This window comes from Arachis hypogaea, chromosome 16 (assembly GCF_003086295.3).
Source record: "Arachis hypogaea cultivar Tifrunner chromosome 16, arahy.Tifrunner.gnm2.J5K5, whole genome shotgun sequence".
In the NCBI taxonomy this organism is placed as follows: domain Eukaryota; kingdom Viridiplantae; phylum Streptophyta; class Magnoliopsida; order Fabales; family Fabaceae; genus Arachis; species Arachis hypogaea.
Genome location: NC_092051.1, coordinates 6,070,585 through 6,139,729, shown reverse-complemented (window position 1 = coordinate 6,139,729; position 69,145 = coordinate 6,070,585). Strand labels below are relative to the sequence as shown.

The 69,145-nt window shown below is 31.5% G+C and overlaps 5 protein-coding genes across 7 annotated transcripts; 3 read left to right on the top strand and 2 right to left on the bottom strand.

Moving 5' to 3' along the window:
- Window positions 1–23,672: 23,672 nt before the first annotated feature.
- On the bottom strand, window positions 23,673–24,595 carry LOC112759083 (uncharacterized). Its single transcript, XM_025807912.3, has one exon. It carries the CDS (start codon window positions 24,484–24,486, stop codon window positions 23,866–23,868), a length of 621 nt encoding a protein of 206 aa, XP_025663697.1. The 5' UTR covers window positions 24,487–24,595; the 3' UTR covers window positions 23,673–23,865.
- A 15,615-nt stretch (window positions 24,596–40,210) lies between these two features.
- On the top strand, window positions 40,211–45,517 carry LOC112754737 (elongation factor Tu, mitochondrial). Its single transcript, XM_025802487.3, has 12 exons — window positions 40,211–40,731; window positions 41,005–41,080; window positions 41,243–41,335; window positions 41,450–41,524; window positions 41,811–41,915; window positions 42,014–42,104; window positions 42,213–42,418; window positions 43,183–43,266; window positions 43,453–43,518; window positions 43,599–43,661; window positions 43,767–44,007; window positions 44,219–45,517. The coding sequence occupies exons 1-12, from the start codon at window positions 40,538–40,540 to the stop codon at window positions 44,287–44,289; spliced, it is 1,365 nt and encodes a 454-aa protein (XP_025658272.1). The 5' UTR covers window positions 40,211–40,537; the 3' UTR covers window positions 44,290–45,517.
- LOC112754739 (BTB/POZ and MATH domain-containing protein 2) lies at window positions 42,539–53,764 on the top strand. Of its 2 annotated transcripts, XM_072219215.1 has the most exons (5): window positions 42,539–42,554; window positions 50,082–50,829; window positions 51,728–52,076; window positions 52,550–52,826; window positions 53,028–53,764. In XM_072219215.1, the coding sequence occupies exons 2-5, from the start codon at window positions 50,402–50,404 to the stop codon at window positions 53,204–53,206; spliced, it is 1,233 nt and encodes a 410-aa protein (XP_072075316.1). In that variant the 5' UTR covers window positions 42,539–42,554; window positions 50,082–50,401; the 3' UTR covers window positions 53,207–53,764. The 2 variants fall into 2 exon arrangements, with proteins under 2 accessions (XP_072075316.1, XP_025658275.1); XM_025802490.3 differs by lacking the exon at window positions 42,539–42,554 and having other exon boundaries at window positions 50,033–50,829.
- Window positions 44,939–48,719, bottom strand: LOC112754738 (uncharacterized). Of its 2 annotated transcripts, none has more exons than XM_025802488.3 (5): window positions 48,154–48,719; window positions 47,437–47,617; window positions 46,430–46,841; window positions 46,003–46,053; window positions 44,939–45,721 (listed from the first exon to the last, which is right to left on the bottom strand). In XM_025802488.3, exons 1-5 carry the CDS (start codon window positions 48,244–48,246, stop codon window positions 45,223–45,225), a joined length of 1,236 nt encoding a protein of 411 aa, XP_025658273.1. In that variant the 5' UTR covers window positions 48,247–48,719; the 3' UTR covers window positions 44,939–45,222. The 2 variants fall into 2 exon arrangements, with proteins under 2 accessions (XP_025658273.1, XP_025658274.1); XM_025802489.3 differs by having other exon boundaries at window positions 44,939–45,718.
- Window positions 53,765–53,827: 63 nt separating the features above from the next.
- Window positions 53,828–55,828, top strand: LOC112754740 (uncharacterized). The gene is made up of 3 exons (XM_025802491.2): window positions 53,828–54,172; window positions 54,260–55,295; window positions 55,390–55,828. The coding sequence occupies exons 2-3, from the start codon at window positions 54,534–54,536 to the stop codon at window positions 55,609–55,611; spliced, it is 984 nt and encodes a 327-aa protein (XP_025658276.1). The 5' UTR covers window positions 53,828–54,172; window positions 54,260–54,533; the 3' UTR covers window positions 55,612–55,828.
- Window positions 55,829–69,145: the final 13,317 nt, after the last annotated feature.

Sequence of the window (69,145 nt, the reverse complement as noted above, 5' to 3'; positions counted from 1 at the left end):
AATAGTTCAATAATAATAATAATAATCATGTAAATCTTATAAGAAATTTATTTATTTATTTATACCTATTAACATCAGTTGGCACGCAAATATATATAGTTGTGAATAGTCAATTATCTGTAACAATAATTAAAATATCATTTTAATATCTAACATTTATATATATTTAGATTAAGTCTCAATTTTGTTTTACTATATATTAAATATGAATAAAATACTTAATATAATTAGTGTGTAGTAGAAATGTTATATATTAAGAAGATCAGATAATCTTCTCTCTTAGTATGTGTGAATATTTTAACGTACTGTTGTTGTTTTAAAGGTAAAAGAAAAAATAATAATAATGTTTATACATGTTGAAATAAAGATCTTAAAATTAATATATTTGTTTAACTAATTATATTGTTACAATATATATGTTGCTAGTTAAGTATATTAGATTATTCTTCTTTCGGATTTAACAAAGAGGCAACATTGAGTCTCTGAAAATTTTAGAAACAAAAACAAATCATTTTAAATATTATTACTAGGACAAGACTAAAATTTGACTCAAATATATTAGGACAAAAACTTTATCCTTTATTAATATATAAGTTACACATTTGAAGGATGATCGAAATAAATAAATAAAATAGAACCGTGCTCTTGGGAAATGGAATAAATTTAAAATTTAATTTTCATATAGATATTACGTATATGCGAAGTGATAACTATATGCGTTGGCGGAAAATGGAAAAATACATATGACAAAGACATTACCACTTTTCTTCCATTACTTTTATAGAAAAGTATATGAAATTAAGAGGTGATCAGACAAAAAATAAATAATTTAATTAATTTATAATTATATTTAATTAATTTTATTTATTTTTAATTTATAATATTTGATATTAATTGTTTCTTATCTCAAATTAAAATTTTGAATAATACGTTGGAGAAATATGAGTAGAGATTACAGAACTTTTAATAATCTCGATTTTTAATGTATAAAAAAATTTATAAAATATATAAAAGAATATTCATTTAGTATAAAAAAAATATTCTGATACTTAGTAGAAAAAATATCCTAATATCTAATATAAGCACCATCTATATATAAATTTTAAATTCACCCAAAAATATTTGACTGATTTTTTGCTAGTAGCTCTTAGTTTCCTAGCATTGTTGTACTTCTATTTATCCATATTTAATTTGGGTGTTATTCATTTTCTTAATACTTGCCATCTTTATTCGATTCTTTTCTATCTATAATTTAAAGAAGCTCTTTAATAAGATTCTTGTATGGCAGCTAGAAACATGATAAATATTATAATTTATGTATAACTAAAACTTTGTAACTGAAATTCTTACCATTATCTAATTATATATTATTATTATACTATATATTCAATAATATTAAAAAAACATTCTTATATATTGACTGTATAAAAGAGTTTTAAATAATTATTTATTCGTATATTATTATATGCATTTAATTTTGATACACTTTATATATGTAAATGTATTATTATATAAAATATTTTATTCTATCAGTGTATTAAAATTATTTTTTGTTATATTAAAAAAGTAATAACTATTTTTAAATTTATTACTTAAAATTATTTAAACACATAAATCTAATTTCATATCATATAAAATTTTTTATATTATTAATGTATCTAAATTAACTTTTAATAAAAGTTATGTTATTATAATAATATTAAAATTGACATTTTTAATTTATATAATATTATATGAAAAGATATTTTCTAAACAAAAAGATAGATAAAGTAAAAAAAAAAATAATTAATATTAAATTTGTAATTTTATATATGCAAAAATCCAAATCTCAATTCAAAAGTGACGCCGTTACTTTTTATTTTATTGACATCTTTATTTAAAAAAATGTTGATCCATAATATAAGTATTAACTTTTTTATTTGATAAATATTAAATAAATTAACTTTGTATACATTTCTCGAATGCATTTTTATTTTCTGTAAAAACGTTGATATAAAATAAGAGAAAATAAAATATATATTTTATATTCTAAAAGAATATAACAAAAAATATGGGTTAATAGTCAAATTAGTTCTTGAAACATTTTTCAAATTCATCCCTAAAATTTTTTTTCAATCACATTGGTTCTTCAAAGATTGTGAATTAATCATATTTGTCCTCCAGTCACTCCATTCATAATTTTCTTCAAAAATTGATGTTATAAAATATTAATTGATAACATATATATATAATACATGATATGTCTAATTGGATATTAACTAAATATGTTTATGAAAATTTATTAATTTTGTCATTTTTCCCAATTACAAAAATTATATTCCGAATATGACTTAGTAACTAAATTGATAAATTTTCGTAAACATATTTAGTCAACGAATTGAACATGTTATGTGTCACATATGTTATCAATTAACATCTTACATCATCAATTGTTGACGAAAATTGTGAGTAGAGTAATTGAAAGACATATATGATTAATTCGTAATTTTTAAATGACCAATTTAATCGAAAAAATCTTTCAAAAACGAATTTAAAAAATGCTTTATCTTTTAAGGACTAATTTGACTATTAACCCAGAAAATATACATAAATATTATTCAAATATAATTTTTTGTAAAAACAAAAATTAGCCAAAAAGTAAAGAGACACGCACAAGAAATTTATGTTAAAATCATCCTGAATGTTAATGTCTATGACCTTCCATCACGCACGCACAAAGAAATATATATTTAAAATGTTAAGTCTGATCTGAGTTGAGTTGAAAATTTAATTTATATCACTTATATATAAAATAAAAATATATATATTAAAAAAATAATAATTTGGATTATAGATAAAAATGTTACATATATTGGTTTGATATGCCTTATATATTTTTTAAAATATATTGATTTGAATATTTTTATCATATAATGGGCCGTTTTTTTAATCGCTTTAGTTCAACATAATTTTTAATTTTAGAAAAAGTTAAACAGACAAAAATAAAGAGAAAAAGCGGTCTATCGATTTTAGATGTTGATTTTTCAAATTTCAAGAGCATTTCTGTGTCCTATATATATGTTCACATCATCACTAGACATTCGTGACATAAGTCTGCATCATATTTAAGCATATACTTTAGAGATCCGTGATGCTATTGACATTGATATCAAATTAAAAAACTTGTCTTCCCTCACTTCTAAAATATGGGTGTTATATGATATCATTTTTTAAAAAACTTCTTTATTTGACTCTTACACGGGGATTAGTTTGCTGCTTGTCACGGTCTTTGTACACACTTCAACGCTACCGTGTCGGCACTCGAACTTACTCAATCTCTTGAACTAAGACCAAATCAGCCTAATCCTCAATACTTAGCAAGAAAGCTAAGAATATAAGAGAACACAAGAAAAATAAAGTTTTGGTAGAAAGAACTTTTTATTGCTCAAATGTTAGTTACAAATGATTCACGCACATTCACACTAACTCTCACCTCCTATTTATAGCCATCCACCTCTTCAATTGATGGTTAGGATTAAATCTAATCAACGGCCTAGATTAAACATCTAGAACCTTCTTTACAAATATCCATCGTACAATAACTTTCTAAATACTTATAGATTCTTCCATACTACTCTTTATACTCCTATATACATCCACACTCTTCTAGAATACTCTATGGTCTTTCAAAGTATTCTAGAACCTTCTAGAGTATTCCGGGACCTTCTAGGACATTCTAGAACGTTCCGGAACCATTTAGAGCATTCTCAAAAACTCTAGAAAACTCTACAAACACTATTAAATTTAACCTTCTAAAATTTACTGTGACATGCTGCTTAGTACATCATTTTTATAAATATATAATCAACTTCTAATTCTAAATAGCATAATAGAATTAGTTTGAGGAAAATGGTCTGAAAAGTTTGTATATATTTTTCAAGAATGTTAATTTTCTCAAAATGGATTATACAGGTTAATTTTAAGGATTTTAATTTTTTTTTTACAGGTTCTTCTACTTTTTTCAGATTGTAATAACAAGTAACATTATTTTTTCTATTTGTCCAAATTACAAATTACTTTTTTCAGATTGTAATAACAAGTAACATTATTTTTTCTATTTGTCCAAATTACAAAAATTTGTATATATTTTCTTCTATAACGCGTGATTACTCTGACTTTTAATATTGTAAAAACTAAAAGGGAAATGCTAGTTGTACAATATTAATCAGCCTTTAATTAGCTTTTAATCAAATTTAAATAATATTTAATTATTTTTTTAGTGTAGCATGTTCCTATTTTGTAGATGCATATCTATAATTAGATTTTAATTTAAATTTAAATTTTAAAATCTACCCACTTCATTGGTGGTTACAGTGACTTTGCTTTACTTTCGTAACTTCACATAACAGATACAGTTTTTTAAATTCCTTATTCTACGGGACATTCACACGCATTAGTGAATCCCAAACCAAAAAGGACGCTGCCAGCTGAATTCTCTATCTCATCTTCATTGGTAAAGACTATCACCACCTTCCAGCTGAAGCACTCTCTCATTTTGCATTGGTGAAAGGTATGATTATTTTTTACACATGTATTTATGTAATTTGTTAAGAAATATCATGTTCAATATTTTTAATTATATTTTAATTTAAACATAAAAACACTCTGCTGATTTAATTGGAACAAGGTTGATCTTATTTAATTTTATTAATAAAGTTGTTGCAAATAAAGTACTTTCTAGGTAAGTAATTTGAGCAAAGAAGCACAAAAAAATCTGGAGTTTAAGAAAGAAAATGTAGTTGATATGATCATAAAAATTCTGTTGTTATTTATCAATTATAACACATATGATAGTATGATATTTTATTCAAAATATTTTTAAAACACATCCAAAATCAGGCTAACTTTAAATATTTAAATTTAAACGTTAATAATACAATTAATCTTTTGATTTTTTATTCGATCAAATGAATATAATATTTATTATTTAAATTATTAGTTGAATTTTTTCGATACTTATTAGTTTTCAAAATTATTATAATCAACAATTAATTTAAAATTGTGTTGTTATTTTTCGATTATAACACATCATAGATTTTTACGATTTTAGATGTGTTTTAAAATATTTTGTATATAATATCATACTATTAGATGTGTTATCATTGAAAAGTAACGAAAAAATCCAACCAATAATTTAAATAATAAATATTAGATGCATTTTATTGAATCAAAAATCAAAAGATTAATTGTATTATGTATGTTTTTATTTAAAAACTAGAATTTAATAATTTTGAAAATGTTTATATCTAAAAACTAGATTTTTATCATTTTAGATGTGTTTTAAGAATATTTTGTATATAATATTATACTATTAGATGTGTTATAATTGAAAATTAAAAACAATTTTTTATGACTATACCAACTACATCTTCTCTTATAAATAGAACTTAATCATAATTTCCTTGCACCCGTCAGAGTTAATCCATTCTAAAAAGTAAAAAACTTTTAGAATTTTAAAAGTTAAATTTTAAATTTTGAGTAATTTGAATTTTAGATGTGTATTTAAATTATAAAATATTATTATATTAAATTTAAAACAGAAATTTAAGATTTAAATTTTAAATGTTAGTTTGATATAATTTGAATTTTAAATATAAATTTAATTCTTAAAGACACTAAATCTATTTACAATTTTTAGATGTATTAATTTTATTTTTTTTGAATTACTGTAAAAAAAAGCTGAAAATTGTACCATATTTAAAGGATACCTAGTTGAACCGAAACTAAAAAGCAAACCAATTAACGTATATCCATATAGATTATCTTAGCCAACCTTTTTGATGAATTATACCACCTAAAAGCCATTTAAAATTAATTTATGCGAGAAATGCATGCATTATTATCCATGATATATAGTCATTATTTAAAAGCGACTGATACGTAATAACATCAAATCCATTGCATTGCATAATGGATCGGAGTATCGGACCCCTTTTATTAATTAAAAAAAAAATCTAAAGAATCAATATTTTTATTAAAATTTGTCTAACACTTAATCAAAAAAAAAAAAAATCTCATCATTAAATAAAATTTCATCTCATTAAAAAAAATAATGATAATTAATTAATAATTACAAATCACAAAATTTGTTAGTCTCTTAACACTCTTTTGTACAATACAGATTCGATTCAATATTAAAAATTAATAATCACATAGATGTAAATATTTTATCGATAATATAATCAAATTTTTTATAATAGAATAATATAAAATTTTGCAAGAAAATAATTAATTTTTTTATAAATACCAAATTTTAACTACCACCTTATTTTTATATTTTTATTCATTTTCTTATTATATATGAATCTAATTTAATTATAATGTTTATGACATTTTATTGTGAATGTAAACATGAAATAATTTGTATTCATACGAATGAGTAATTTTTACCAATTTGATAAGGTTTTTCCTCTTTTTTTTTTTTTTTTTTTACACGAGTCGTCACTCATATCCACGCAACATTCACATCACTTTTAATATGCTTGTGTGCCAACATCTTTGGGAACTTTAATTTGAGATATAGAGAATCGAAGAGAGAACATCATAGAAGAGAGTAGTGTGTGGTTCAAATCTTAGAGGGATCATCGAAATATGTAGAACCCTTTTTGGCATCAACATTTGCAAGTGCCACAAAAGATGCCTTGTTATTTCATCACAACCATTCATGCACAAAGTGGCAAACTTATCAAACTAATTCGGATGAAGCAAAGATACTTGTCACTAAAGCTTTGTCCCTTAACAACTTTGGTAGGCATGCAAGAGTTGAAATAATTTTTAGTGCAAATCATTGTTTCCACTTTTTATCGATATAATTTGTTAGGATCTTCTTTTTTTTTTTTTCAAAAAAATAAAAAATAATGACTTTCTTTCTCTATGAGATGCCTAAAGTACACCCTTCTTTACAAGATTAAAATAATTTATTCTTTAGTCTATTTTATCAAAGTACTTTTCGATAATTATTATTCTAATTTTATTAAAAAATTATATATTTTATATAAATAAAAAGAAAAATATACCATTCAGACATCTTATTAGAAAAGACAGGAATACCATTTTCTTGGAAAGATATACCAAGGAGAATACACTATGAATGATATAACTACATATATTATACCTTGTGTTAAAATGGTTTTATACTTATTAAATAATACATTAATTAAGGTTCAAATGGGAATAGTATACTATGTTACGTGGGTAACCTGAAGTTAATGGGTTGGGCTTGTGAAACTGGCCCACGCGTTGAATGGAGATAGTCTCTTACTAGAATTGCGTCTGGGAGCTGTCGTTCGACTTGTGTATGTGAAAGAATGGGGGGTGGTACCTACAAAGACACTCTGATGTCTAAGTTAGCAAAGGGTTTTAGCAGATTTAGAGAGTATTGGAACTTAGAGATACCTGAAGAGTGTCAGTGTATTTATAGTGGTGAACCAATAACCATCGTTGAAGTAGTTCCACCTTTTTAGACGGATAATCGTCTCTTTATCTTAGGGAAGTTGAGATATGACTCCTGAAAGTGGGTTGAGAGATTTTAGAGGCAGTTACTTATTTGAATAAGGGTTATCTGCCAGCTAACCTTTGATCCCGACTTCCTTAGAGTGGAGTGTGTGTCGAATCCGACCTCTTCTGAAGAGGTCAGTGAAGATCAATCTTTGGATTGGGCCTTTTATTTAGATTTGGACCTTAGTGTTGGATCAAGGTATGAACATAGTACATATCATGTTATTAAAATTTAAGCGTTTTTTAAATCTAATTTTTAACAAAGTCATCGTGCGCCTTTTTTTTTTTACATATGTGAGTTTTATTATTGCTTTTTTTCATTTTTTTTCTCTTTCTCCTCCTCTTATTTCTCTTTTGGTAGCGTTATTATCGTTTTCTTTTACGAACTTCTTTCTTTATGTTGTTGTTATCATCGCTACTGTTATCACCATCGTTGTCGCTACTTTCTCCCACTATTATCTTTTTGTAAATTTTTTTGTTCCCCTCATCTTCTTTTATTATTATCATCATTATTGTCTTATTCGTCTTCATCTTCTTCTTCTGCTATATATATTTAGAAATCTAGAATACATAAATTTTGATGTAACAAAATTTTTTGAAAGATCACATGTCGGGAACATTGACACCCAACCAAAAAAATACGTATAGTATATAAATTTTAATGCATAACACATAAATTTTTTAAGAATTACATGTTCAAAATATTGACACCCAACTAACTACCACAATACATAAATTTTTGATGTACAACACAGAAATCTTGATACATAGCATAGAAATTTTGGTGTGTAGCACACAAATTTTTGGAGGATCACATACTCAGAATATTGACTCATTGAACTAATAAAATACATTCACAGCAAAAATTTATGTGCTATGTATAAAAGTTTGTGTTATGTGCAAATATTTATGTGTTATGTGCATTTCTATACTGTATCAATAAATTTGTGTTGTATGAGAAATTTTCTATGTTGCAGAAGTTTGAAAAAAGAGAAATGATGTACATGAATGTTTTTTTTTTGGGCTTATACCAACTTAATTGAATTTGATTAAAAAATGCTTATACTTGTAGTATTATCGTAAAATTTAAATATAAAAATAGTTGAAGTTAAAAATTAAGAATTTATCATTGTTGTGAATTGTTTCTCCATTGCTTTAGTTGCTTTTTCAAGACTATCAATGTGATGACAACATATATTTAATTTGTCCTATAGTATTAATTATTTAAGGGAAAAAAGCTTATCCTAAAGTTGAATATTTATCAATATATAGTTTTACTTTTGGAAAATGCTAGATTACGTTACGTGCCTCTCGTGTACCATTACGTTAGGCATGCCGTTGCAGATCATGCGTTGCTTGATTCTCTTGGATTACAAAAATTTCTAAAAGCATCATAAAGAACTCAATGTTGTTTAGTTTCTAGAGACTTTAATTTATTAATTTCAACCATTGAAAATATATAGTATATGCAAAATGGTTTCTTGTTCTTCCAAGTTCATCAATCGTCGGAGGCAACAACTATCATCATCAATCCATTGACCTTTCTCGTGAAAGAAAACTCTCGCCAAAGTTGAATTGAATTCCTACATATGTTGGTTCTTAAAGTTTGATAGCAACTCCTACATGAAAATCTAGATTATATAGTAATTAGTTAAAAAATATATGAGAAAAAGTATTAAAAAATATATATAAAAAAAGTGAAAATTCAGGTGAAGTTGACTTCATGTGAAATTGATATCTGAGAGTCGTTAGATAAAAATTTAGTCAAATTAGTCAAATCATCTAACGGCTTTCAAGTATCAATTTCACGTAAAGTTGACTGCACCTGAATTTCCACATTTGTTAGCAGTTAAATTATCGGTAAAAAGATGCGAAAAAAACGCATTAATATTTTTTTGACAAATATTACTAATGACATAAAATTGTCGGTAAAACAAATTAATATTAATAATGTATGTCATAGCAGTTGTCAATAATAAATTAAAAAATGACCGACGCTTAAGTTGTCGGTAAATAGTCAATAAATTCTTTTATTAATTATAAAATATATTTGTAAATAATAGTTTTTACAAATATATTTTTAGAAGTAATAAACATATGTATTTTAAACTTATTATGTAATCTATGTTATACATTTTAACAAAAATGGTTAATTAACACGTGTATTTATCAAAACTAATTGTTTATATAATATTCTTGTTAAAAAATACCGTCCATGCATCTCTCTCTCCTTTTCTTTTTTAGCAAGTTTTCCATGGTTGTATATATAGAAAATATTTTAAGTGCACCGATAGTATCGGTATTCTAATTGTTTTAACCGTTGATCTGAATTATAAAAAATATATATAATATATATTAATTGAAATCAACGGTTAAAACAACTGATGTAATATGTATCGCTATTCCCCGGTGCACTTGAAATATTTATATATAGGATCACTCTTGAAAATGCAACCATGCAGGTAGTAATGTAGTTTACTTATTCAATTAAGTGCCCAACAAAAAATTTTTAAATGAGACTTTAATTTGCAACAGATTATATAATCCTTATTCTATCGAACTGATGAAAAGTATATTAAGAGACAGTCAACTGATGTAGGTATTTTAAGTTGGACGTGTTAAAAGATTAATTTAATTTATTTGAAAAAGGTATTGTTAACTATATAACATGTAAAATATTAAACAAAATATCATAAACTATGTAAATGGAAGGTTGACAAAATGTTTCTTCAATTATGACACTTATTTAAAAATTGATTTTCTTTTCATATTTTGTTAAAGAAAAATGTTGAGTTAATAAATTATTTTTGTAACAATTAAATTTAATTAAGTTTTTTCTTCTTTTTATGCATATAAGCTTTTTTTTTCCTTGTTATGTATATCCTTTTTTTTAACTGGTTTTTATTGTACCAATAGATTATTTGATTAATTTGATTGAATTTAATTACTAAAATAACTTAGTCAAAGTAACATTATCATCTGTTAAATTATTAAAGAATTTTATTAATACTGAAGTATTAATAAATGACGACCAACTATAATGAGCAATTAGCAGCCGAACTTTATAAAAAAAATAAAAATATTAAAAAATATTAAAATTTATTATTTTTAATCATTATTTTTAATTATTAATTTAATTTTTTTAATATAATAATTTAATAATATATTTTAATTCATATTTTTAAATATTAATAATTAATTAACGATTAAAATAATAAATTTTAATAATTTTCTAGTGTTCTTCCTTTAAAAATATGTGCCCTTTATCCAAAGCTGAAGTTTGAGAACTATTTGAATTATTGATACGCACTGCAAAGGATGCTGCATTTGTTTTCGGAATTTAATTTTAAGTGATGATAATATAAAAAAAATATTATATGTATTTAATTATGTATTATTATATTAATAAAGTTAATTATCTTTTAAAGTTATTATGTTATAAATAATTATTCAAAATAATATAAGTAAATAATTGTATAAAATATTTTAAATAATTAATATGTTAAAATCAAATTATTATTATTATTATTATTTGGCTAAAATGATGGAAGCAGACGCAATCATGCAAAAGCAATAATAATAGCTTGATAGAGGACTATAGCTTAATATACAATTTGGAATGGACTTGTCTTGCAAAGAAAACGACATGTTACGTCTTTGTTGGGCGATGTCGTTTCATACTTATTAGCCACAATCACAGTAACCACTTGCTCCGTGCCTCTCCAATTATCTCATTTAATTATGCTAATTGCGTACTAAGACTTAATTGCTATATTTTCTTGATAAATTATGTTCCTGATGAGACATCATATTAATTAGTAGAAATTTGGATTTAAGGAAAATTTTATATTTTATTTTTCTGAACTTTATCAAATAAAATAAATATTATTTTCGTATGAAATTGATAGTAGTTGAGAATTATTAAAAGATAAATATTTTTTTTAATTTTTAATTTTTTTCGTGAGACATAACATAGTTTAATCATCATTAAACTTCAGTCAGGCCCCTACCATAAAAAGAATGGATAGATCAATATTTGTTACCGGATAACAAACGATTGCTCGTGTGATGTGTCAGGTTGAATCTAATGTATGTGTCAATTAAAAATATCAAGTGTCAACTCTAAATAGTTGTAGGAATTAAAAATTTTCTTCATGCAACTCCAAAAAAATGAACTGCTACGACTCTAAAGGTTTTGTAAATGAGAGAGACAGAGTTGGAGAGCTAGAGAGAGAAGAAGGAGGAAAATAAGAAGAGAAGGGACAAAGAAGACACTGCAACAGAGCAGGTGGCTGGCGGCAAGCAGAAAAGGACAAAAGAGAGGAAGATAGGGTGCAAACAGTGGCTGTTGAGCTCTGGTTCAATGAGCTTGAGAGAGAGACAAGGGCGAGCTATTGTGGAAGGCTAGGTGAGCGCGAGAAGAAAAAGAAGAGGAGGAAGAGGGATCTACAGTGGTGGTGATTGCTAGTGGTGAAACAAAAGGAGAATAAGATGGTAGTTGTGAAGATGGCGTGATGGATAAAGAAAAAGAGAAAAAAAATGAGAAAAAATAAGGAAGAAAAGAGAGGATGGTTCAGCGATGATGGTGCGGCGGTGATAGTGGTAAAAGTAAAACCTCGATGACAATGGTGATAAAGATAATGGTGATTGGCCGAAGAAAAAAGAAAAGAAGAGGAGGAAGAAAAAGGAGAAGCAGGACGAGAGGAGGAGGGAAGGGGGCTCGCAGGCGGTGGTGGTTGTGGCGAACAGAGGATGGTGATCAAGAGAACTGATGATGGTTGATGAGGAGAGGGCTGCTACGTGTGAAGAAGAGATGAGATTAAGATGTGGACTGCACAAGTAAGAGATGAAGAGGAGGGTTTTTGTTTAATTTTTTTTTTTACGGGTTTTTAGTTCCTGTAATCATTTGGAGTTGTCATTTGTTATTGTTAATTGAGATATTAGATTTAATCCAAAATGTTAGAGAGACAACTGTTTATCATTATATAGCAGATGTCGATTTGTCTATTTTTCTTTATTGATGGGGTTTTGGCTAAAGTTTAAGAATGATTAAGGCGTGCTATGTCTCACAGAAAGAATATTAAAAATAAAAAAATATTTATTTTTTATTAAATGATAATTTAGTCAAATATATTAAATTATTTAATATAATTTTGGGTAAAGTACTAAATTGATTCCCTATGTTTGTGCGTAATTCTGTTTTGGTCCTTAAGGTTTAAAGTGTCCTATTTGAATCCAAAAAAATTTCATTGAATTTCAATATAATGTAGTCCCGCTGTGAGTTTAAAGTTAAATAATTAACGAAATGTCCTACATAACAGAAGTACAAAAACAAGGTTGATAATCTAGAAAATAAGTACAAGTTCTAGAGATAAAAAATCAACCGTGAATGCATCAATACATTTATTTATCATTCTTTTTAGTTCTATAGAAAATATTTTATTTAAATTGTAAGAAGAATGATAAATAAATATATTGATGCATCCACGGTTGATTTTGAGCCTCTGGAACTTATACTTGTTCTCTAAATTATCAACTTTGTTATTGTACTGGTACTGCTATTATATAGGACATTCCGTTAATTATTTAATTTTGACTTCATAGTGAGACTACATTAAAACTAAATAAATTTTTTTTGTATTTAAATAAGACACTTTAAATCTTAAAGACAAAAACAAAATTACTTCTAAATATAAGAGATCAATAATTGAATAATTTACTCCATAATTTTTAACTATTAATTTTATATAAAAATAATTGAATTTTACCATGTAAATATACTTTGGACTCGGTATTATGATTAGGCAACAAGAACATAACATGTGGCATGTTTTTGTTATTGGTCAAAATTAATTTCTGTTAAATAAAACATAGTTGAATTGAAAATGGTTAAACTAACTGAGGCAAACAATTTTTTAAATTAAAATAAAATATAATTAACAACAAAACACCCATCATCAATTTTAACTATTTTATGTTATATTAAAAAACGGTTGGTTTAATCATTTTCAATTATTTTTGATACTCAAAAAAATAAAAAAACATTACACCAATACATATATCCGTAGACCATTAGAAGCTGTATTGAGTTAACACAGTTCGCAATCATACATATATTATTAAAAAATAAAATTGAATGGAGTTGGAGGCTTGGAGCCCCTCATGAAGGTATAAATCCGTGGATGAGCCATATCTCACACGCTATTTCGTCCCCTCTTTATTTCAAAGGTCTCGAGTTTGAGTTTTACTAATTACAACTGAGAAAAAAAAATGGTAAGTATACGAAGAATATGTGAATGTGTATTGTGTACCTAAAATTAAAGGTTGTCCAATCTACCGACAAAAAAAAAAAAACAAATATTTATATTCTTCTTATTTATATTGCTAATTAATCAGTAATCACTTCTTATTTTCCTGACGAACTTCTAATAATAAGCCTGCTACTAATAATAAACTATACTGGACCATAAAGCAGTGTATCATAGACATTTATTCTACAAAATGTTAAGGGTAAAATATAACAAAAATGTTTGATAATCAAAGAAAATCAGCTAAAAATAGTCATAACTTGTCTTATTTAACATTTATTAATTATTATAATAATTAATTAATATTAAATAAGACAAATTCTAGCTTTTTTTTTGTCTACCTAACATTACCCTATAAAAGAATACATAGAAGGATAGATAAGTATTGAAATTGAATAAAAAAAATTAAAATTAAAATAAAAAATAAGTTAAAATTAAACATAAAAAAATTATTTGATTTTTTATTTAATTTTTTTATATAACAAAAAAAATCATTTAATCTAATTTATTCATATCATTGTTTAAAAATTTAAAAAAAAAATTTCAATTTTTTATCTATTTTTTTTTATGTAATATTTTTTATGTAATAAAAGAAACTCATTAAATCTCCTTACCAAATTCAAAAGTATTTTAGTACATTTTTAATCTCTCTACAATGACTAATAATTTAAGAGATATATATAATCTCGTATTAGATTAAAGTAAAAAAAAAAAAGAAAAACGCTAAATTTACTAATATAAAATTTAATTTACTAACTAAATAAATAAAATTAAATTTATAATATTTAAAAATATAAATTAATAACTACTAAATAATTATTGTGATAAGATTGAATAGGTGGATGTCTATTCTCAAGAGAGATTGAATTTAATGAAGGTTGAAAATGTTACCTTTTGTATGCCTATAAATAAGAGGCTAATCCTCATGCAATATACACACAAGCAATAAACAATTTCCTCTCTCTCTTTATGTTGTAATACTTATTCCTCTCTCTTTATATTTCTTTATCTTATATTTGTTACCTCTTCTTTATTTATTTATTTAGTTATTTTATAACACGTTATCAGCACGATGCTCTAACCAAATTTTAGGAAGACTCCAGGTAACAAATTTTTATTATGTCGAATCTTTTTCATCTTGAATATAATGCTTTTGATATATCTGGAAACAATTATTTATCATGGGTACTAGATGTTAAAATCCATCTTGATTCAATGGATCTTGAAGATACCATTAAGGCTGAAAATAATACATTCCAGAAGGATAAAGCCAAAGTTATGATTTTCCCTCGTCATCATCTTGAAGTATGATTGAAAAATGAATATCCCACATTAAAAGATCCTGTAGATCTGTGGAAAGACCTTGAAGAAAGGTACAATCATGTGATACTTCCTCAAGCCCGATATGTTAGAGAAAATTTTCTCGACCTTCCATGTCTCGAATGTGCTCCTGCAGCAGCAGTATCGAGAAAAAGAAATTAAAAATATTCTGAGTTAATTTCTTGCCTACTTGTTGCTGATCGCAACAATGAGTTACTTTTGAGAAATCATGAAGCGCGCCCAGTTGGCGCCGCCCTATTTCCTGAAGCAAATGCGGCAAATTATAACCCCAGAAGAGGCAAATGGCAAGATTTTGATAACAAGAAAAATTATGGAAGGAAAATAAATTATGTTCACAAGAAAGGATCTCACCAGAAGTGGGATAAAGAAATGAACAATGGGCAAAATAGATTAATTGAGGATAAATGCTTCCGTTGTGGTGGAAAGGGCCATTGGTCACGTACCTGTCGTACCCCAAGGCACCTAATTGATCTTTAAAGAAAGGAAATAAATTTTGTTTCAAATGATGAAAATTCTACCACTCATTATGATGTATCTAATTTCTTTAAGGATTCTAAAGGAAATATTGGCTATTTGATCAATGATGGAATAGTTTGATATATGTATGTGTTTGTTAAGTATTCATGTGAATAATTTTATTGTGTATGTACTTCTACTCATTTTATTATTATTATCATTTGTGTTTGAAGAAAAATGGTAAGGACATATTCTGAAGATATTTGCCTTGCGGATAGTGCAAGTTCGCACAGTATTCTTAAAAGTGATATATATTTTACCCATCTTGTGCCAAAAGAAGAGTATGTTAATACTATTATTGGCTCGGGCAATGTGATAGAAGGCTCCGGAAGAGCTATAATTTTGTTTCCCGGAGGAACAAAATTTATAATAAATAATGCACTATTATCTACGAAGTCTCTAAGAAACTTGTTGAGTTTCAAAGATATTCGCCGAAATGGATATCATATTGAGACAATGAATGAGGAAAATCATGAGTATTTATGTATTACAACTCATGATTTAAATAAAAAGATTATATTAGAAAAGTTACCCTCACTTTCATCTGGATTGTATTATACCAAGATTAGTGCAATTGAATCACATGCCATTGTAAACCAGAAGTTTACTAGCCCAAATGAATTCATAACTTGGCATGATAGATTGGGTCATCCGGGAACAACCATGATGAGGAGAATTATTGAAAACTCTCATGGACATTCACTAAAGAACCAGAAGATTCTTAAATCTAGTGAATTTTGTTGTGCTGCATGTTCTCAAGGGAAGTTAATTTTAAGGCCATCACCAGTAAAGATTGGATTTGGGTCCCCTGAATTCCTAGAAAGGATTCAAGGTGATATATGTGGACCTATTCATCCACCATGTGGATCTTTTAGATATTTTATGGTCCTAATAGACGCATCTTCGAGATGGTCACATGTGTGCTTATTATCTTCTTGCAACCTGGCGTTTGCGAGATTACTAGCTCAAATTATTCGATTAAAAGCACAATTTTCAGAAAATCCAATCAAAGCAATCCGTCTTGATAATGCTGGTGAATTTACTTCCCAAACTTTTGATGCTTATTGTATGGTTAATGGAATAAGTGTTGAACATCCAGTAGCTTATGTTCACACACAAAATGGGTTAGCAAAATCACTTATTAAACGCCTCCAATTAATTGCTAGACCCTTACTTATGAGAACAAATCTCCCAACCTCGGTTTGGGGGCATGCTATTTCACATGCTGCAACACTTATTCGTTTGAGGCCAACGAGTTACCATCAGTTCTCTCCTATGCAATTAGCTTTTGGCCAGCAGCCAAATGTCTCCCATTTAAGAATATTTTGGTGTGCGATATATGTTCCCATTGCACCACCTAATCGTACCAAAATGGGACTCCAAAAAAAATTGGGGATATATGTTGGATATGATTCTCCCTCTATAGTGAGGTATCTTGAGATACAAACGGGAGATGTATTTAAAGCCCGGTTTGCGGATTGTCATTTTGATGAATCAAAATTTCCAACATTAGGGGGAGAGAATAAGCTTCCTGAAAAGGAACTTAATTGGAATGCATCATCGTTGATGCATTTAGATCCTCGATCAGGGCAATGTGAACTAGAAGTTCAAAAGATTATACATTTGCAAAGAATAGCAAATTAATTGTCTTATGCATTTTCCGATACAAAGAGGATAACTAAATCTTATATACCAGCGGAAAATGCCCCAATTCGAATTGATGTCCCAGTAGGACAAGTAGCCACTGAAGCAAATTCACGCCAGAAGCGTGGCAGGGCGGAAAATGCCCCAATTCGAATTGATGTCCCAGTAGGATAAATAGCCACTGAAGCAAATACACGCCAGAAGCGTGGCAGGCCTGTCGGTTCCAAAGATAAAAATCCTCGAAAGAGAAAAGAGGTAAATATTCCTGTTGAAAAAGACATTGTAAAGACACCTGCAGTTGTCCAAAATTCAGATATAACGCCAAAAGACGTTCAGGTACCTGAAAATTGTGAAAATGACAAGATCTCGATAAATTATATCTTTACAGGAGAGAAATGGGACCGAAATAAGATAATTGTCAATGAAATATTTGCATATAATGTGGCATTGAATATCATGCATGAATGTAAGGATCTTGAGCCAAGATCAGTTGAAGAATGTCGACAAAGAAATTATTGGCCAAAATGGAAAGAAGCCATGAAGGCTGAATTAGACTCACTTGCAAAACGTGAAGTCTTTGGACCTGTAGTCCGTACACCAGAAGATGTAAAACCTGTTGGATATCGGTGGGTATTTGTGAGAAAACGAAATGAGAAAAATGAAGTTGTGCGCTATAAAGCCCGACTTGTGGCACAAGGTTTTTCACAAAGGCCCGGTATAGATTATGAAGAAACGTATTCCCCTGTAGTGGATGCAATAACATTGCGTTATTTGGTCAGTTTATGTGCATATCATAAACTGCATATGCATTTAATGGATGTGGTAACAGCCTATTTATACGGCTCATTAGATCGGGATATCTATATGAAAGTCCCTGAAGGACTAAAGATATCTAAACCATCCAATGAATATTCACAGGGGTTATACTCAGTTAAATTGTAAAGATCTTTATACGGTTTAAAGCAATCTGAACGAATGTGGTATAATCGTCTTACTGAGTATCTGGCCAAAAATGGATTCAAAAATGATGATATTTGTCCACGTGTTTTCATAAAGAAATCTGCATCTGGATTCATTATAATTGTTGTGTACGTTGATGATTTAAATATCATTGGAACTCCTGAAGAGATTCCAACAATTATAAAAACTCTAAAGGAAGAGTTTGAGATGAAAGATCTTGGAAGGACTAAATTTTGTCTCGGCCTGCAGATTGAGCATACAAAAAATGGAATTTTTATTCATCAAGCGACATACACAGAGAAGATCTTGAAAAGATTTTATATGGATAAGTCACATCCATTAAGTACCCCAATGATTGTAAGATCTTTAGATGTGGAAAAGGATCAATTCCGTCCTAAAGAAGAGAATGAAGATATCCTTGGTCCTGAAGTACCATATCTTAGTGCCATTGGAGCGCTAATGTATCTTGCCAATAATATGCGACCTGACATATCATTCGCAGTGAATTTACTAGCAAGATATAGTTCCTCTCCAACCAGAAGACATTGGAGTGAAATCAAACAGATCTTTCGATATCTTCATGGAACGGTTGATATGGGATTGTTTTATCCCTATGGATCCAAGTCACAATTAGTTGGCTATGCAGATGTTGGATATTTGTCTGATCCACATAAAAGGAGATCTCAAACAGGATACCTATTCACGTATGGTGGTACAGCTATATCATGGAGGTCCACGAAACAGACGATAGCAGCAACCTCCTCTAATCATGCTGAAATACTAGCGATACATGAAGCTAGTCGCGAGTGTTTTTGGCTGAGGAGTGTGATCCAATATATTCTGTCTTCATATGGACTGATTGATCAGAAGATAGCTCCAACTGTCCTGTTTGAAGATAATACAGCATGTATTGCTCAACTTAAAGGCGGATATATCAAAGGTGATAGAACAAAGCATATTTCTCCCAAATTCTTCTTCACTCATGATCTTCAAAATCAAGGGACAATTGATGTCCAACAGATCCGCTAAAGTGATAATCTGGCAGATTTATTCACAAAGTCACTCCCAAAATCTTCTTTTGAAAGATTGGTACATCAGATTGGGATGCGCCGTTTTCGAGATATAAAATAATGTCGGCAAGAGGGGGAGACTGTACTCTTTTTTCCTTGGTCAGGTTTTTTTTCCCATTGGGTTTTTCTTGACAAGGTTTTTAATGAGGCAATCCCATCACAAAGGATATTGTACTCTTTTTCTTTCACTAAAGTTTTTTCCCATTGGGTTTTTTTAGTAAGGTTTTAACGAGGCATAATCCTAAATGGACATCCAAGGAGGAGTGTTGTGATAAGATTGAATAGGTGGATGTCCATTCTCAAGAGAGATTGAATTTAATAAAGGTTGAAAATGTTACCTTTTGTATGCCTATAAATAAGAGGCTAATTCTCATGCAATATACACACAAGCAATAAACAATTCCCTCTCTCTCTCTTTATGTTGCAATACTTATTCCTCTCTCTTTATATTTCTTTATCTTATATTTGTTACCTCTTATTTATTTATTTATTTAGTTATTTTATAACAATAATAACTTTTTTTGTGGTAAAAAATGTTGGAACTTGGAAGCACTTACCAAAGTCATACTTCTGCTCTTAATATGCATAAAACATATGATCATTATAATTAGGAAGCGAAGGGTGGTTGTCTCATGGCTGTATAACAGTATAAGACAAATGTGAGTTTTTTCTCCCCTTTTCAGTTCACTATGGAAAAATCTAACACTTCTAGAGGAATCAACTTCTTCACCTTAGGTATATTCTTATAAATGGGGCCAAAATATTAAGCCATTAATTCAATGCTAAAAGTTGTTGTCTCCTCAGGGTTTATTTTTAATTTTTAGTATATACCAAATTATATATCAATATCAGAATGTCTTACACGGATATATGGGCAATTTTTTTTTTAGAATGTATTTTATACTTGATAAACAAAAGGTTTGAAAAATGCTAATTTTTTGAAAGGTTATGTGACCCTCCAAATCATTTTTGCTAAATATAACAACAAAACCGTAGATAGACATGGATCAAATGGCGCTTTTGCGCCCTGTCATGAATCAAATTAAATGTTTTTTTTTTGTTTTTTGGACCTTACATTGGAAGTCATATTTTTGGTCAGGATTGAAGGTCATTTGAAGGGTTTATATCCGCGAGTGAAATGGGCTTAACGGGTTGTACAAAAATCAAGCATACAAGTGGAGAGTCCACCCAGACCAAAAAACAAAAGGGGGGCAGTCATCCACACTCAAACTAAGGGTGACAAACGGTCTTGAATTGCATGACCAAAAAAAAAAAAAAAAAAAGTCCTGAATTCCTTTTCCGCTCGGCCTAACGGTGGGCTGACTGACCGGCGGGTCAACTCCGCCAAATCTTTTTATTTTTTTATAAACCATTAAATATTAAATAATATATATAATTTTATAATTATTTTAATAAATTTATAATTTCTAAAGATATAAAAAAATTATAATTTCTTAACTCATAAATATTAAAGTTTTTATAATTATAAATATGTAATAAATATAATTTTAAACCAAAATTTTTAAAACAAAATAATAAAATTATTATTGTCCAAAACAAAACAAACATTGTCAAAAACATATAATTAAACATCTTTAAGTTTATAATCAATCAAACATAAAATATAATCCAAAATATAACTTAGATCAGTTTCATCCTCTTATAGATTAATAACGTCATAGAAATTTATAAAAAAAAGAGTAAATACCCTTTCCGGCCCCTGAGCATTTTAAATTGGAACATGTCGCACCTTTATCATCCAGAAACCTCAACCAGGTCCTCAACCATCAACATTAGTGGACGTATCGACCCCTGTGACCGGTTGCCAACAGGTTGCCTGGATGACGTGTCAGGTGGAGGCTGAGTTGTCAAATGCAGGTGCCACGTGTCACTAGAAGTTGTTGTAGGGACTAAAAACCCCCTCCTTGCCCAAACTGTTCTCAACCCACCGGCAACACCCTCCACTCACCACCCCTCCCCAGCACTCCTCCACCACCGCCACCGCCGCCACCACTACAACCGCCTCACAACCTTCGCAACTCATGCGAGTCCTCCACCTCTTCTTCTTCCTCCACAACCTCCCAAAGCTTCATCCAATGGAGGTTCTCTCTCCCGACAACACCTTCCACCACCACTACCACTACTCCTCCGCCACAACAACCACCACCAACGCCACCACCGCTTCTACTTCCCAACAATTTTGAAGAACTCTTTCACCTCTTCGAGCTTCAACTCACTACCACCGCCTCACAACCTTCGCAACTCATGCAAGTCCTCCACCTCTCCCGACAACACCTTCCACCACCACCACCACTACTCCTTCGCCACAACAACCACCACCAACGCCACCACCGCTTCTACTTCCCAACAATCTCGAAGAACTCTTTCACCTCTCCGAGCTTCAATTCACAACCGGCTCCGAATCCGACCGCGCCGTAACTATCGACCTTCTAGAACGTTCTCTTGTCCCAAACCCTCCTCAACAGCACATATGAACACCTTACTCTAGCACATACGATGCCGTTTCAGTTGCAGGGAGGGTGGAAGACTCGCATGAGTTGCGAAGGTTGTGAGGCGGTAGTAGTGAGTTGAAGCTCGGAGAGGTGAAAGAGTTCTTCGAGATTGTTGGAAAGTAGAAGCGGTGGTGGCGTTGGTGGTGGTTGTTGTGGCAGAGGAGTAGTGGTAGTGGTGGTGGAAGGTGTTGTCGGGGAGAGGTGGAGGACTTGTATAAGTTGCGAAGGTTGTGAGGCGGTGGTAGTGAGTTAAAGCTCGGAGAGGTGAAAGAGTTCTTCAAAATTGTTGGGAAGTAGAAGCAGTGGTGGCGTTGGTGGTGGTTGTTGTGGCGGAGGAGTAGTGGTAGTGGTGGTGGAAGGTGTTATCGGGAGAGAGAACCTCCATTGGGTGAAGCTTTGGGAGGTTGTGGTGGAAGAAGAAGAGGTGGAGGACTCGCATGAGTTACGAAGGTTGTGAGGCGGTTGTAATGGTGGCGGCGGTGGCGGTGATGGAGGAGTGCTGGGGAGGGGGTGGTGAGTGGAGGGTGTTGCCGATGGGGCTGAGAACAGTTTGGGCAGGGAGGGGTTTTTAGTCCCTGCAACAACTTCTAGTGACACGTGGCACCTGCATTTGACAACTCAGCCTCCACCTGACACATCATCCGGGCAACCTGTTGGCAACCAGTCATAGGGGTCGATACGTCCACTAATGTTGATGGTTGAGGACCTGGTTGAGGTTTCTAGATGATAAAGGTGCGACATGTCCCAACTTAAAATGCTCAGGGGTCGAAAAGGGTATTTACCCTAAAAAAAAAAAGGTCTTGACAAAAAAATGCCAGACTCATCGGAAAAGTCCATCCTATTCCGCCAAAATCTGCTAAAGCCCATAAACGGTGCAAGTTAGACGGACTTTTTAAGTTTGGTGGTTTCAAATTTCTAGTTTAACCCATCTTTTTTGGCAGATTACGCGAATCAACGCGATAAATTTCAACCCATTTATCATTCCTACCTACATATTATAAAGTTTTAGTTAAGTGGCTAAACACGTCTTACATCTGAATTCGAATATGATTAAGTAATGATAAAATCCTTAAATGTATGTGAGTGTATGTGGTATGTGTAAGTGTGTGATGCTCTGCCAAAAAGAAAAAAAAAATTAATGTAATTTGGTGCCTAAAATCATTGAACTTCTAAATACACCGGTTTAATAATGAATGTAGTTTTACAAAATATTGCTATCTATAAAATTAATTAATTAAATAATTTTAATTTAAAAACACTAATATTTCAAAAATTATTGTGCATACAATTAATTACATATTATCACATCAATAAATATAACTACTTTTCACCATCAATAAATAAATAATGCTATTATAAAAAAAATTTATCCACACTATAGGTTAAAATTTTGAAGAGACTCAAATAAGCTTATGAATTATAACCGGAAAATATTGGTCATCATGTAGTATTTTTTTTATAGGGTAAATATAAGAGAAAAAGAAAGAAAAACGAATATGATAGTGTTGGACTAACCGCGGGGAGGAATTAAGTGAGAGAATATAAGATGAGAAGATATCACATCCAACTCAAAACCTTAAGATATTAAGTTAATGAGTCTCTCATTTTATAAACTCCTCACTCTTTCTTACTTTTTTTATGTATGACTAATTTCAACACTCCTCAACACTAACATATAGATGTTAATCATATAGAGAATGAAAACACTAAATCCAAATTATTATTATCATCATCAGTAACAATGTAATGAGCATTATCCTTTGAAATATGAAGAGGATGAGAAATTGTAAGAAAAATAGAAAACTTCATATAGAAAACATATAATCCAATAGAACTTACAAGCAAGAGGGCCCTTAGCTTATTTTGAATCCACTCAACAACTAACGAATCTTATATATTTTTTTTATGCCAAACTCAACATTAATTACATTAATTATTACATGCACATACACTAGTGAAACATGGTATAATATATAGTTACCCTCTTTTGAAGGAAGCAATATTTGATGTTGTTCTGAGCTTCTTCCTAGAACTCTGAATGAACTCAGAAAAATGGTGATCTTTCTGGTTTTCCATCTTCTTATTAGCCTCATGATTTGATGATAATGCGGATCCAGCAGCATTATTATTGTTATTAGTGTGCTCAGCTCCGTTAATTCCGTTCCTAACACGATCAATGAACTCTTTGAAAGCACCATTAAGATCGAGTGTCTCTTGTTGAATCTTCATTACTCCTTTGTTGTTGTTGTTGTTTGTTGATGAAGCAGGTTGGTTCTTCCCTGCTGCTGCTACTTGCTTTGGAGGTTCAACAACAACCTTGTTATGATTATTATTAGAGTAATCATAGTTGATGGGGATTAATGAACCTTGTTGATCTCCTCTTCCTCCTTCTTTGTTCATCTTTCTACTATTATTTGCATGTTTTTTTGTGATTGTGATGGAGTTTGGTGCTGATGAACGGTGGTTGTGTTGATGCTTATTATTCTGATTATTGTTGAGGCGATGATGAATGGCTCTGAAAGCAGGGTAGCTTGAAAGTGCTTCCCTGATTTTGCTACATATGGTGCTAGTGCTTGATTTGGTGTTGTTCTTTTCCATGGAAGAATAAGAAGAAGAAGAAGAAGTATGCAATGATTTTTTTGTGTGTGGATATTGGAAGAGGTTGAGGTGTTATTTTATAGCACAGTTTTATAGATTTTATTAAAGGGCTAAGTATAGAAAGAATAATACTCATCTTTTGAATCAACTCTACAAAAATAAAAATAATCAAATCCACTACATGATAGGAGATTATATATTCATTCCGTTTAGAAAAATTATAGGTAGATAATGAAAATACTAAACAATGTGAACAATAGATATATCGGATGTTTATTTCACTAGGTGTACGGATGGTTATTCTAATATTAAACTTTAGGTGGGTAATTTAAAAGTATAGTGTATTTTTATTTGATTGGTGGTTGTTCATGTTATTCAAAAAAGTCATTGATTACTTAACATACCCCTTTTGTTTATTAATGAACAAACATATCATACTTTAAATAGTTGTCACAAATTCCCATTCTTCTTTCATGATATTTTGTGAAAGAATCTTATATACATATATAACATTATTTATATATTTTCTTTTCTATCTAAATTTTTAGGATAAATAATTTTATAATATATTATTATAATTTTTATCATCTAATGCAAAATTTATGTAAATATAAAAAAAAGACTCTTACACAAAGAAATGTCATAATTAATATACAATCATTCATAAATTTTTTTAGAAATTTTTGGGGTCACTAATTTTTAATATTTTTTATTATCATTTGGTCAACACAAACATTAAATTATCTTTTAACAGATAAATTTTACTTATTTATATATACAAACTCTAAAAAATATGAATATAAACTATATTAATTTGTGTATACAAAATTTTAGTTATATTTTTTGTATGTAAAATATCTATAAATATATATATAAATTATTACTGACTAAATACTGATAAAAAATAATAATATTAACTGAACATCTATCATTGCTCTATTTTTTTTTCTATTAAACTAAGTTCATAGGACAAACAAGCATATAATTATATTTTTGAAATAAGATTCTCAATTGACTAATGAGAGAACTCTCTTATTTTCTTTGCTCTTAAATTTCCAAGAGATGGGATGGCAGGGATCAATTCCTTCTTGTCCCTAACTACACTCCTAACTAAACAAGCTAAGTACAACTATTCCCTTATGGAATTTTCCATACATCTCATGTTCTTGTTGCCATTTTTTGTTTAGTTAGTTTGGTCTGGTCCTCTATATGAAAAAGAAATTTAAAGAGGAAATATAATTAGTGTTTTCTTCATAGTGACACCTGGATGGTATCAGATTCAAATTCAACAAAGACTCGCAGTATTGGAGAAAAATTATTTAAACCAAGAAATTAAAGAAAGCTTAGTTGCAAGAATCACATTTATGCGAGTCTTCCACGTAGTTAACGTGTTTCCACACAAACAAGTAATAATAATACCAACTTTCTGGTATGGACAACAACTCACTAGTGTTGAAATTACGGCCACAATTTTATAATTATATTAATCTCCCCTATACAACCAAAAAAGAACATAAGAATCTATAAATATTATTCTTTTTTATTTTTTTTAATCTGGCTCTAATAATATTGCGTGCGAGAAAACAAACGGAATCATAATTATAATAATAATAATTTCTATGTTTGCACAAAGAAAAAAGAACGTATGTTTTGTGTAACAATTATGTTCTAATTGGTAGTTTAGGAGGATAAGTAGTTTAACTTTTTTCCAAGCATCACGTTCAATATACGTTATAGGTTGCGTACTTGCATTTATTTAATAATTTCTTTCTTATATTATACGATGCACTTGTGTTGAAAAGTGATACGTTATTTATACCATATATACCCATATATGAAAAAGGGAACTATAAAGTGGATAACGTTTATTATCAAAGGAGAGGCCTAGCTATAAGAGGATATATCAGTGTATTGTTCAGAAATTAAATAGGCCGGCCATCCACAAATCAAATGTTTATTTATAAAGTTTGGATTATAGCAAATTAAATATCCCAACTCTCAAGCTTTAGTAACGAGGTCGTAATAATGATTTTGTTGTGGCTAATGAAAAAACAAGGATGTACAGAATATACTGTAGCTGTAGTAATAATGTGATTAAATTATATGTGATCGTAGCTATCATAGGCATATATGGGTGAAGGAATCTTAGCGAAATTAAAGGAAATTTAGTTTAATTTGTCTTAACATATTCGCTCACATCCATTCCTCAGAGCTATAAATAAATGACATAGCACTTTCAATTGGGACTTGGGAGTTACTCACATAAAGATATTTAAAATATTTTTTTTTAAATATATTTTTTAATAATTAAAATTTAATACATATAATTTAATTAAATTATATTATTTTTGTCAAAATTTGGTCAAACAAATTAATTTAACTAAAAAAATAATGAATCAAATCTTAAACTGATCTAAATTAATATTATTTTTTATAGAAAATTATTACAATATCTTTATTATAAAAAATAATTAAAATATTCCTATTATATATATTAATTTTGAACATCCTAAATTCTAACCCTTTACTTCTCTATCGTCATAGATTTAGGATTTAGCGTTTTCAAAATTAATATATATATATATATATATATATATATATAATTAGAATATTTTAGTTATTTTCTATAATAAGGATATTATAGTTATTTTTTATAAAAAATAATATTAATTTAAATCGATTCAAAATTTGATTCATTATTTTTTCGGTCAAATTAATTTATCTGTCCTAATTTTGATAAAAAATAATATGATTTAATCGATTATATGTATTAAACTTTAATTAATAAAAAATATTTTTTTAAAAAATATTTTAGATGTCTTTATTTAAATGGCTCCCTTCCAATACGTATATGTGTAATTGATACAAAATTTTCGGAGTTTCTTCTTGTTCTCTTCTCTTATATAAATTTTCAGTAATACTAACAAGAAATTAATATAAACCAATTTAAATTGATCGATTGATTCATTCGCTTAGATAAATATCAAAAGTTCGACTTCTGATCTATTTTGTACATACAATTCATTGTTCAGTAATAAACTCTTAAATATAATTTAGATCTATGATAAATTAATTTTTAACTTGTCAAATTAAAAATAGAATACTGTGAACATCAATAAAAAAAAGACGTAAATGTTATTTAATTTACCTTCATAATTTTATTCATATATAATATTTATAATTATACATCTATTATATTTAATATAATATTATTTAATTATTCAAATAATAATAAAAAAATGCAAAATAAATGACTGAAAACAAAATAAAGTAATTTTTTAAACTGCTTTGGACTAATTTTCTTTTATTTTCCGGATTTTTTTTAACAAAACTCAATAATTCCCATTAGCTAGTTATATGTGCGATGAAATTAAGGAGCACCGGAGAAAAATGTTAGACAAAGTTCTCACTTTTTTATAACATACATTTATATTAGCCATGTTCCCTTGAGTCTCTATCAATGGAACATGCATGCATGCATATAAACCTTATTATATTATTATTAGTTTTTCGAACTTTTTAGATCTTTACCCGAAGCAACCTTTCTTTATTTTATTTATTTATTTTTTAAATAAGATTCATTTTCCGAGCGTTACATCAAACATCATCAAAACCTTTACAATCAATTGACAGCTTCAATTATGCAGAAAAGTAGAAATAATACCATGATTTGTTTTCCATGATATCCACTGTCTAAAAATAAAGATTAATTTGTCGGAATAAATTATTATATATATAAGACAAAATTTAAATTTTTAATATTTATTATTTAAGTAAAGGAATGTTCTCATAAAGATGTAGAAAACATCTTTTTTTTAAAGATGTTTTTTAATAATTAAAATTTAACATATATAATCACTTAAAATTATATTATTTTTGTTAAAATTAGGTGAGACAAATTAATTTGATCGAATGAAAAATAGTGAATCAAATTTTTAATCCGTCTAAATTAATATTATTTTTTATAAAAAATGACTACAATATCTCTATTATATAAAATGACTAAAATACTCTTATTATATATATTAATTTTGAAAATTCTAAATTCTAGCCCTTTTCTTCTCTATCGTTATAGGGTTAGAATTAAAGTTTTCAAAATGAATATATATATATATATATATATATATATATATATATATAATAGGAATATTTTAGTTGTGTTTTATAATAGGGATATTATAGTAATTTTTTATAAAAAATATTAATTTATACCGATTCAAAATTTAATTTATTAATTTTTTTTAAATTGATTTGTCCGGTCTAATTTTAATAAAAATAATACAATTTAATTTATTTTATGTGTTAAATTTTAATTTTAAAAAATATCTTTAAAAAAAGATGTTTTTAACGTCTTTATTTAAGTGACTCCTTAAGTAAATTAGTGAGCTAATCACAAACTAACTCAATTTTATTAAAATAATATGATTATATTATTATTCAAAGGTAAAATATATAAATTAAAGTCCCAATAATCAATCAACAACACAGTAGGTGTACATATTTCATACAAAATAAATAGGAAATCTTCCTAAACAATAATCTTATATATAAACCCCCCCCCCCCTCTTTTCTCTTCCCCCAAACACACACAAAAATCAAATCCAAATTATATATTCCCCACAACTCACCAATTTATTAATAAGAAGCTAAGAAGAATGAAGAAGAATAAATTAAAGTATCTACTGTATATGCCCTAGTAGCTAGGCCACATTACTACTCCACTAAATAATAATAATAATATCTTGGACAAAAATATCTTTAGCCTCTTTTGAAAGAACCATTATTATTCCTTCCAACTCTTGAAGTAGTTCTCAGCTTTTTCTTAGCAATCTGAATGAAGTCAGAAAACTGCTGATCATTTTCCTTTTCCTTATCAAAATAATAATAATTGGTATTATTAGCCACATCTTGTTCATCAGTAGTAGTAGTTGGTGATGAAGAAGTGTTGCTAATAAATTCCGGATCAATAATCTTCTTGGAGCCACCAGTTCTAATCTTTTGGCCAGCACGTTGAATGTACTCATTGAAAGTGTCATCATCATTTTGTTCTTCAGAGTAGTACATCACTCTTGGTTTGTGAACATAATTGGTTTTGGTGGTTGTTATTGATGGATCATCATATGCTTGAGTTGATGAATAACCATATTTTGTTGTACTAGTACTACTATGGCCATGCACCTTATTATTGGACATTGATGAACTTTTGGAGTTTCCACAACCCATGGTTAATGGTAGTGTTTGGTGCTTGGAAGTGTTTAATTAGTGATGATTATGGGTTAATTGTAGTAGTGTGACTTGATTGTAATACAAGAAGGTGCATAATGAGGTGCTTTTATAGTGTTAGATGGGGTCTATAATATTTGAAATTAAAGATGGTGGTGGAAAGATCTTAGGAGCTTCAAAGAAGAAAAAAGAATGAGATAACAAAAAATAAAGAGGAAATACAAATATTGTCAAGCAAAAAGTACTATGTTAATGTGTCTGGTTAGACACTTTTAAAAACCAAATAAAATATATATGAGTGTAATTTGGATATGTTTGGAGGATAAAAAATTAAAGTCTATAAGATTATCCAATTATATTTGTTTATTTAGATGTAAAATTTTAAATAATAATTTAAAAAATTAATTATTTTTATTTATGTACGACAATATATAATTGATTATTGAGGAGTGCTAGAGTTTATGGCCAACAAATTTTATAATTTGTAGTCATTAATTAATTATTATTGATATTTTTAATGGTATGAGATTTTATCAAACAATGTAAAATTATTCACTTTTCTTTTAGTGGTTAAATGCTGACTAAATTTTGATAAAAATATTGGCCCTAGATTTTCTCTTAATTATTTGTGTAAAATTTTTATACTGATAATATATAATAATATCTAAAGTATACATAAGTAGACACTTTTTTTTTTTTTTAATTTGGTGTGTACAATTAATGTTGGTAATGTCTACCTAACCAATTTAATATAATATATTCCGAGCTAACTCACAAGTCACAACACCAATTAGTCACACTCATATAAGTCTATTTGTTGTTATAGTAAAACTGTATTTAAATCAATATATTAATCATCAATCAAATAATTAAATATGTAAGTTAATTTAATTGGTGTATATGGAAAGTAAATACACGTTATAACATTACTTGAAAAGAAAACACGTTTTCAATTGTGATCCTTGGAATCTAACGTGTAATAAGCAGAAACTATATGTTGTCTTTAATTATATATATTAATTAATTATAAGATTCCTAACAGCGACTAATCATATATAATTATATATAGAACTTTTCCAATGGAATGTGATGTGGTAGAAATTGACAGACACTACTTTAACTACTATTACCTATTATTTTTGTATGATAGGAATTGTTAAAGGCAATTTTGGCGGCGAAGTTCTTGAGATGGAAAAAACAAAAACACACACACTAGTTAAGGTTTTCAAAGGGGGCAGCTAATAGCATCTGATTCCAAGAAAAAGAGAGGGTTTGATATAAATTTAATTGGAGAAATTAAATAAACAAAGGTTAGTTGCGAAGAATAATCACATAATGGGAAAGTTTAGGAAGCTTGGTTCCACTTGCATTGCACTTGCATCAACCAAACTAAATGCATGTATATATATAGAAGACAAAAACACAAATGACTTTCAGGTGGAAAACAACTCACTATTAATTAAAAGGTTTAAGATGGTATCCTTATAATGAGAAATGCTATATATTCAAATATTTTTGTTAATTAAATCTAATTAAGTGAGTTTAATATTAATAAAAATGAGTTAATAGGTAAATTATGAATATTATTATTTCAAATTTTATTATTTAATTTGATTAAATTTAATTCATAAAAAATTGAATGTGTATTAATATTATTCGTCAAAATATTATCGTATTTTGTATTTATCTTAATATATAGTTGTTTTCTTCTTATTTTTACTGTATGTTGTAAGATTTTTGTATATCATATTTTTCTAATTTAGACATTATACTTATTTATAAAAAACCTAAAATGTTTAAAGTAATTTTCACATAAAAAATTTTTTAAAAAATATTTGTTAAATTATTACACCTTATATATTATGTACTCCTTATGTACTTTCATTAAAAAAATTACAACAAGTAAATTTATATCTCCTGTTAATAAAAAAAATCTAAATAACACTTCTTTTCTAAACAATAAGAGAGAGAGTTAATGGTTTAATGGTTGCGAAGGGATTAAGAGAAAAAAAAATCTAAATAACACTTCTTTTCCAAACAATAAGAGAGAGAGTTAATGGTTTAATGGTTGCTAAGGGATTAAGAGAGAGTAAAATAAGTTCTTTTCATTTTGAAAATAATAAAACTTGTTTTTTTTAAAAATTTATTGAGTTATTACACCTTATATACTATGTACTCGTTATGTACTCTCATTAAAAAAATTACAAATAAGCCTATATTTTTTATTGATAAAAAATAATCTAAGTAACACTTCTTTCACCTATATTACTTTTTATTCTTTTATTCTTCTCTTTGTTATCCCCTTTTCTGCTTGTTAAAACCTCTTCTTCTCTTTTCAAGTTTCTTGGAGAATGCTTGTTAAACATTCTTGGACATTATCTTTAATTAAGCTAAAATGCTGAACACTAGAGAGTCATACAAAAAATAAAGCAGATGAAACTTCCTATTTCACTCGGAGTTAAGTTTATTTGCTAGAATGTAAAAGAACACGAACTCATATAATAGATATAAGGAGGTATTTGTTATCCCCTAATAGAAGAATAAAAAAATAAAAAATAGTATAGGTGAAAGAATTTCAAATACCTCAAGTTCGAGTTAAATAAACCCTAACTCTTTATTTTTAGATTTGATTGTATTTATTAGGATGTATGCTACTTAAATTAACTTTTTTTTTTATTAATAGTAGATATAGGTTTATTTATTGTAATTTTTTTTAATAGGAGTACATAAAAAGTACATAATATATAAGGTGTAATAACTTGTTATCTAATTTTTTTTTATCAACGATAGATATAAGTTTATTTGTTATATATATACTTTCAATGCGACTAGGTTGTCTAAGTATCCCTGAATCCTATGTCTCTGGTGCATTTTGTTTCAGCAGGGTTCCAATTCTTTCGGTAGATCTCCCTCAAAGAATCGCTCATATCATTTTCCTTCCTCTTGAACAACCTAACAAAATGAATTAAATCTACGGTGAAAATGGGAATTTTGGACTTTATGATTTTAAACTTCTGCTTATAAGAAGTAATTCTATATATTTAAATATTTTTGTTAATTAAATATAATTAAATTAGTGTAATATTAATAAAAATGAATTAATAGGTAAATTATAAATATTATTATTTCAAGTTTTATTATTTAATTTGATTAAACTTATTTCATAAAAAATTTGAATGTGTATTAATATTATTCGTCAAAATATTATCATATTTTGTGTTTATTTTAGTATATAATTATTTTCTTCTTATTTTACTGTATGTGGTAAGATTTTTGTATATCATATTTTTCTAATTTTGACATTATACTTATTTATAAAAAACCTAAAATGTTTAAAGTAATTTTCACATAAATATTCAAGATAAAATATTAATACATGTTTTATATATATTTGATTCAACTAAATATTTGGTTTAGTTAAATCTAAATAATATAAAATAAAAGGAAAAAACGATAAAAATTGTTTGTAAAAAGAATTATTTGAATATCTTTTTATTGAATTTAATTAGATGACACCTGCCCTGTTAATATTCAAATTTATATATTCATGTAAAAATAATTCTAAACATTTTTATGTGAATTTTTAACGTAGCTATACCAAATATGATAATTAAAAATTAATGGCCTGATTTTTATTGTTCCCTATAACAGCTAATAATGTATATACATTATATTATGTTTGTTTTTAGGTTTTGGTTTTTGATTGTGCAAATATGCCCAACCTTGATTCTTAATTAATTTCTATTTATGTGTATATAATAGATGTTGTGTGGAGAGCACCCGAAAATTCTATAACTTTGTTGTCTCTTAAATACTTGTTTGTCAACATCATATATATTCTCATATATAATAATGATATATTTTTTTTTAATAGATGTTATAAAGTTTATAGCTAGTTAATTTTTGTCTTGGTGCATGAGTAGTAGTATACAGTAATAAGCACTAATAGATGCTGAGTTTAATTGACTAAAAGGAGGCCACTCAGATAAACATGCCTAAAACGTCTTTTTTTAAAGATGTCTTTATGTTGTGTTTTAATTGGTTTTGGTATAATTTATTCGGTGTTCCTCATCACATATTATTAAATTCCTCAAAAGATTTTCTTTCCAAAAACAATAAAAAACATTTAATTTGGACTAAAACAAAAAAGGTAATAGATTAACTATTAGATTTTTTTTAAAAGATTATTTACATAAAAAAATATATCACATTCATCAATATATATATATATATATATATATATATAAAAGCTCTTAAAAAATTTTATAAATAAAAAAATAATTAATTTTTATTCGTATAATATATAAAATAATTACTATATTATTATTATATTATAGATTAAAATTTACTAATTTAAATTTTGTTTTTATTTTTAATATAAGCATTAGAAATAAATAATTTTTTTATAACAAGATATATTGTAATAAAATATATATAATATTAATTAGTTTTTAAAAAATTCTGAAAAGATGATTTTTTCTAATAAAGTATTATTAAAAAATTAACATTATAAAAACTAATTTCAACCAATATGATATAATATGATATAATAGGTTATTAAATATATTTAATACAAAACACATTGAATATAAATTTTTATTGAGTTTAAATTTTAAATAATTTTTAATTAAATTTCAAATATTTTTATTTTAAAGAGTTAGAATATTTTAATATCATTTTTTTCGTATCTTTTTAATTGAGTCTTTGATTTTTTAAATTATAAACCTTATTTATAATTAAGAGTAATGTTTTAACACCACCAATTAGTCACACATATAAAAATACAAGAACAATTCTATTGTCATAATTATAATCTAACTTTATAAGCAATACAATACAATGAAACTATATATAAGTAATATAACTAAATTTTATCTACTTCTATAGTCACATTTCATAAATAATATAATTAAATTATATTTATGTTTATACTTAAAATATGAATAAAAATACAAAAAAGTATCAAGATGGTTAATTTTTTTCATTCATAATTTTTTATTATTTTTGTTGTGAAAAATTTAATTATTTTAATAATTAATTATTTTTTAAAAAAAGATAATTGAATAACACAAAAAAGTCTTATTAAGAGTAATTTATTTATATATGATTAAAAAATAATTGAATAATTATATACGGTAAAAAATTAATATTATTAAAAAATAAAAATAAAATTTATTTTAAAATTAAAAATAAAGTTTATTTAAAAATAAAATTAAAAATCATGGTTTTTTTCTTTTTTCCAAAATTTATCTACGAGTAATTCTATAAATATTTTATGATGAATAAAAATATTAAACTCATACTAAAATTTATTCTAATAAAAATTATTTTTATTCTACTAAACGTTAAATAAATTATTGAAAAGAATTTTGTTTCCTCTATTAGAGAAGAATGATAAACTTCCATACTTCTATTATGTTATGGCAATAATTTGGCCTGTTATTTTTTAATGTACATAATAATAATAATAATAATAATAATAATAATAATAATAATAATAATAATAATAATAATAAACAAGTATATCACAGTAAAAAAGAAAGCACGTCACCAAATAATTTATCATCCGAATTATATATGAATCAAATTGATAATATGAGAGCTAACACTACAAAAATCGACAACAAAGTTAGAGACTTACAAAACCTTTCTTAAGGTCATAGAAAAAAAAACGTTTATATTTGTGTGATATACAAAGCAATTATCATATTATTATTATTATTATTATTATTATTATTATTATTATTATTATTATTATATATGAGCAAAAAAAGTCCAACCGTATGTTTTAAAGTAAATTTTTTTTAATATTTGATTAAATGTTCTTGTATTTAGTACTTTTTTTTGCACTTCCTCTTAGTTAAAAATATAATCATTATAATTTTTTAGTTATTATTGCTAGGGGTGTTTACAGATGGGATATGGCTGAAATTTCGATCCAATCCACACTAAACTCATTAGATCAAATTCGATATTCGCACTTTTTATGTTTGGATCAGATATCAAATATATCCATAAAATAAAAAATATAAAAAAATTTATTTTTATAAAAAAAAGTCAATAATTTTTTTTGTTTACTTTTTTAAACATATTTATTTCTATCTGATTAGAGTGTGGATCTGATTCGATCCAATCCGATCATCTTACAGATCAGATCATATTCTCAAATTACAGATCAGATACGGATAAATACTATGGATTTATATGGATATGATCTAATTTAAACATATTTATTTCTATCTGATTAGAGTGTGGATCCGATTCGATCCAATCCGATCATCTTACAGATCAGATCATATTCTCAAATTACAGATCATATACGGATAAATACTATGGATTTATATGGATATGATCTAATTTATGAACACCCCTAACTATTACTATAGGTTCATTGTTGCAAAAGAATGTTTCTTTTATTATAAACTATTATTAGATTTTAATTACCATTAAAACAACTGAATTGTCAACTTAATTACCATTATTATATCCATAGTTGTAAAAACCGATAAGGAATAAAATCGGTGTGAACTGGTAAGAACCGGTGCAAACCGGTCTAACCAAACCGGTCTCGAACCAAGAACCTTGGAGCAAAAGTAACCTCTACTTGCCACTTAGCCATTGCACTTCTAAGTACTATATTTGACAAATACTAATTATATAGTATACATAAATATCTAATTTAATTTAATTTTTATTTTTTCTATTTTTAAAATTAATTATATTTTAATTATATACCATTATTAATATAAATATAAATTTCACTAAAAATTTATTAATTTACTTGATCTATTTTATTGCTAGTATTGTGATTAAGGTTATTTGTTTTGATGTTAGTGTTAAAATCTACTGATATTATAGTTAGATGATAGGCTTTGTGAATTAATTATTTTTTTATTGTGTCAAAATAAGACATTATTGTAGTATTAAAATTTTATAATTTTTTTTATATTAGTTATTTTTAGAAGTTGAGACTTGATTCTTCATAAAATGTTAGTGAAGATATGTATTTCAAATTTTAATTTTAAATTTTTAACTATTTTATATTTTATATTTACGTGGGACCAGTTTTATCGGTTCAACCAGTGATTTATCAGTTGAACCAATAAATTAGTGAACCAATAGCTTGATCGGTTCGATCACTGGTTCAGTTCTAACAATTATATTTCAATCTAATTTCAAAAATTTCGATTTACTCAATTTAATAGTTATGACTCACAATTGGTTCCTAATCAAGCAACAACAAATTATGTCTCCCAATTGGTTCCTAATCAGTTCTAACAATTATGTCTCCCAACTTAATAGTTATGACTCACATTGGTTCCTAATCTTATTTTTGTCACTGTCTCACAAAATCGTTAACGACATGCTAAAATGGACTAACGACTACTACATTATACATTCTAGCGACTATTTGATGTGACAATTGAAATTTTTTTACCTTATTTTTTATTTTCAACTAAACACTTAAAACCCTAATATGAGTCACGGATACCTAAGTTAAAAAATCAAACTAAGTAAATTGAAACTTTAAAAATCAGATTAAAGCTCGAATATAACTTCAAAACAGAACTTTAACTTATGTAGTGATTAATTTAAATGAAAATCAAATAAATCAAAATTCAACATAATTTTTATCAATGTTTTTAAATTCGAAATTTCTATACCAAAATTAACTAGGATTTTTCTTTAAATTAAAAATTTAATGAAATAGTGACTTTAATTATCTTAATCAATGTCCTAATTAATTACTTTTATGTCTTAAAAAAACCGTATATGAAAAGAAAATAATTAATTTGTCTATTTTAATAAATAGTTATTTTACTAAAATGAGAAACTATTTTTTTAAAATTTTTAAGAACTAATTAATATTATATATATTTTGTTACACTACATTTAATTATAAAAAATTTATTTATTTCTAATACTTATATTAAAAATAAAAAAAATTAAATTAGTGAATCTTAATCTATAATATAATAATAATATAGTAATTATTTTATATATTGTACGAATATAAATTAATTATTTTTTTTATTTATAAAAATTTTTAAACGCTTGAGCTTGTTTTATATATATATATATATATATATATATATATATATTTATGAATGTGATATATTTTTTATGTAAATAATCTTTTAAAAAAATCTAATAATTAATCTATTACTTTTTTTGTTTTAGTCCAAATTAAATATTTTTTAGTATTTTTGGAAAGAAAATCTTTTGAGAAATTTAATAATATGTGATGAGGAACACCGAATAAATTATACAGAAACCAATTAAAACACAATATGAAAACATCTTTAAAAAAAGACGTTTTAGGCGTGTTTATCTGAGTGGCCTCTTTGACTAAAAATGTTTTACCACATGTTTTAAATCAAATGAAGTTATTATTATTATATATAAATGTAACATGCAAATGTATGTTTCTCTAGCTCTAATTCAAGAAAAGAAGAAGTCATTTCGTAGAAACATAACAAAGCATTTCCAATTTCCAAAGATTCTGTTCTGCTTTGGAGTCTTCCACCGTTGATTAATGTTTATTACCATACTTGTAAGTTAAGAGAATATATATAGATGTATTTTCCGGATTCTAGAGACTATTATTGCGCTTAATAATCATAATCATTATTTTCTTGATTATTATCCAATATAGAGAATTTTGACCAAATATAAGGCACAGAGACTACTAAAACATTTATGTAGACGAAACATAATTGTTTAGAATTTCAAGCACAAATTTTCTAATCTCCTTATTATTAGACGTTTTTATTATTTATTTTAGTAGCTTTTAGAAAATGATACAATTTGATGAACAGTGATATTATATCTGCTAGTTGGTAAAAAAGTGTCTCTCTATCTATATTTTTCATAAGCAAACAAATTTTTCCATATATTTTTTTTATATGTTAGTCTCAAATATAATACTCAATGGCAACTTTATAGCTATGAAAATTGGAGAAATTTTTAAGTGCTGAGAGAGTAAATTAAATGAGTGTTTTTATTATGATAAATTAACTGTTTTTCACATTAATATTATAAATTTATTATTATATTTTTTAATACAAATTTTAAAATATTAATAAAATAAAAAATTAGAGCATCTGTGGGAAGACCAAGAATTAGAGCCACATCTTCAAGAGTCACGGCACATTCACCAATGGGAAGGTGAAACGTATGTGTGTCTGGGTGCCAACGTTCGATTAGAGCATTTACCAATGCTTTCTGACACTGCACTATCCCAATCTGAGATACATGATAGAAACCGGTAAGTCGTAAATGCTTCTCCACCCTATCGTTGTACCGATCCGGAGGAACTGGATGGTTATATGTCAACATTCTTAATTTCTACAAAAAATATAACAAATTATTAGTAAGATAATTAACAATTACTAACTTATCATCATCAATAATAAAAAATATTAGTAATCAGTATATGCCATCATTCATATTCTAACAACGGTAACAATTAACTTACTAATAATGATGACTACAATTAAAAAAATTTAAATATTCTCATAATAAAAAATCTAACGTGCCTTAATAAAAATAATCCTACTAATCATTCAGTACTAACAATTTCTCACAATAATAATAACATTTAACTTCATCCATAACAGTTATAATTAATTTTTTAAAAAATATTTAAAAATGATTAACGTTCTTTAAACATAATTATACTAAAAATTAATAAAAAATTAAAAACAAAATTATATTCTTTACTAAAAGACCTTATCATTCTGTTTACTTTTTTATATTCGAAAACTAACAAGAATAATAATAATAATGAATTTTCTAATAATAATATTTATAATTAAAAACCTGTAAAAAAAATTTTAGAATAATCTAACAAATATTGAAAAATAGTAATAATTATCATTCTATTTATATTCTTAAATTGCATTTCTAACAACAATCTTAATAATTAAATTTTTAACAATAATAATTAATTATAAATATAAAAAATTTATAAAATTTTAAAAATAAAAAAAAAACTTACATAATCAGAATCACTGAGATAATGAATAATATGAAGCTCAGATCGATCAACATCTTTAATTTTATATTTTTTTGGCATGATTATTTCTCATCTACCATGCAAAGCTCCACGCAGATACAGAGAGAAAGGAAGAAGAATGTCAAGTTGAGAGTGAAATGTGAGAGTGAATTGTAATCGGATGGTGAGAGAGGGTTGAAGGGTATTTGTTTGGTTTCAGGGCACCATTTCGGGGAGCAACAACAGCGCGACGCGTGTGCAGGGTTCCTTAACTCGGACCATGCGATTGGTGCAATGCAAATCGGAGGGTCCGTGAACTGTATGGAACTCAGAGGATCCGAGTTCTAATCTCCCCTGAACCAAAAACTTGTGAAGCAACGTTTTTCAAAGAGTCCGTGTTGTGCTGAGAATTCGGAGGATCCGAATTGTTTCTCCTCTGACACCACAAACTTGTGAAACACTTCCCACCCTTATATTAGAATCCTACACTATATGTGCATCCATATGCAAATTAAAAAGCGGACTGCAGAAGCCTGATTTTGACTTTGGAAAGAAAGAAAGAGTGCTGTGACCCAACTAACTAAACGGTTGTTAGTAGTTTTTCTCTGTCCATGTCCGAAAAAAAACACAGTTGCAAGATTTGGGCCACACGAAAATTTCGGGTCGGTGTCGGAAGCCCATTAAAAACTAAAACCCTGCAACTTCACCTCTCTGCTCACTACTCACTACTCACTCTCTCTCCTAAAACCCTCGCCTCTCTGTTCTTCCCCCTTCTTCTTTTAGGGCTTCTCCCTCTCGTCACTCACAAGTCAAAATCCTCATCAAGCTCCAATGGCTACTATTGCTCTCAGGAATTCAAGTTCTAGGCGAATCTTCCCATTTTCTTCTCAAATCTACTCTTCTTGTTGCAGACCCTTCCCCCCTCTCTCTGAATCCCCTTTTTCAAATGACAACTTCTCTCCTTCTTCTTCTTCTTATTCTTCTTCCAATCCTTGGTGGAGATCCATGGCCACCTTCACCAGAACGTAAGTTTTAATACTTCAATTTCACCTCTCATGGTGTTCCCAACATTGTGCTTGGTTTCTAACTTAATGCTTTATGAAAGGAAAAATTAGATTTTTACTTGTGAAAGTAGAGTTATGGTGTGATTTGAACTTCGATGAATGGGTTCTTGGATTTGTTTGGATAGTATGTGATTCTGTGATTGTAAAGAGCCTTTTGGTTACTTCATGTCAGAAGTCTCAAATAGTTGCCTTTTACATTTCCTCTTATTGCTCTGAGGTTTCTTTTGCTGACAGAAAACCCCATGTTAATGTTGGAACTATTGGGCACGTTGATCATGGGAAGACTACACTCACCGCAGCAATTACCAAGGTTTCAGTTCCATCTTACTCTACATTTTCATTATCATCATGCTGTTCATCTTACTCAAGTTTTGTCTAGCTAGTCCTTTTCCATTCCCACGATGCTATAGTAATTTAAATTTGAAAAAAAAAGGATTATCTTATGGAGTTATTTCGTCTTACCTTTGATCAGGTTTTAGCCGATGAAGGAAAAGCTAAGGCTATAGCCTTTGATGAAATTGATAAGGCTCCTGAAGAGAAGAAGAGAGGAATTACAATTGCAACGGTTGGGACATAACGTTGTTCATTTTGGCAGGCCATTGTGGCCATGCAGTGAATTTAGTTCATTTTACAATTCCTGCCCTTATGATATGTACTTGCTCAATGTTTAAATTTTCAGGCACACGTTGAGTATGAGACTGCTAAACGACACTATGCACATGTTGACTGCCCTGGACATGCTGATTATGTCAAAGTAAGCTTAAAACGTTTGCTTAATGGAAAAATGTTAATTATAATTAGTATTGCCCAACAGAAATTGCGCAACTAAGTTGTAAAAGAGTGATTGAGTTGTTACCTAGGATTGTTCCACACTTCTACTAGTATGACAAGGTGGTGGAATGAGATGATTCTTATTTATTTATTTAAGTGTGGATCACAAGATAATTTTTATCCTGACTTGATTTTAATGCATAAGTTATGCTTCTGCAATTTTGTGCATGTGGGACTATGCACATATATAACAACTAGCCATCGTGCAGAATATGATTACAGGAGCTGCACAAATGGATGGTGGAATACTTGTTGTATCTGCTCCTGATGGACCAATGCCCCAAACCAAGGAGCACATTCTTCTTGCTCGCCAAGTAGGTACCCTACTGAAGTGGTTTGTACATAATCCAAGTAAACTTTTAGCTACTGAGTTACCTTCTGCCATATTAATATCTTGACATGATATGTGCAGGTCGGTGTGCCTTCTCTGGTGTGCTTTTTGAATAAAGTTGATGCTGTCGATGATCCAGAGTTGTTAGAACTTGTAGAAATGGAGCTCCGGGGTAGGGTGATTTTCTAGGATTTTGCCTTATTTGTAAATAGTATGCGTGCATAGATTTCTGTTTTCCATGTCTTCGAACGTTTGCTTATGTTAATTATGAATCTGGCAGAGCTTCTAAGCTTCTACAAGTTCCCTGGAGATGAAATCCCCATCATCAGAGGCTCAGCATTGTCTGCTTTACAGGGTACAAATGACGAAATTGGAAGAAAGGCCATTCTAAAATTAATGGATGCTGTAGATGAATACATTCCTGACCCAGTTCGCCAACTTGACAAGCCTTTCCTTATGCCCATTGAAGATGTTTTTTCAATTCAGGTATATGGGAATGAACTTAAAGTTCCTATGGATTTTTTAAGCCGAATAAATTGAATATGGGAAGAACATGTAATAATATTCTTTCAATATTTGATTCTTTGGTATTTTAGTCATGGCTAGTTTAACCTTCTTGTTGGTGGAACACTTTTTGCATATCTCTTTTTTCAATTGGAATATTGGATATGATAGTTAAGGGGTTAATGTTCAAATTGGTCCTTGAAAGATTATAGATGAGTTAATTTGGTTCCTAAAAGATTCAATGCTTCAATTTGATCTTTGAAAGATACTAATGTGAGTCAGGTTGATCCTTTGATTAACTTGCTGCTGACTTGTCACTGTTAAGTGTCATGTGGCACGTTAAGAACGTAATACATGGCAAGCTTTACGTTACATGTCAATAGTTATTAGTGACACATCAACAAGAAGTTAATGAACAAACCGAGTATGCTTGTGGATATCTTTGAGAGTACAAATTAGAATCTTTGAAGGACCAAATTGATTTATGTGTGATCTTTTAGGAACCATTTTGAGCACTAACCCGATAGGCCGATAGTTAAATGTTGATTCTTTGTCCCCCCCCCCCCCCCCCCCTTTTTTTTTTTAATCAGTGTCAAAATTTACTTATACATTTTTTATCAATGCTGTTTAGTGCTCATGAAAATCTTCTTTGGTTTGCTCTTGAACATTTGAAAGTCACATTGTGATTTAAGCTATGATTTCCAGAATGTTACTTCAGCTTCCTTATAATTTATTTTTTCATGAAGGGACGAGGAACAGTTGCCACCGGCCGTGTTGAGCAAGGAATCATAAAAGTTGGTGATGAAGTGGAGGTTTTGGGTCTAATGCAGGTATGTTTACCGAGGCTTTTCCTGGGTTTTGACATTCTTTTAATTCTAATGCATTCCTTTTTGTTAAAACGACAATTGCTGAATTTTTGTCTTAATATTCTTTATTTGCAAATTTAGTGATGTAATGGTTTTTTCTTAGATGGCCCTATGTAGTGGTGGGTCCTAAAACTGAGTTTTTCTGTTCAGGGTGGCCCTCTTAAAACAACAGTTACTGGAGTTGAGATGTTCAAGAAGATTTTAGACCAAGGACAGGTTAGTGATTTGCATATTTATCCACAATGACTTCTCACATGGCATTTGTGAAACCAATGTGTCTTTTTATATTTTCATAGGCTGGTGACAATGTTGGTCTTCTTCTTCGAGGTCTGAAGCGTGAGGACATTCAACGTGGTCAGGTTAGTTGCAATTATCAAACTTTTCCCTTTCTTAGTGCTTGTGTATGCAACGTGAAACCCCACATTCAACCACATATCTGACAATGTATTTGTATTAAAAAAAAGGTTATTGCCAAGCCTGGTTCTGTAAAAACATACAAAAAGTTTGAGGCGGAGATATATGTACTCACAAAAGATGAGGGTGGGAGACATACTGCTTTCTTCTCTAACTACAGACCTCAGTTTTACTTGAGAACTGCTGATGTCACTGGAAAAGTAGAATTGCCCGGAAATGTTAAGATGGTTATGCCTGGAGACAACGTGACTGCTGTGTTCGAATTGATTTCAGCTGTTCCACTTGAACAAGGTCAGTAAAACTGTAGCTCAAGAGGAATTTATCATCGCAACCTGTTCCTGTTGCTACCTAACCACATTATCCACATGCTATACAATGTTATCCTTGCCTTTTCTTTTACTTTAGCCTTTGTAGCTCGTTTATTTCCCCATTGAATAATCTAGTGTATTTTATGGTGGGAGCGTTAAAACTTTGCTTTGCCAATTGCTGTTTGTTTTTTCAGGACAAAGATTTGCTTTGAGAGAAGGAGGCAGAACAGTTGGTGCAGGTGTGGTGTCAAAAGTACTGACTTAATATGCATGCCGTTCTTCAATTCTTCAAAAAGGGTTGGAAGCCCTGAGACTTGACTATTATCTTCAAATTACGACGACGTCGCAATGAATTAAAATATTTAGCAGTTGTTTTGGATGAAATTGAGTAAATTTTAGAGAAGCTCACCTTAATTGTTCATTTTTGTAGTTTAAATTTTGTCAACGTTCTCTTGGTTGCTGCAGACTGCTCCTGCTTCATTAAAAATAATTTGTGAATCATTTCTCTCTCTTTTACAATAATGCTCATTAGTAACAGATTTTGTTTACAAAACTGGATGAATATATTGATGTCCTATATTTTGGTTAATTGACTAAATTCATCATAAACTAAGAAAGTATAGCTTTCACTTGTGCCATCATTCTCAATTTGTAAGTGGTGGTTTGCATAATACAGCACAAAAATAATCTGTTAGCATATATTTTAGCATCATTTTATGTTAATCATTTTTGTTAGACAATACCGTTGAATTTTAATTCGTCATACTCCAAGTCAAATTTTGTGCCTTTTAAGTCATTCCATTACAAGACGTGCTCCTTTTTGTATGAAAATTTGAGAATTGATATACCAGAAGGAGTAACAATATAACACAAGTAGATTCAAAGACTTGATTTTAATTGGCTGTGCAAACTAGCATTTATCAAACATGGTTCTATTAACACTGATTACGTTCCAAAATTGTATGTTACATATAACATCAACAATAACAACTAAGTGTTCATATACATTGTTCCTTGAAGATCTCTTGCTAGAACTAACTTAAAAATCGAGCTAAGGCTTTAGCTTATTAGCTTCAACCTTCACAGCTAGGCATAAACATCAAACCAGAAATATACATAACTGCATTAGCCACCTAGCTTTGGCAGTAAAACTTGTCCAAACTACTCTTCATGTATCTGGCAATGGTAGTCGGTCAATTCAAGCAAGCCTCAGCACTGCAACCGCTAGCAATGCTGCGGCGCTCCAGTAGATTCCCTGTATGCTCTTGTCCAGTTTCTGAAACATGTCCTCTTCTTTTGATCCTGACTTCCCTGCATTCTTGCTAATGCTGACTACTGTAGCCCTTAGCTTATTTACTGCCCAAGAAAGCCAAACCAATGCAAATCCAAACACTGTATTGAACATCTTAGATGCAGAAATGGGGATCCTTCCACATGCAAGCTCACACATAACAGATAGCAGGACAGCGAGGCCGGTCCCAGCAATACCAGCAGAGAATTGTGTCAGCAGCTCGGAAAGCTCAGGGCCAGATTTCTTCAAAGAGAGCATTGCTGTTTGCCGGCGTTGCTTCTTGTCTACCATCAATGACAGAAGGCTCTCGCATGCATGCATGCCGTTCCTCTTGTAGAGATCCCTCTCGGTGCTAAGCTTCTTTTTCTTTTTCTGAGATGGCTTCATTTTGACTTTCTCAGGACTGCTAAGCAAAAGACAACCATTAAATGTAAATATTTCTTCATCAACAATTCACCATATGGCTAAATCATAAGTTGAAGAACCTTAGAAATTATTTAATCATTGTGTGAAACATACTTCTGTTTTCTTGAGTTAACTTTTAATAGTCAAACTATCTCAGTAGTTTAAATTTAAATGCTAAACTTCCAAGGTTGGACGATAGAGATTGATGGTTTGCCTATTGGAAAAAATCAAACCCCTTCCAAAGTCAGAAAACAGGTGCTAGGAAAAGTATATTTTACATACCTCTTTAATGGAGCAGTTAAGGCAGACTCAATCTTCAAGGAGAATTGGCCCCTGTCAATAATATTGAATATCAGCAAAAGTCAGCTTATCAGTATGAAACTAGCAATGATAGGCCATCAAATCCAGAGATTGAACATAAAGTAAAGAAATTGGTTTAAACTAATTAGTATTCATTATCGAACATGCAGTGATATGAAACACCAATACTCCATAATAAATTTATATGAGTGCTATGGATTTGATGCTAGGATTTTTATCCTTCATCATTAAGCCACACAATTTTACACATTAATGGACATAATTTTTCAACTGGTTGTAATTTATACACAATAGAGTTAACAACATTATGACTTCAACATGCAAAGACCGGTACCTATCAACATTTGAAAGGATAATATTTTAAGATTAAACAAGTTGAATTTTATACCTACTAAAGTATGGAACAAGCATAGACTTCTTTTCCCCCTTATGCGAATTTTCCAATATGTATGACTCAGCCACTGCAGCAAGAAAATCTTTCATCTCAATCGCAGAACCCATAAATGTGACTTGACCATCTGGATGAACTGTAATCTTTGAAGTAATAGCTGAATCTTGAACAAATTCCAGTAAAGGCTTTGGGATGTAGAATTCACTATTTGGCCAGAAAGGAGATGACAATCGTTGCGCTTTATCAATGCCTGGCAATTGCAATTTTGTCAAGTCCAATAACAGAGATAAATTTTCTCCATCTATGCCTTGTTCAGCAGTCCTGGACTGTAGAACCTGCAAGATCTTATCACGCTTTGTGCATTGTTCGACAATGCCAGAGCTGAGAAGTACTGGATTTGGGCAGCTCGCTGCAACCATTGACAAATGATCTTACTCAGAAGTCAGAATAATAAGATAATACTAGAAAAATTAGCAGCATAAATCATCTTTAGCATCTGAAGAGAGTACATGCATGGTTATCAACTGAATTTTTATCATCTGCAATATAGTGCAAAATACATAATAACCGAGAGAACAAACCAATCTTGTAACTCTGATATCTAATCTGTAGTTATCACTCTAATGTCTAATCTATTGATCATTGGATTTAACATCTCATTGGTAAATTGAAATAAAGATGATACACTCCATCCCTGATGGTCAATGACACATTCAATCAAATATTGGGGGTCATCAAATCACAAGAACCAATCAGAGATGTTGAAATTTGATGTGTTTACTGGACAAGTACATCAACAAATAGGACTTTAGGCATTGTGGCAAGCCAACAGTCGATTTCGCCACATAATTAGTCTATACAAAATGAGATAGAATAATAAAATAAAAGATTAAACAGCAGTGAGCAGTTGCAACACAAGGTGGGAACAAAGTCCTGCTAACACTCAAATAACTATACATCATCAAAGAAACAGCAAACGGTAAAAATGGCTGGATATATCATACGTTGGATGTCAATAAATATCGGCCTTTGAGCTGAGAACTCAACATTGATAAGCTGATTGTAATCCAGCAGCTCACTTCTAGATTTCCGTGACTCCTCATTTGGATGCGACTTAAGACAAGGATATCGATATGTGATAATGTCGGGTGCAGCTCCTAATGCAGGCAAGGATGTTTGACAAACCTACCATAAAAAGAAGATAAACAGATGAATAACTATACACAAGCACACAACTAAATGGTCATGCATATGCAATTTTCCGGAGTAATGGCATCTTAGAGTCATCCATGAAATTTCAACCCCAAATTTTTATCCCATACATCAGTTATGATTCATTATCTACAGCTGTATACAACTTCTAACACAATCATAACTACAACCAAATTTGGATGGAGGAGTTTGGAGCATAAATTTGTTTGCTTTGAGTAAACAATTGTTTAAAATCATATGAACCTAGAGAAAACTTATCATGTAGCCTCCAAATCAATCATCCAATCATTCATCATAGTAAAACTTCTTATAATTAATCAAACTTGAAATTATTTGAAATTAAAATAATTACCCTCCCACGTGTCCCTTCCATCCAAAATACCAAACATACCAAAAGAATTCATACAAAGTTTACAGAGATTTTAAAACAAAACAGCTCAAAAAATTCACAACCACCATCAAAATTTCAAAACTTGAAGAAATTCTAAGGTCATAAAATGGATGTTTACTTTGGTATTAGTGGAGGAGAAGGAAAATTCTGGGTGCAATACAAGGCCTGGAAGGTAACCATGAGAAGCCATCAAACAGAGTCTCTGAAGCATTTGGTGGTCTAAGAATCCAAAAGCTCCCTCCTTTGGTTTCTCCGTCAGAACCCCATCTGCTCTATCGCTTCCTCCACCTCAAATCTCCGGAGATTTTATGCAAGTTCGTTTTTTGGTGACATCAGACCAATCAGCTGCACAAAAATTGTATTGACCAAAATAAACAGTAATAAATAAAATAAAATAAATGAAGGCGAGAGATCCACTTATTTATTCCAGAAACTTCCAAAAACGAGAGAACCAATGGCATTGAAGAGCGTCATAATCCAAATTGGACTCAGTAAATGACAACTCTCATTACTCTTTCTCTCTGCCGCTCATTATTTATATATTTTCCTTAAGCAAAGATATAATTAAATTGGGTTAGATAAATTAAAATTGAAAGGTTGGTAAGATGAGAAGCAAGTAAAATTTTTTTCATTATTCTTCAATCAAAAGGTAATATGATACGGACTAAATTTCACTAAAGTAATGAAAATGAAATATAAAAAATAAGAATATATATAAGTTTAATAGTAATTAAATTCTCATTTTTAATTTTGCGAAAGATTTTTTTGTATAACTCATATATAATAAAATTATTTCTCTCACTTTACTAATTTTCTAGTTTTAAAAAATCTTTTTTCGAATTGATTAATAGTTAAAAGTTACAAATTTAAATGCAAAGATAAAAGCATATTTTATTAATCATTATATTTTTTCTATTAGTATTCTTTGTTTATTAATCATTATATATTTTCTCTTTTATGATTATAATTTCTATTAGTATTCATTTTTCAATAAACATGTGAGAGTAAAATAATTATAAATTAATTAATAAATATTAAAATTTTAAAGAATAATTAATTTAAAATGAAATTAAATTAAAAAGACAATTAATTTAAAATGAAAGAAGTAATTCATAATCCTATCACAACAAAATATTACATAATTCTTATTATAGATTAGGGCTTGATTTGATAACAATTTTACAAAAAAATATTTATCATTTTAAAAAATACAAGTATTTTATTTTGTATTTAGTAAATAAAAAATCATATGTTTATATTTACAAGCTTTTAAAAGTTGGATATATTTCTTAAAGATAATTGATGTTTAACAAAAAATGAAAAATCTAATATAATTTTATATATTAATAAATATTTAAAATTTATTATTATACTTAGATCTATTATAATTTATTTAAATTTTAAGAACCATTTTACTAAACATAATTATTATTACTTATACTTATTAAAAAGAATATTTATTTATGTATTCTTTTTAAAAAATTATATTTAATTTAAATTACAACATAATACTATCACTTTTAAAACACTATATTTAATAGATAACTCAAATAAATTATTTTCAAAAACTAAAAACTTTACCAAACTAACTCTAAATCCCTATATACACATTTCAACTTATTTGTATGGAAAAAAAAAATTCTTATATACTTTGATTTATATTTTTATTTTGTACCATATATGTTATTAATTTTTCTTTGTAATAATTAAAATTAATTAAATATTGGAATGGACAATTATATTAAATTTTAAAATATATATTAAATATGTTTAATACCGTATTAACAATTTCTAATTTGTTAACCTACCACGGGAAAATAGAGCAAACATAAGAGAAAGTAAAAAACAAAGGAATTGTAGCATTATAAAGAAAGATGCACTATTCAGTATTCACTACGTAAGAAATGAGCTTAAACAAAAATGATTACTACTAATAACGTTTAAAATAAACACGTGAGTCGTGTAGATGCGCGTCTTCCTAGTTCCCAATAATTCATTTTTATTATCCCTGCAAGAAATAAAAAAAAAAAGCTATTATTATTTAAGGCCATGCTGAGTGAAGCCTTTATTCGTCATTTCATTTCTGAGTTTCGTGTTTCTCTCTCTATTCTTTCCTTCTCTGTCTTCCCCCTCTCTTCGGTTCCGTGAACCCAAATTCGAAACCCTAGAAATTCAGCTTCCAGAATCTGACAATTCCTCTATTGGAACCCGAGATTTTCTCACCAAGTTCGTCCAATTACTCACTCAATCAAACTCACATACTGTAATCCGCGCCCCGAATTTCCCATTCCCACTTCGTCCCAAAACCCTCGATCGGCGTCAATTTCCGAACAATTCGATCGATTTAGCTACGGTGGCTCTCGCGCATGGGTAAGATTTTCCGAGAAACCGCGAAGCCGTCCTCCAAGTCCGCATCGCCGTCTTCGTCTTCAGCTCCGGTAACGACGTCGTCTACTTCCGTCACCGAAACAGTTAGGGGGTCTCATCATTTCAAGATCACGGGGTATTCTCTCTCGAAGGGGATTGGGATTGGGAAGTACGTGGCCTCGGATACGTTCTCGGTTGGTGGGTACGATTGGGCGATCTACTTTTACCCTGATGGAAAGAGCGTTGAGGACAATGCCACCTATGTTTCTCTATTCATCGCTCTCGCCAGCGACGGCACCGACGTTAGGGCGCTCTTTGAGCTGACCCTTTTGGATCAGAGTGGGAAGGAGAGGCATAAGGTCCATAGCCATTTCGAGAGGACGCTTGAAAGCGGGCCGTACACGTTGAAGTACCGGGGGAGCATGTGGTATGTTCAATTTTATGTCTTTTTTGTTTGGGGTTTGGCGATTTAGAAAAAAGGTTTTAGTCTTGATTTATTTACCTCAGCCTTTGTTTTCATTTATATAGTTGTGGATTTATATCGATTTTATACCTGTGGTTCCTGTAATTATTGTTTGGAAGTATGTTTTCGGTATGTGTGGCGTTTGAATTGGTTTCGATCACTGTGCATGTATGTTAACTTGTGGTGTTTAACTGTGACTGATAGCTGTTATGTTTATTTACAATAAGTGAATTATTATGTTGATTTTAAGTAATTTGAGTACTTCTTCCTTGGGAAATCACCCATCTATTTTGTTTTGAATGATGCTGTTGGGTTACCATTTTACGTGATCTGATCATTTGGTATGCGTTTCATATGTTTATGGGGATGGTTCAGCTGTGTGACCGGGCTATCTGTGTTGATGTTATGGAAATGGTTAATGGAATACTAATTCGAGGAAGAGGTGATTCGCATGTTGTTTAGGAGTAATTGCATGCAAAACAATTACTTCAATAATGTGCAAATTTGTCACTAAATCAATTATGTTGGTATGATTTTTTGTGGGCATGATGTAACAGGAACATTTGTGGCCTAATTGGTTTTTATTTTCATTTCATGTTTCTAAATTTTCTCCGCCTTTGGGGTTTGTTTTTTATGAAGGAGGCAGTGAAAACATTTTTTTTTATATTTCTTTTACTGTGTTCTTCCTGTTTAGCTTACAAAATTTTGAAATAGACAACACTAAAAATGAAATAAAAACAACCAGATCCTTATTTGTCTCATTTGTGGTTTATGTGCACCCATGCACACACAAGTGCTTGTTCTAAGCCAGTCGAAAGAGTTTGGGAAATGCTGATTGAGAGTTTGGCATTGTGTGTTTCAGGGGTTACAAACGGTTCTTTAAGAGAATGGCTCTAGAGACATCTGACTACGTTAAAGACGATTGTCTATCTGTGAATTGTAGTGTTGGTGTTGTGAGATCACGCACAGAAGGCCCTAGAATCTATTCTATAGCAATTCCACCATCCAACATTGGTGAGCAATTTGGTCAACTACTGCAAAGCGGAAGAGGAACTGATGTGAGTTTCGAAGTGAATGGAGAAATTTTTGCAGCCCATAAATTGGTAATAGCTGCACGATCACCCGTTTTCAGAGCCCAACTTTTTGGTCCTATGAAAGATCAGAATACCGATTGTATAAAAGTTGAAGATATGGAGGCTCCAGTCTTTAAGGTATGATTAAATGCTTTTTGTGATTCTTTTTCAATTTGCTTTGTGTTTCCGAATGCTTGGGGTTTTGGGCATTAGCATATTTATTATATTTTCAGTGCAACTAGGTATCCTTTAAATATTCTCCTTTATTCATCTTTTAGAAGAGAGAGAAAATAAAAAACAAGTAACTTACCTGATTTTTTTTTAAATTAGTACGTGAAAGTGGGTATTCAAATTAATTAAATAATAATAAATCCTTAAAAAGGCTGACTAAAAGACTGAATTTTAACGGACAAGTAGCATTTTTCTTATATTTTTTGTTGGGCGTTGTGTGTTTTTGTGTGCATTGTTTTTTTTTTCCTGTAAACAAGAGAAAAGGGAGAAGGAGGGGAGGGGGGGGGGGAGATTGGGTGTACATATGCTCTGGGCTATAGTCTGGCTATCTGGGACTCGGGGTTTGTTTATTGTTGTGATTTGTGAAATGTTTTCTGCAGGCATTGCTTCATTTTATGTACTGGGACACTCTACCTGATCTGCACGAACTCACTGGGTTGAACACAAAATGGGCAACAACCTTGATGGCTCAACATCTTCTAGCAGCAGCCGATCGGTATGCCTTAGAGAGGCTTAGGATGATGTGTGAAGCGAGTCTATGTGAAGATGTTGCAATAAACACTGTTGCTACGACTTTAGCTTTAGCAGAGCAGCACCATTGTTTTCAGCTAAAAGCAGTCTGTCTCAAGTTTATTGCAACCACCGAAAACCTCAGAGGTGTGCTTTTCTTCCCTGGATTTCTACTTCTTTGCTCACGAAATATTAGAATAGATAAATATGGTTATTAGGGATTGTAAATAGTAAGTGCCTAGTGCTGGAAATTCTTATGTTTAGTAAACCTGGATTGGTTTGAATAGAAATATTGATTCACCTTTATTTCTTCATCAACTAAGTATTTCCCCCGTTTGGGATTTTCAGCCGTGATGCAAACTGATGGGTTTGATTACTTGAAGGAAAGTTGCCCTTCTGTTCTGACAGAGCTATTGGAGTATGTGGCTAGATTCACTGAGCATTCGGACTTCATGTTCAAGCACAGGAATGATGTACTCCTTGATGGCAGCGACATAAATGGGAGGCGGGTGAAGCAAAGACTTTAACAAGTCTGTGTACACTGTCTGAACTGAAACTGCTTTCTGTAGAGTCCCCTTTCACTCTCCCTTTTTTAAAAAGGATAGCGAGATAAATCTTTTATAGGATTTAGTGGCAATTTTTAATTTTCTTAGCTAATTCATGTGTATGAGACGTAAATGTAATTTGTGATTTTACTTACTGCTCCGTTTGACTCTCTAGTTTCTGTAATATCTTCAGTTCATTTTCGCTTTTTTGTGAAAGAAACGTGTCTGAAAGTAGTGATCACTGATAAGTGCCGCGTGTGTTCACGGTTCATGTATTCGTTTGCTGTTATCATCTTAAAGACGTGGGAAGGGTATTTTCTGATGACATTCTCCCTCTTTTGTCTTCTAGTTCTGACAAACATGTTTCCAGTACCCTTCCCTTATTGTCAAAGCCATTGTATGACTGTATCAATGTGTGCCAAGCATCATTACTGCAATACCCTCGGTAATTGTGTTGTCATGATTGTTATGTTGCTTAACTAATGATTTATCTTATATAAATAAAACTGTTGTGTAACATAGTATTTAACACCCTTGTTATATGTGTGTGTTCCTATAAAACTATATGTTGCGACCAAGTTACTTGTTCTCATCTTTCTTTAGATTGTTGTTAATAAAACCCACAAAGGGGAGATTGCTGCCTTTATTCTTATTCAACCTTGGAGCCAGCCACAGCCAGATTGCTGCCTCTTGCGACCGAACCACCGCCCTTGGCCGTCACCTTGCAATGGACGCCTTCAGAGTTGCCGCCAATTTCTTCGACATACTCTGGAAGGATTTTGCCAAGGACGTGGTCACCGCCACCCTCGATTTGACTCCCCTCTTCGCGCAGTTTCTGCACTACCTCTTCCCCGCTCAGGCTTCCGAGCTCGAATTACAGCACAACTCAACAACGACGACGCCAGTAACGCTTTCCAAAAACACGAATGTGCCAGGGAGTTTGTATCGGTCAGTCTTGACGCTTGATTGATTTTACATTTATTTTTAATTTTGATGATGATGATGATGATGATGATGATGATGATGATGATGTAGGTTCATGGGCTTTATTTGAGTGCATGTTTAGTGATATCTAAGGTTTTGGGTGCGGCTGTACGGAAACATGTCTACTCTTTTGACCAAACCTGGGTAACTCATCTTCGGCAGAAGATGAAATTCTTTTCAGGCGGAGGTTCCTGAGAGGAGGAAATCATCATTCCTACCCGAATCCGAGGGACCTGATGTATACTCATGGGTCACATCATGTGCTCCTGATCATGATGCAGAATGTGTCACTGAGATATTAGTTAGAGGGTTTTGCAGGGGCTCGATGATGCCCGTGCTACCAGAAAATGAACAAATATGCATTGACCTCATCCTCTCAGAGTACAATCCTTTCAAGCTTATGAAGGATGGAAAGCTGGTGGCTTACCCATGGGACATGCCTCCTCCTTATCCAACAAATTCGGCAATTCTCTCATCTTCGTTGTCTTCTTCGCCGTTCTCACATATTCATGCACTCCTTCCTTTGAAGAAGAGTGAGCCCTTGAATCTCTCCGAGTCCCTGCGCAGTTACTTTGTCCTCAAATACTCTGAGAGCATGGCAAAGAGAGTAGAAGGCCTTGTCGCAATGGTACACAAATTGCACAATCAGATGCTGCGTGATGACCTTTCTCTGCCCTTTCGCCGTGACTGCCTCATCCGTTATTTCAAATGCCTTTGCATGATTGAGCCTTTCTTTCCTATGAATGGCTCACCCAACCCACCTATCTTTGTTTGGTACAATGCAATTGACCCGCAACAGGACTCTTCTCAACATAACATCCATTTGGAGAAGGCCTCTGTTCTCTTCAACCTGGTAGCCCTCTGCACCCACATTGCTCTCTCCTGCGATCTCACCACCAACCATGGCCATCGCCTTGCCATGGATGCTTTAACTTGGATCTTTCGACTGTGGTTGAATTCTAACAATGTATCTGGCACGTTTGACTTGTCCCAACAATACACCAGTATGATAAACAATGAGATTGACAAGTTGAAATTGAAGTTTTGTCATCCCCAATCTGATGTATCATCATTAGCTGGATACCCTGTATGTATAATCATCTACCTTTTCAGTTGATCTTTTCATTGTACGATTGACTAATGTCAATCTTGATTTGTTTTGTTTGATTGAAATGATGCAGGCTTCAACTTATGATCCATCGAGTGATGTCACCGAACAGATTCTTTTAGGGTATTGGAAGGCTCACTCCCTGCTTGGAGTGTTTTGTGAAGCACCATGCTTGGACCTTCTCTCTGAGGTTAGCCCTGTCAAGATTAAGGATGGAAATCTTGTGGCCAATGCAACCTGGGAGGCACCAAATTTGGCATTGGAGAACATGAGCTTGCAGGAGACACAACATTAACATTCCCGTTGAGAAAAACTAAACAAGCTTTAGAAATGAACTTTTTTACTTATTTTTAAGTGGATGTTGGAACTTTGTTTGTTGATGCTAGAACTCTTCTTATGAAATATTATCCTAGAACTCTTCTTATGAAATATTATCCTCGTGATTTTGTTGGTTGATGTATGAATATATTCCTTTTTATTCATCACCAAAGCAGCGATTTGAATGCCTCTGATATTTTCTTGTAGCTATTGGTAGATATTGTTACATATTGGTAAATTGAGCTTGTTCAGTGTTTCCAATTTCCCATCCATCAAGGGCTAAAAATTTTAAACAAGCAGATAATATAGTTTCATTTAGAATCATTCTTATTTTTTGATGAACAAATTATTACTATTATTAAATGTGTACTTTATCTTTTTTAGAACAAATTAATAAAGAAACGATCTTATGATATGAGATGAAGCGAAATAAATGAAAAAAAAAAAAAGCACACTGCATTAATATAATATATGATAATGATAATGCATACATAATTTGATAAATTTTATATTTTATATTCTATATGAGATGCATGCCATGAATACATAATATGTAAATACACTAAGTGGTATTGTACTTTCTTGGGGGCTTCTTTCTTGACCATGAATTGTTAGCTGGGCTTCTTTCTTGACCATTAATTGTAATCTGGAGAGCCCCGGGGGGGGGGTTCTCCGAAAAGTTAGGGAGGGTGTTCTCCCCCTGAGAGCTTGAGGAAGTGTTCTTTGTAGAGTTGGGGGAGGGGGAGGGGCGAAACGCAGAGTTCATTTACCCGCTGAAGCAATCTCCAACAAGTATATGATAAATCATCTTTGTAGAGGTGGGAGTGGGAGTGGGGGTGGGGGTGGGGGAGGGAGAGGGGGAGGGGGTTAAATTCGAAACGCAGAGTTCATTTATCAGCTGAAGCAATCTCCAACAAGTAAGGGTGTGTTTGGGGTTCACGTTGGAGAAGAGAAAAGCTCGTTTAGGTGCTTTGAACGTATCATCTTTATGTTTGGCAACTCTTTAAAACTCTGAACCCATAAGTGATTTTGCCTCTTAACCTGCGTTTACAAGAAGCTAAAAATTGTAGCTTCTGCGTTTACAAAATCACGTTAGTGTTGAATTTATTTTTTTTATCAATTCTACCCTTTATTTCTTTACTTGTAATCTCTTTAGTATTCAAATATTTTAAATATATAATTATATTTTTTATTAAATTTTTACTTTTGAGTTTGTATAAAAAAATTATTTTTTGTTTGACTATTAAAATTTGTAAATATAATTCTTGTATATTAATTTATTATTATAATTTTGTTATAATATAAATTATTAATCCCATTAAAAAGAATAAAATAAAATATTAATTATAACTAAGAATAAAATTATAAATAATTAAAATTTATAGTTTAAAATAATATTAAATAAAAGAGTACCAAGAGTACTAAAAATTTATAAGTAATATAATATAATAAAATATATTTTGATATATTTTTCATATATTATTTTTGCTTTTGATATAAAAATATATTTTACCAATTTTTATATATTATTTTTATTTTAGTAAGTAAATATTAATTTTTTTATAAAATTAATTAATAATATCTATTTAAATATCTAAATTAAAATAATAGAATAATATAAAAATTTATTTAAGTTGATGTCTATTTTAGTAATTTTTATCTAAAAGTAATTTTAAATAGTGTAATCCAAACAATATTTACTTTACTATAATCTATTTTGATATAAAAATTACCAAACATAAATCACTTTAACACAAACTTACTTTTCATCAAAATCAAGTTTGCAAAATCAATTTTATACAAACTCTCGTTTACAAACTGAAATCCAAACACACACTAAGTATATGGTAAATTATTTGGTGCTTCTATCACGTCTACAAACGATCCTCTCAAAACTTTTTATGCTATAATTGCGGACTATACCCACTATATTTTTCAGGTATTCTACATCCTTTATCATCTCTGTTATCACCATATATATATCGTGGTTATTTGAAGTGATCACCCTAAGTTTGGGGCCCGGGATGGGCTGTCTAGCAATCAGCTCGAAATGCAAAATGTGTTGACCCCGTGAAGATCTGAAGCAGCCTCTGATCATCTGGTGCTGGGGTAAAAGAATGTGGATCATTCTTAGTCTTCAACCAACCTCTTAAATCTTCTTGTCTATAAGAGCGTATTGTTGCTATGACATATTTCACCTCGTATACTTCGGCAGTGGTTGTGACTTTATAAATTAGCCATTGTTCTCCACCAACAAATTAGCCATTGTTCTGCAATCTTTTTAAAAATATCTTTTGAGTATTACACTTTATATACTATGTACTCCTTATGTACTCCTACTAAAAAAATTATAACAAATAAGCCTACATCTACTATTGATAAAAAAATCTTGGTAACAATAATAAATAAATAAATTAAAAGAAACAAAATAATTCAGTTAATAAAGCTTATAGTAGAGAGAATTGCAGTAAATTTGGTTGGGAGGAAACAAAGAGATACAAGTAAGGGGGTTAAATTCGAAACGCAGAGCCCATTCACCTGCTGAAGCAATCTCTAGCTGGTGCCTCCTCAACATCACGTCCACAAACGATCCTCTCAGAACTTCTAAGTTATAATTGCGGACTATACTCACTGTATTTTTCTGGTATTCTACATCATTTATCATCTCTGTTATCACCACATATATATCGTGGTTACCTAGAGTGATCCCCCTAAATTTGGGGTCCAGGATGGGCTGTCTAGTAGTCAGCTCGAAATGCAAAATATATTGACCCCGTGAAGCAGTCTAAAGCAGCTTCTGATCATCTGGTGCTGGGTAAAAGAATGTGGATCATTCTTAGCCTTCAACCAACCTCTAAAATCTTCTTGTCTATAGGAGCGTATTGTTGCTACAACATATTTCACCTCGTGTACTTCGGTAGTGGTTGTGACTTTATAATTTAAGGTCAAGTCCCCTGAAATCTCCACTAACAAATTAGCCATTGTTCTGCAATCTTTTTAAAAATATCTTTTGAGTATTACACTTTATATACTATGTACTCTTTATGTACTCCTACTAAAAAATTATAACAAATAAGCCTACATGTACTGTTCATAAAAAAAAAATCTTGGTAACAATAATAAATAAATTAATTAAAAAAAAAAGAAAACAATTCGATGCTTATAGCAGATAGAATTGCATAGTTAGAAATTGGATAGTTGATCATTTGGTGCTGGGGTGAAAGAATGTGGATCATTCTTAGCCTTCAACTAACCTCTTTAATCTTCTTATCTGTAGGAGTATATTGTTGCTACGACATATTTCACCTCGTATACTTCGGTAGTGGTTGTGACTTTATAATTTAAGGCCAAGTCCCTGAAATCTCTACCAACAAATTAGCCATTGTTCTACAATCTTCTTAAAAATATCTATTAAATTATTACACTTTATATATTATGTACTCTTTATGTACTCTTACTAAAAAAATTATAACAAATAAGCCTACATATACTATTGATAAAAAAAAATCTAGATAACAATAATAAATAAATTAATTAAAAAAATAATTCAGTTAATGAAGCTTATAGTAGAGATAATTACAATAAGGTTGGTTGAGAGAAAAGAAGGAGATTGAGGTATATATAGAAGTTAGAGATTGAAAAAGACAAAAAATTTCAATTAATCTTTTTTCAAAATTTTCTTCTGAACAAGGTTAATATAATAATAACACATGCAACTAAAACAATACGTCATTTTTGTAACTTTCCATTACTATCCTTAAGTTCAAAATTTCTACTAAAACAATTCATCATTTTCATTCCTTTAAAAATACTCTTTTGCGTAGTTAAATACAACGTTCAAATTTTAATTCTTTACTCTTTTAAAAAATAAACAATCATTTTTTGTTTTTTTTTTTTCACAGATATATTTTTTATTGCATAAAAAAAAATTTTATATTTGGTAATACATTATATCAAACAATCTTTTCTTGTTGCTCGCTTAATTTTGTAGTATTTTATTATTGTTTTATTTTAAAATCTATTAAATTTTTAGATGCAATTATTTTATAATTTTCTTAACATAAAAGAGTCTATTTTTAATTTTAAATTTTTATTTAAATAAAAAAACTATATTAAACTCAAATTATAAGACTTATCTATTTCAGACTATAATGTGCTTAATGTTACATTAAATTATATTAACATCGTAATTGTTTTCTAAGAAAAAATGCAATAGAGTTTTTGATACTCTAGTTAGATATATTAAGGATAAAAAATTATTAATAACGCATCACGATCATATTAATGAAATATCGAATAATTTTTTATCATTATTTCTCTCAGTATGAACTTGGGATCATAACAAATAATAGTAAACTTTAATATTCTCGCTTTTTATTAATATTGACAGAGTCCATATTTTTTTTTAATTTCATTTTACCTTTGCAAGTTGCAACAATATGCTGCTGTCATGTGATCATCATAATGTAAATATTTAATTACAAATTTTTTTTAAAATATTTATGAACTATCAAGAATGGGCGAAAGAGTATTGTATGAAATTCGAATTGATAGCTCATAAATATTTTGAAGAAGACTCGTAATTAAATATGTTGATAGTTTTATTTTTAATGCATAGAATAAAATATATATTTTTTTATTTTTAAATTATTAATTTTTTTAATAAATTTATTTAAATTATGTCACTCTGATTCGAATTACCCTAATACTATATGCATGTATAATTCGAATTAATTTGATTCAAACTCGCTTAATACTCATGCATATATAATTCGAATCAACCTGTTTCAAATTACTATGGCTGTCAAAATGGTGGCTAGTTCGAATCAGCTTAATTCGAACTAGTGTGGGTCACGTTTGCATGTAGTTTGAATTAATATGATTCGAATTACTCCTTGAATTAATCATGCATAATTCAAATTGTATCCATTCGAATTACTTTGATGAGGACTAATTCGAATTTAGATGATTCGAATTACTATTGCTTTAGCTAGTTCGAATTGTATCCATGTCACATTTTTGGTTTTGGTAGAATCGTGTAAATTCTTTTTCCATTTGATTTAATATAGTTTTTTATCCTTAATTTTCATTTTAATGCAATTAAAGAATGTCATGTTACACATTTTAATTGTCAAATTAGTAATTAGTCATTAATATTGATAATTATATATAAAATAGATAAAGTGCTTAAAGGAATGAGAGAGATAGAGAAAGAAAGAGGAAGGATGGGAGAACTCTTTAATTTTGGAGAGAAAATTTTGATTTCAATTGCAATGAGGGAGTGACATGTCATTTTGGTTGTAAAATTAGTAGGGAGGAATGAAGAATTCTTTAATTTTGGAAGGAAAAATTTAATTTCAGTTATAATGAGGGAGTGACATGTGATATATTTTGGTTGTAAAATTAGTAAGAAGAAAAGGAGAATTCTTTAATTTTGGAGAAAAAGTTTTGATTTTAACTACAATAAAAAATAATATATGACACATTTTGGTTATAAAATTAGAATATATAATAGATAATAGATATTAATTAATTGATAAATTAAGAGTATTTATAAATAGAGGTATCTTTTATAGTGCCTAACATTTACATATAAGATTCAAAAATAAAAGAGTGAGTTCTACTTTGCACTCTATCTCTATTTTTGGACAAGTTAGACAAATTTTATAACCACAAAAAAATTATCCTTAAACAAAAAAAAATAATATTTTTAAGAAAATAAATAAAAATTATTTATATTGTATACAAAAGAACAAATTAAAAGAAAATATTTAAATTTTAAATATAAAAAATTATACATATAATAATTAAGAAAAAAATAACACAACCACAAGAATCCCCAAACTTGGGAATTATTGGTTTTATTATTGAGGGATGTAAAATAATAATCAGTAATGGGTAATTAATATTGAAGAGACAGAATATATAAGTGTTCGGTAGGTCGTGTACTGGACGGTTCGGAAGGATCTCCGGATCGTGTGATGGGGCGTGGCCTGGATGCGAGTCGTGTGGGGCAAAACCTGAGTAACCGACGTCCTGAGCTCTTCGTGTGGAGGAGGGGGTGTCACCTGCAAGGACACTCTGACGCTCTAGTCAGTCAAGTGTGCAGGTGAAAAGGTGAGAAAAAGGTATGTGTCGTACCTTGGGGGGAAGGGTAGGACCTTCCCCATATATACCGTGTCAGAGGTGGGCCCTGCAAGGACAGGCCCACCTTCTTCGAGGCTTCCTTCGTACAGCTGTAGCAAAGCTGTCAGGGACACGTGTCCGGGTCAGCTACTGAGCGCCTCACTCCTGACCGTTCGGGTCGGGTGGTGCTCGGGTCGGGCCGGCCCGCAAATGGTTTGGTCCAGGCCGTAACAATGCCCCCAACTCGCCAGCAATAGTCGTGAGGGTTGTTGGTGGCGTGTTATCTCTTTTCGTGTGTTGTCGTCAGGTCGGCCGCCCGTGGAGGAGACGTGCCTCTTACGCGCGTGTCTGTTCGTTGCTGAGGTGACCGTTTGTCGCCTCGTTCCTCACACTGAGCATTAAATGCTCATAATGGGTTGGAAAAACCTGTGCACAAAGACCATTTTGCCCCCAGTCCTTTTGCGCTTTGCGTAGCAGTTTTAAACAGTTTGCGTTTGTTTTCCTCTCCCATTCTCGCTTCTCCTATCTTCATCTTCTTCTCTCCCAATATCCCAAAGCATCATTTCTGCATCTTTGTGCATTTCTTTCCCTTTCAAGTCTTCACAACTAGTCTAGGTAAACATTAATCCCTTCTCTTTCTGCTTCAAGGTTCTCTTATCTTTTTTATTGGTTTTTCTGCGTGCTTGTTGCTACGTGTTTGCTGCTTGTTTGATTTATATGCTAGATAGTCTTTAGTGTCAAGTAGGTGCGTAAAGGGAGTTACCATTCCAGGGTAGGCTTTTGTTTGAGTTTTGCCTTAACCATGCTTGATCTTAGCTATTGAATAGGCTTAAATGTAGTTTCTGGGTTTTTCCGGACTCCTGACCTCATAGACTAACCGAGTGGTATCCCCACTGTAGGTATGCCTCGCGTCGTTTCTCGAGTTTCTCCCTCCGCCATGAATTATGACCCATACGCCTGGGTAACTTCCGACGTGAAGGACTCCCCAAACCAGATGGGCGAGGAGGAGCTAACGGAGTTCTGCCAAGGTGAGTACTTGTGCGGAGGAACAGACGAGGAAGCCAATTACGACGTCTTTGTTCCTTTCCCCAGCGAACGATTATACGAAATTAATTTCCATTCCCCCCGGGTTGCTGACTGGATCTGGTTTTACAAGACCATGTTCACCCAGGTGGGGGTTCGCATCCCGTTTTTTGCCTTTCAAATGGCGCTCCTTAACCGGATATCCGTGTCGCCGTCGCAGCTGCATCCGAACAGTTGGGCTTCCATCCGCTGTTTCGAGATGGTATGTGAATATCTAGAACTGCTGGTGTCTGTTGATATTTTTCTCTTTTTCTTCAACCTCACGAATCCTTCCAAGGAGGGGAAAGCGAGGAAGGGGTTCATGTCCTTCCGATCTGCCCAGGGTCGGAAGATCTTTGGCTTGTTCGAGGACTCTTATCATGGGTTCAAAGACAAGTATTTTAAGGTGCATCCGGTTAAAGGTCGCCATCCCTTCTTGTTGTCGTTGGAGGGGGAGCGCCTCATCCCGACGTACTGGAGTTTCGGGGTGGGGTCTAACACCTTTATTAAGGTGACTTATAAGGGAATGTCTGTCGTGGATAAGAGGATTGCCGACGTGTTGTCACGACCCCAAAATGAGTCATGACCGGAGCTCAGGAAAATAAACCTATAGCAAACCTAACATACTCAAATATAAGTTGAATAAGCAAGTTACAAATATTTTACAAGTTCTAAAATAAATAATTATATATTTTTGACAAAAAAAATTAAAATAACTAAAAATGATTGGATCCTGCCTGTGACATATGGAGCATACACTTCTAGGAATTCGACAAAGAATAGGTACTCATTGTAGACCGTTACTCTTGAATAGAAAGTCTCACATAGTCAAATATTTGTTCCTGAAAAATATTTTTAGAAAACGGGGTGAGTTTTGCAACTCAGTGACTAGACAATACATCTATAATCCACATGATACCATATAAATATTATTATCAAAGTAATATTAATTAGAAAGTAATAGTTGATAATAATAGGTGAATCAATAAGGGAGTTCTCATACAGAAATTAAATCAAAAGTCCACACATGGGCGGCTCCACCTCTATGGGTAGCCCTTTCCTCTTGTGTGTCCTAATAGAATAACAGATCTAACGTGTGGCCTACACGTTAGGCTAGCAACACCCCTGCTAGCTGGAGTCTGAGTCAGATGCATCTAAGTTAACGTCATAACCGCCGTTAACTACGGTTTTCTAATACGAGCCTCCCAAACCAATTCAAAACATATAGTTTCAAATACAATAAATCTTTAATCTCTCAAATATATAAAGTATCGAATCAAATCAATCAGATAATACTTTCTTATCAGAAATATTTTCAAATCATACTTTTTCAATCATAGAAACATATTTCATAATTTCTAAGTGAGTGCCAACAAATACTTTAATACTTCAAAAGTATATATTTGAATAAATCAATATTCTAAAATAATATAAAGCTTTATCAAACATATATATAGTCTCATGTAAAAATTTCTAATATATAAATTTCATAAGAAGAATTATTCAGCTATAATAAATCAATTGTTATAATCAAATCAAAGTTCTTCAATAATAGTTTTATAAATATAATTAAAAACTGATAATAGCATAAGCTAAGAGCTTAACGATTATAAATGTAAAGCCTACTCACAGCATGGTCCTAACGGACCGAAGAGACCCAACCCGGAGTATCGAATTCAAGATAAGGAGGATTGAAGTAGAATAAAACGAATGAGTGCAAAATTTGGACCGGAGTAGCAACAAAATGGAGCTGGCGATAGTCCCAAAAATCTAAAACAGGCAAAACTAAAATCGAATTAAAACAAGGACAAGACAAATTAAATGGTGGCATAATAGGACATGAAAGTTAGAGCAGAATCAAGGAAAAAGGCTGGATCGGGATAATGACAGGAACAGTTCAGCTTCGGTGGCAACAACAACTTGGTTCAGGTACATCCGAATGGCGACAGGAACAACGCAGCAGCGGACGGTCCCTCCTTGGCATTTCTTGGCGGCAGAGGCGCGGCGGCCATGGCAGCAGCAGCAGCGGAGATCCAACGGTGGCAGAACCTCCCTGCGACCACATCTCTCTCCACGCGCGTTCTGTTTCTCTCCCGACGACAGATCTGGCGGCGTGAAATAGAGGCACGAACGGCGGCGATGGTGGCTGGGCTTGATGGCGACGACCTTTCCCGTGGCGGCTCTGGGTTGAACGGCGCGTCTTCCCTCTGTTTGCCAACCTCCATGGATGACAACGATGAAGACCTCGACGATGACGACAGCGACACGGGACGATGACGCCTCCTTCTCCTTGTGCGGCTCTCTCTCTCCCTCGGTTCTGGCCTTCCTCGCGACGACACGACGGCAGCGACGGTGGCAGTAACGCCCACCGGCGCCACCTCCCTTCCTTCCTCTTCTCTTCCCTCTCCGGTTCTCCCCCTCTTCTCTTTTCCCCTTGTTGTTCTTTTGTTTTGCTGTTGGAAGGGGTAAGGGCGGCTAGGGTTTTGGTGAGTGTGTGAGGAAGTGTGTTATGTCAAAATTAGGGTTAGAATTTTGGTTTGGAAAAGAAAAAGAGAAGGGTATTATAGGGATTTTACACGTGTTGTGGGCCGTTTTTGGGAAGAACCATGTGAATTCCCACCTCCTTATGGGTGACCGGGAGGTCGCCAGGAATTATGTTTGTGAGTTACTCTGCCTTGTGTTTTTGCATTGTTATTGCTTGCTCATGCCGGTTTGTGTTTTTTGCTATTGCTTTACTTGCTCATGCCGGTTTCATGACTAACTTGGTTGCTTATTTGTTTCAGCGGAGATGTCTGCTTCGGTGACAGGGCTTGAGGGCTTGTACAAGACCTTCTTGGAGAACAGTGATGAGGAGAAGGCCGACGAAAAGGTTGATGGGAAGCCGGAGAACCCTTCTGAGGAGAAGAAAGATCAGACGGTGCCTTCAACTCGTGACGCTGAGATGTCCGACAAAAACTCTGTCGGGGCGCATGCTTCCCCTATTCCCGAGGAGACGGCCGGCGTTGGGCATTTGTCCTCCACCCAACAAGAGGATGATGACTTGAAGCTTATCCCCACTCCCAAAAGACAGAGGGCATCCTTCAGTCCTGAAGGAGCTCTCACCGCGATGGAGAGAAACTTCGATGCTGGGGCTTTCATAGACTCCCAACTGATCCCCGACATGGAAGATCACTTCCTCGGCACCGAGCTTGCGGGGCAGGCGAGGTGGATGTACCGTACGCTTCTCCGCGGAGCTGTAATAGCTCGGAAGGCCGAGTTCGAGTTGTCGGGGATGCAGTCACTACGCAGGAAACTCGAGACTGCTGCCAAGGCCAACAATGAATTCAAAGCTCAAGTTGAAACACTTCAGGAGCAGCTGTCCGAGACGGGGAAAAAGCTTAAGGCTGCCGAGGAGAAAGCTGCGTCTGCCGAGGAGAAGATGAAGACCTCCGATGCCACCGTGTCCCGTTTGACCGAGCGGGAGATGACTCTGGAGAGTCAACTCAGTGCCGCGCAAGGTCGGGTGGTGGCTTTGGAGAAAGAACGCGACGTGGCCATCTCGTCGGCTAAGGCCTCTCAAGCTGAGGTTGAGGAGCTCAAAAAGAAGCATAAGGAGACCAGAGAGCAGGGGAAGAGCGCAATCTTCATGACTAATGAGGCCCTTAAGGCCCGGGTGAAGATCGTGGCTCCCGACTTCGACACGTCGGCAATTAGAGTTTTCAAGACGATCAAGGATGGCAAGATTGTTGAGATGCCTAGGAAATGTGCTCTTGTACCTTATGCTTTTGTATGGATTTGTGGTTTTGTTGTAGAACTTGTGAAGCTTACTTTGTTATACTTTGAGTTGCTTGGTCGACTTTTGATTATCGTCTTCTTTGCTTATCTGGTAGCATTTTCGTTTTGTTTTGTTACCGTTATGTCAGCGTGAGCTTTCGCTCATGTTTATTTACCGTCGTGTTGGTAATTCGGCAAGGCCAGGTCGTGGCCTTGCTATCGTTGTAGCCGTTTGTTATGGCTTTGATTTAGGTGGTTCCCGGGATGATCAGTCCCGGGGTGCCGTATCGCGGTTCCGTTTAATGCGTTGTGGAACTCATTGTCGTGTGATATGTAAGTAGGGAAGAAAGAAAGGAAAAAAAATAATAGAGAGGTAATTTTTGACAAGTAAGCAATAATCGGTAATTAAACAAGTCTATTACCATGGCGAGTACAAAGGTAAATAATTAAGCTCGTTAGATCGCCTGGCCCGCGTGCTTGAGCTAGGAGTAAAACCTTCTCAGGTTACCTGCATTCCAAGTTCTCGGGACCTCCCTTCCATCGAGCTTCTCCAATTTGTAGGCGCCTTTACCAATCACTTCTTTGACTTTGTAAGGGCCTTCTCAATTCGCCGCCAGTTTGCCTTCTCCCTGAGTCGGTAGCCCGATATCGTTGCACTGTAGGACGAGGTCGTTTGGCTCGAATTCCCTCTTGAGCACTTTGGTGTTGTAGCGCAAGGCCATTCTTTGCTTTAGTACTACTTCTGACAAATGGGGCATCTCCCTGGTCTCATCTACTAGGTCCTTCTCTACCGCTTCTTCCACCCCCTTGAGAAGTAACCGTGGGCTCGGCTTGCCGATCTCTACGGGTATCATTGCGTCTACCCCGTATGTCAGGTGGAAGGGGGTTTCTCCCGTGGCAAACTGCTCGGTTGTACGGTAAGACCAGAGGACTGAGGCAAGCTCGTCGGCCCATGCACCTTTTTTTATTGTCCAGCCGCTTCTTGAGGCCCAGCAAGATGACCTTATTTGCGGACTCGACTTGCCCGTTTGTCTGGGGGTGCTCTACCGAGGAGAACTTCTGTTTGATGCCCAAACCAGTGAGAAACTTTACAAACTTCTTGTCAGTGAATTGCGTCCCGTTGTCTGAGATGACGACTTCTGGGATGCCGAACCGAGTTATCACCTGTCTCCACATGAACTTTCTACAATTGGATGAGGAGATAGTGGCCAGTGGCTTGGCCTCTATCCATTTGGTGTAATGGTCGATGGCGACTATGAGATATTTGATTTGCCCCGGGCCAACCGGGAGAGGTCCCAAGAGGTCGACTCCCCATTGGGCGGAGGGTCGGGAGGACATCAGTAGGCTCAGTTTGGTGGCCGGTGCTCTGTGGAAGTTGGCATTCTCTTGACACTTGACGCATTTTTTCACGAACTCCTTGGAGTCCTCCATCATTGATGGCCAGTAATATCCGGCTTGGATGAGCTTCCTTGCTAGGGCTTTGCCCCCGATGTGGTGACCACAGCACCCCTCATGGACTTCTCTGAGTACGTAGTCCATCTGGTTGGGATGCAGGCACTTCAGCAAGGGTTGGCTAGTCCCTTTTTGAACAGTTGGTCTTGTATTATTGTATATTTGGCTGCCTCCCTTCTCAACGCTTTAGCTTCCTTCTCATCTTCAGGGAGTTTGCCATTCTGCAAGAAATCAGTGATGGAGTCCATCCAGGAGGGGCTTATCTTTTTCAGGTGGAGGGCAACTGCTAGTTCTTTTACCATGCCTTGAATGAGGGACCAGTTGCCGGCTCCAGGTTTCATGCTTGCTAGCTTGGATAGGAGGTCTGCCCGTGTGTTTCTTTCCCTCGGAACGTGTTAGACCATGACCTCCTCAAACTGTTTGCTCAGTTCTTTGACCTTCTCCAAGTACTTCTGCAGCAGCGAGTCTCTGGCTTGGTAGCTTCCGTTTACTTGCGAGGTGACGACCTGTGAGTCGCTGCATACTTCCAGCCTCATGACCCCGACTTTCCGAGCTAAGATCAAGCCCCCTAGAAGGGCTTCATATTCCGCTTGGTTGTTCGATATGGGAAACTCGAACTTGACCGATTGTTCGTAGATGACTCCGGTTGGACTTTCTAGTTGGAGGCTCCGCCCACATGGAGCTTCCACCGTGTGCCCGCGTCCTCGGTTGGATCCCCGGTTACTTCCACCAGGAAGTCTGCCATTGCTTGTGCCTTAATCGCATGTCGAGGCTCATATCTTAAATCGTACTGGGATAGCTCGATGGCCCAGGTCATCATCCTTCCCGCTAGGTCGGGTTTTTGGAGCACTTGACGAATTCCCTGATCTGTTCTCACGACCACTTGGTGACCTTGGAAGTATTGCCGTAGTCTGTGGGAAGAGGTCAGGAGTGCTAGTGCCAGTTTCTCCAACTTGCTGTACCAAAGTTCTGCTCCTTGCACCGCTTTACTCATAAAGTAAATTGGTTGCTGAACTTTCCCTTCTTCCCGCACCAAGACCGCTGCCAGCGCTTCCTCCGTTATGGCTAGGTACAGGTAGAGTGGTTCTCCGACCACGGGCTTACCGAGTACAGGTGGT

Bases quoted from the DNA above. Each gene is read 5' to 3' on its own strand.
- LOC112759083 (XM_025807912.3), bottom strand. From the start codon at position 24,486: ATGGAAAAGAACAACACCAAATCAAGCACTAGCACCATATGTAGCAAA.
- LOC112754737 (XM_025802487.3), top strand. From the start codon at position 40,538: ATGGCTACTATTGCTCTCAGGAATTCAAGTTCTAGGCGAATCTTCCCA. The intron at 42,105-42,212 runs GTAGGGTGATTT...TGAATCTGGCAG, and splicing joins TGTAGAAATGGAGCTCCGGG to AGCTTCTAAGCTTCTACAAG. The intron at 44,008-44,218 runs GTCAGTAAAACT...TTGTTTTTTCAG, and splicing joins AGCTGTTCCACTTGAACAAG to GACAAAGATTTGCTTTGAGA.
- LOC112754738 (XM_025802488.3), bottom strand. From the start codon at position 48,246: ATGCTTCAGAGACTCTGTTTGATGGCTTCTCATGGTTACCTTCCAGGC. The intron at 47,618-48,153 runs GTAAACATCCAT...TTTTTATGGTAG, and splicing joins TCTCCTCCACTAATACCAAA to GTTTGTCAAACATCCTTGCC. The intron at 46,054-46,429 runs GTATAAAATTCA...TATTATTGACAG, and splicing joins CTTGTTCCATACTTTAGTAG to GGGCCAATTCTCCTTGAAGA.
- LOC112754739 (XM_072219215.1), top strand. From the start codon at position 50,402: ATGGGTAAGATTTTCCGAGAAACCGCGAAGCCGTCCTCCAAGTCCGCA. The intron at 52,077-52,549 runs GTATGATTAAAT...TGTTTTCTGCAG, and splicing joins TGGAGGCTCCAGTCTTTAAG to GCATTGCTTCATTTTATGTA. The intron at 52,827-53,027 runs GTGTGCTTTTCT...TGGGATTTTCAG, and splicing joins AACCACCGAAAACCTCAGAG to CCGTGATGCAAACTGATGGG.
- LOC112754740 (XM_025802491.2), top strand. From the start codon at position 54,534: ATGATGCCCGTGCTACCAGAAAATGAACAAATATGCATTGACCTCATC. The intron at 55,296-55,389 runs GTATGTATAATC...GAAATGATGCAG, and splicing joins CATCATTAGCTGGATACCCT to GCTTCAACTTATGATCCATC.